General features: G+C 46.1%; 2 protein-coding genes across 12 annotated transcripts in view; one reads left to right on the top strand and one right to left on the bottom strand.

Moving 5' to 3' along the window:
* Window positions 1–17242: 17242 nt before the first annotated feature.
* SLC5A11 (solute carrier family 5 member 11) lies at window positions 17243–63177 on the top strand (the record flags this gene model as incomplete). Of its 6 annotated transcripts, XM_081256039.1 has the most annotated exons (15): window positions 17243–17392; window positions 21390–21461; window positions 26346–26450; window positions 27639–27698; window positions 35981–36085; window positions 37269–37374; window positions 40068–40148; window positions 46060–46265; window positions 50767–50902; window positions 57304–57411; window positions 57750–57900; window positions 60159–60327; window positions 60717–60932; window positions 61614–61782; window positions 62972–63177. In XM_081256039.1, the coding sequence occupies 15 exons, from the start codon at window positions 17258–17260 to the stop codon at window positions 63175–63177; spliced, it is 2025 nt and encodes a 674-aa protein (XP_081112165.1). The 6 variants fall into 6 exon arrangements, with proteins under 6 accessions (XP_081112165.1, XP_081112161.1, XP_081112160.1 ...); XM_081256035.1 differs by lacking the exon at window positions 35981–36085 and having other exon boundaries at window positions 17258–17392; XM_081256034.1 differs by lacking the exon at window positions 40068–40148 and having other exon boundaries at window positions 17258–17392.
* Window positions 63178–69866: 6689 nt separating this feature from the next.
* The window catches only part of ARHGAP17 (Rho GTPase activating protein 17), an 89317-nt gene continuing 87411 nt past the window's right edge, over window positions 69867–71772 (bottom strand). For 2 of the 6 annotated variants that reach the window (XM_081257956.1, XM_081257960.1), the window contains one exon: window positions 69867–70748. In XM_081257956.1, coding sequence (XP_081114082.1) covers window positions 70618–70748 — 131 coding nt within the window. In that variant the 3' untranslated portion in view covers window positions 69867–70617. The remainder of the gene's footprint in view (window positions 70749–71772) is intronic. The other 4 variants (XM_081257957.1, XR_014017705.1, XR_014017706.1 and 1 more) reach the window with 4 other exon arrangements.

Below are 71772 nucleotides of genomic sequence, written 5' to 3'. Positions count from 1 at the left end.
AGTTGGATGCCGACATCTGCTTCTGCCTTCAGTCTGTCGTGACGCCTCAGGTCTTGTAGTTTTCCAGAAACTCAACTGGAATTTCATGAAATAATGAGAGGCAAAAAGAAAAAAATAGCATCTTAGTACTATGGAGAATGTTATATGGATTATCTCATTGAGTCTTCCTGGTAAAATGGCTTGGGACTATTATTATGACATCCCCTTTTTCAGATGAGAAAACCTGGGTTCAGAGCACTTAAGTCATTTACACAAGAACACACAGCTGGCAGCAGAGGAAGCAGAAGGAGGCTGGGGTCTGCCTGCCCTTATCTCTGGGCTCCTAAGCTGCTCACTGTTCTGCAGCCGCTACGGATGAAAGGCCACCCAAGTCACAGATTTGTGGGAAACGTGACTCTGGGAGCAGGGAACAAACATAACCTGAAACAGAGGGAGAATGCTCAGTGTTTCCTGGTTGAAGCCATCATAAAGAGAAAGAATAAGGCTTGAGATTCCCAGTGGCAACTAAAAGTAAGGCAGGCAGGACACAGGTAACTGGGGGTTATGTTCAGGCAGAGGGAAGGAGCCAGCGTTGACCAAGCACCTTCTACTACCCGGTGTTTCTCTGTGGCGCCTCTTTTGTTTCATCCTCATTTCATCTCCTGCCAAGCAGGCGTGTGAACATCAGTTTGCACCCAGGTCTCACAGCTACTAAGTTAAAAAATGTATCCCGGGCTTCCCCGGTGGTGCAGTGGTTGAGAGTCCGCCTGCCGATGCAGCGGACACGGGTTCGTGCCCCTGTCTGGGAAGATCCCACATGCCGCGGAGCGGCTGGGCCCGTGAGCCATGGCCGCTGAGCCTGCGCGTCTGGAGCCTGTGCTCCGCAATGGGAGAGGCCACAGCAGTGAGAGGCCCGCGTACCGCAAAAAAAAAAAAAAAAAAAAAAAAAAGTATCCCGTTTTATCCCCCACCTGGGCTCACTGCACCACCCTTGCCTGCTGGTCAGGAAAACTCACCTATTTCAGGGTTTTTAGGGTTTGCTCTTTTCAGTTTTTACTATAAATAGCAACACTGGACTATAGTGTGTGGGTGGATGAAGGTGTGTTTCTAAAAGGCTGTAGAAAATACAGGAAGGAATCATGACCTCCTGTGGAGCTCAGCCTGGATTCCAGTCTAGCAGAGGGTGTGCCCTGGGGATACTGGGTAAAATTCTGGGACCAATATCAGCGTGTGGGTCCCTCTCCCCAGCCCCCTCCCCTGGCTACCAAGCAATGCTCTGATACCAGCGCGGTGTCCAATTCAACTCAATTCTGACTCTATCTAGCTGGAGGTAGCATCAGATACCAAAGGTTAAGGGCTCAGTCCTACGAGACTGCCCCCCTCCACTTCCTCCCCCATTTCAGACGCCAGTTTCAAATCCAGGTCTTCATGTGCTTCTGATTCACCGGCTCTAGATCAGTGGTTTCAAAGACCCCCTCCTCAGGTTTGATTTTTTTTTTAATAAATTTATTTGTTTTTATTTTTGGCTGTGTTGGGTCTTCGTTACTGTGTGCGGGGCTTTCTCTGGTTGCGGCGAGCGGGGGCTACTCTTTGTTGCGGTGCACAGGCTTCTCATTGCAGTGGCTTCTCTTGCTGTGGAGCACAGGCTCTAGGCACGCAGGCTTCAGTAGTTGCAGCACGCAGGCTCAGTAGTTGTGGCTCATGGAGTCTAGAGTGCAGGCTCAGTAGTTGTGGCTCACGGGCTTTGGAGTGCAGGCTCCGTAGATGTGGTGCACGGGCTTAGTTGCTCCGCAGCATGTGGGATCTTCCTGGGCCAGGGATTGAACCTGTATCTCATGCATTGGCAGGCAGATTCTTAACCACTGCACCACCAGGGAAGCCCCTCTCAGGTTTGATTAATTGGCTAGAGTGGCTCACAGAACTCAGAGGAACATATTATTTATTAGATAACCAGTTTGTTATAAAAAATATAACTCAGGGACAGATGGAAGAGATGCCCAGGGTAAGGCATGGGGAAGGGGCCAGGAGCTTCCATGACCTCTCCAAAAGCACCACTCTCCCCAAATCTCCATGTGTTCATCAACCCAGAAGCTCTCAGAACCCTGTCCTTTGGGATTTTTTCTGGAGGCTTTATTACATAGTCACAATTGATTAAGTCATTGGCCATTGGTGACTGATTCAACCTCCAGCCTCTCTCCCTTCCCCAGTCGTCAGAGGGTGGGACTGAAGGTTCCAACCCTCTAAACACCGGGGTTAGTTGTCCTGGTAACCAGGCCCCAACCATAGGTGAGGTCCCAATGTAGCCTCATTAACAAAACAAAAGACACCTTACTCACTCTGGTCACTTAGAAAATTCCAAAAGTTTTAGGAGCTCTGTGCCAGAAATGGGGTTGAAGACCAAATGTATATTTCTTCCTATAAATCACAACATCACACATGCATCACTTGATACACACAGTGGTCCCTTGGTATACACAGGTGGTTTGTTCCAGGACCCCCATGGATACCCAAATTTGAGAAAGCTCATGTCCCTTATTTAAAATGGTGTAGTATTTGTATAACCTACACGTATCACATCCTCCTGTATACTTTAAATCGTCTTTAAATTATTTATACTGCCTAATACAATGTAAATGCTATATAAATAGTTGCCCGCACATGGCAAATTCAAGTTTTGCTCTTTGGAACTTTCCAGATTTTTTTTCCCTGAATATTTTTGATCTGTGGGTGGTTGAATTCCAGGATGCAGAACTGCAGATACAGAGGGTTGACTGTAAAGCATTTCAACGGTTTTTGTTAATTCCAAATTACTTGCCAAGCCTTATAAACAGGAGCGTTCATATAAAAACTCAGACTCTGGGATTTCTCTTGAAAACTCAGGCACTTTGACCACATGTGACCCACATTCTTACGTGGAGACAATGGGCTGGAAGTAAATCCTGGGAGCTAAGATTTGAGTAAAGACCACTGTTTCTACCATCAGAGAAGCAAGAGCTGCATTTGCCAAACTCATCATTCACACTTTCGGCCCTACTTTGTTTTCCAGGTGTAATTTGCATGTAACCAAGTACACAAATCTTATGCAGTCCAATGGATTTGAACAGTGGTATATACCCATAGAGTTACCACCTAAGTTAAGGTATGGAAATTTCCATCCCTCCAGAAAATGCTTTCAACTCTCTTGACGTCTATCACCATAGATTCATCTTTCCTGTTCTTGAACTTCACATAACTGGATCATAAGGTGTGCACTTCCTTGCATCTGGCATAATTCTGAGATTCATGCATGGCGTTCTGTGTCACTAGTTTGTTCTACTGAAAACGAATGTGGTTTTCCATGGAGTTTTGCTACCGAAAAACTGGGTTTGTTGCAGGAAGGGGGACCCCTTCCAGGGCCCGAGAGTGGGCTCTAGTCTAAAACTCAGAAATGAATTGTCCGAGGAGACACAGGTGCGGACAAAGCAAGAGATTTTTTTCTTTTTTTCTTTTGTTTTTTTTTTTTTTTTGCGGTACGCGGGCCTCTCACCGCTGTGGCCTCTCCCGTTGCGGAGCACAGGCTCCGGACGCGCAGGCCCAGCGGCCATGGCTCACAGGCCCAGCCGTTCCGCGGCATGTGGGATCCTCCCGAACCGGGGCACGAACCCGCGTCCCCTGCATCGGCAGGCGGACCCTCAACCACTGCGCCACTGGGGAAGCCCAGCAAGAGACTTTTGATTGGGAAGGGGTGCCCGGGTGGAGAGCAGGAGGTCAGGGAACCCAGCAGAACTGCTCTGCCACGTGGCTCACAGTTTCGGGTTTTATGGTGATGGGGTTAGTTTCCAGGGGTGTCTCTGGCCAATCATTCTGACTCAGGGTCCTTCCTGGTGACACAAGCATTGCTCAGCCAAGTTGGATTCCAGGGAGAAGGATTCTGGGAGGTTGGTAGGACATATGGACTGGTGTCTCCTCTCTCCTTTTGACCTTTCCCAAATTCTTCCAGTTGGTGGTAGCTTGTTAGTTCTGCGTTCCTTACCAGGACCTCCTGTTGTAAGATAACACATGCAAGTGGCTACTATCAGGCCTGGCCAGGGCGGGCGGTTTCAGTCACTCATTCCCCTAACGGGTTTGCAGCTTAATGGTGTCAGTAGACGCAACCAAGCCTAAGATCGGAAGAAGGAAGGATTTATTATTACTTGAAGCAAGTAGGGAGAACACCGGGGGATCCTTCCCAAAGCAGTGTTTCCCAGAACAGCAAAATTGGGGAAGTTTTAAGGGAAGGGTAGATGCATCTTCATGAGGGGACTTGAACAGAGGAGAATTCAGCATAGAATTGGGGCAAAGGTCAACAGAGTCCAAGCTTTAGTTGATTGAAGTTAAGAGGGTCAGAGCATCATCCTTCCATCCTCCAACTGGCTGGGGGCCTTAGTTCCTGAAGAACTCAAAGGTATATTATTATGTATATTCCTTGAGGAACCAGGACCCTGCCTTATCACAGCACCATTCTTTGGCTGCCTTTTTTCTCTTCCTGCATTCCTTTGTTCCCTTAAGCTCATTAAATACTGTGTTCAAGGGTAAGCATTGTGGCCAGGTGTAGATCACAAAATGTCTTCTGCCAAAATGGGTTCTCTTATGTCTAGAAAGCCATGCCTGGTTCTCTTTCTCCAGGGACCCCCTAACTTATCTGCTTACAGTATGAAGGCATCACAGTTTGTCCATTTATCTGTTGATGGACATTGGGTTGTTTCCCCCTTGGGGCTATTGTGAGCAAAGCTGCTAGGAACATGTGTGTAAAGTCTTTGTGGAACCTGTTTTCATTCCTTTTGATAAATACCTAAGAGTGGGATTGCTGGGCCATAAGGTAGGGGTATGTTAACTTTATAAGAAACTTCCAAAACATTCTCCGAAGTGGTTGCACCATCTTCTCTCCAATTCTTTACAGCACTAGGAGAGGACCAAAACAGTCTGACAATCACAGAAACTGTGGGAGGTGACATGCCAGTGACCAGTGGGCCACAATCAGCCCTCACAGAGGAATAATCATGAGGCTAAAAAATTCTGGACTTCCTGTTTTTCTAGGACAACTGGAAGGTCTGGCCCCACTGGGCCTGTGTTCCACCAGTTGGAGCTGAGTCATGGCTGGGATGTAGCTTTCCTGTCTGCCACAGCCATATCTGGCCCACCTCTCTCATCTGTGTGTGTTGTCTGTAGCACCGTGACCATGGAACGTGCCCGTGGTCCCCCAGACATGCCCCCAAGAAATCAGGACTGGACCCCAGGTTGGTGGAGCAATGCATCTTCTGCCTTCCTGGTGTTGAGTCCTCCACTGCAGATCACAGGCTCAGGCCGTCCATTCCCTGGCTCTCTGTCCGCCCATCCCCTTTCTCCAAATTCTAGCTGTTCCTTCTGTCTATCTGTCCTCCCAGGCCGGCCACCACCTTGCAGGCCCCAGTTCATGCTGACGTCAGTCCAACTGCTGAGTCTCTGTGCATCCAGGGTGCCCTCTGTCCAGTGGGATGCGTCTCTAAGCCGTACCCACTGGCCCTGTAGCGTTCTAGAATGAAACGCCCAGGGTTCAAATCCTGGTTCTGCCACTCACAGCTGGTGACTTGGGCAAGTTACTCATCCTTCTCTACCTCTGTCTTTTCATCAGTAAAGTGGACATAACAATAAGATCTGTCCCGGAGGCTTGTTGGAAAGACCAAGTGAGCAGAGACATGGAAACATTTAGAATAGAACCAGGAGCATATTGATTCTCACCATGCTTTCTGAACTGCTCTGTGCCAGGGGCTGACCCCGCCCAGGGCCCGACCCCGCCCAGGGCCCGGGCAGGTCAAGGGAAGGAGAGAGGTGGGCTGGAGGTGGGGTCTGTGGTGGAGGGGGGAGGGATGGCCACGCCTCTGCTCTAGCCAGTGGCCATCCTGCGTCCATGTGGGCCTGGTCTGGCCAGATCTTCAGATTTTTCTAGTAAAGTGGGAAATCCAGAGTGTTATTCAGTCTCTCGTTTTGCAAAGGCTAGTAGCTATCTTTTTTTTTCTTTTTAATTTTGAATGCTCTGAGCATCCAGTGCAAGCCTTCTGCTGTCCCCCACTGCCTGTCCTGGTGTTGTGGGCTGGACGTGGGCCCCCGGCCACGGCTCGGTCACTCCTGACAACTCATCTGGGCTCCAGGCGCCTGTCTTTGTCCTGCTTTGGTCTGGAGAGCGCACGGAAAAGGAGCCGAACAAAGGTGGTCACTGTTGCTGCTGCAGCAGCGGTAGGGCCACGGCAAGTGCCCTCCTGGGACTTTCCCTCTGTCCCCGTCCTCCCCTGCCAGCGTCTCCCCTCCCCCCCTTCCAGCTCGTCCCAAGCCCGCCCGTCCCCAGCGCGGAGGCGGGCCTGTGGCAGAGTGGGTGAGTGGAGCAGGACGGTGCCCTGGGCTGCAACAGCTCCCCTCCCCTTCCCAGCCATGGGCCCCTCACCAGGTGAGGAGGGAGGCCATGTGGGCGGGGTTCAGGTCAGCCCATCTTCCCCGCAGGGGCCTGCTCAGAGTTCAAGTTCAAGTTCAGGGTTCAGGACTGGCCCGGGACCTCTCCTCTGCCCCGGGGGAGATCATTACGCTTCCTCTAAGCCCTGCTGTATGTAGCCTAGGCTGGAATTTGGATTTTGACCTGCAAGGAGCCTCTCTTAGCAGGCGGTGCGGGAGGGAGGGCCACTGCCGTTCTTCCAAACTCTGGCTGCGAGGGAAAAGGAGCCCAGTGTCTCCCTCCTCACAGCCACCTCTCTCTCCTTCTGCCTCAGACGCCACCGACAGGACCCAGGGCAGGTGGGCCCTGCATCCAGAGGAAGGTAAGACTCCCTACTCCCAGCCCCACAAACTGATACCCATTCTGCAAACTGGGGAAGCTGGTCTGGGGACCGGAGGCAGTGCTGGCAGGAAGGATGGGGTGAGGGGCGCACAGCTCCTCTCTTTGGGAGAGGGCTTGTCGAGGCAAACGGAGTGTGTTTGGGGGGGTGGGTACAGCCAGCGCACCAGGCAGGCGAGGCTCGCAGCGCCTCCACTTAACCGAGTTCACGGATGTGGAGCAATCATTTCACCTCACTTAGCCTCCGGCTCCTTATCTGTCAAATGAGAACGTGAACCTCAGCACAGCCCAGCCCACAGGTGTGGTGGACTCACGAGGACCCAAGAGATAAGCAGGTGTTGTTCTACAAAGAACAACAAAACCCTGGGGGATGTGTAACTGCCATGCAAAGCAAATATGCCAGGCATGTGCTGAGAGCCTCACATCCTGGGCCTGGTCTGGCTGGCCCAGCCACTGTAAGTCACAGACAGAGGCTGAGAGCCATTAAGAAACGTGCCCAAGGTTGCACGGATAGTGGGGAGGCAAAGCTGAGACCCAACTCCCACGGCCAGCCGTGAGCTTAGACACAAGGTCTGCTTTTCAAATGATGTCTCGATGACCGATTCCGGGGAAGCAGCCGAGAGAGATGCCCTCCTCCAAAGGGCATCCTGAGGATATGACTTTGGCAGCGGCGGGGTTTGGGAGTGGGTGTCACAATTGCAGGCTGAGAAAATTCCACATTTGTTTGCTATACAAGGGTTTATTGAGTGCCTGCTTTGAGGACACAACGTGAGCAAGACGGACAGGGTCCCTGCCTTCGCAGAGCTTACAACAGAGTGGGAACGGGAGGTAATGAGAGAATTGTACAAACAAATGTCCTGCTTGATTCAACGGTTATGGGAAGTCATGTTTGCTATCATGGCAAATCATTTAGGGATCCAACTTAGATTGAAGCCAAGAGAAGACTCCTCTGGGGCTGTGACGGTAGGGTGCCATCTGAAGGATGAGTAAGGGTTCGTCAAGCCAAGAGTGCAGGGAAGAGCGCTCCAGGCAAGGGCGGGTGGGATGGGCGGAATGGCAAAGACCCTGAGGCAGAACTAGTGCTCAGGGATAGAAATAAGAGCAGGGTGGGGTGGGGCTGGGGCCACAGCAGAGCACATCACCAGGCCCTGATTCTCTGAGCAGGAAAAGGAACTGATCTGATTTATGTTCAAAGATCTCTCTGACTTCCATGTAAGGGGAGTGGATTCCAAGGAAGCAAGAGTGTCATCGGGAAGGCAAGATGGGAGATTCTTCCAGTGACAGTGGCTTGAATGAAAGCAATAAAAGTAAAGGTGGGGGCTTCCCTGGTGGCACAGTGGTTGAGAGTCCGCCTGCCGATGCAGGGGACACAGGTTCGTGCCCTGGTCCGGGAAGATCCCACATGCCATGGAGCGGCTGGACCCGTGAGCCATGGCCACTGAGCCTGTGTGTCTAGAGCCTGTGCTCCGCAACGGGAGAGGCCACAACAGTGAGAGGCCTGCGTACCGCAAAAAAATAATAAAATAAAATAAAAGTAAAGGTGAGGGGAAATGGATAGATTGCAGCTCTGCTTTAGAAGTAGAACAGAATGGGATTAGAGGTCAATAGATTCCGGGAGTTGAGCAAGAGACACTATAATGTCTTTGGTGGTACGTTTGCGAGCCCCGGCATCCTTGGTGCTTAGACATAGTGGCCAGCACGTAGGAGGTGCTCACAGACCACTGCATGAGTGAATGAATGAATGAATGCAAGACCTAAGGATGACTCTTGGGTTTCTGGCCTGAGCAGCAGGGTAGATGAAGTTGCCATTTAGTGAGAAGGGAAGGACTGGCAGCTCTTGAAGACTGTGGTCTCTGAGTTGGATGTATTACGTTTGAGAGGCCAACTGGGCATCCGTGAGAGATTCCACGCCGGCATTTGGATGGACAGGTCTGGGGCTCAGAAGGTGTTCTTGTGACATCTGTTCTCTCTAGGAATCAAGAGACAAGGTCGTCACTGAAGGGGGGAGGCGGGGGGAGGAGAAACCTCACCTGGCTCCCTGGTACTCACACCTGCTAACCTCCTGAGCCAGACCCTGCCTTGCCCAATTGTTTCCTTCCTAGTGACCGGAGAGGTGGCTCTTTCTAACAGGCTGGGGAGAGTCCCAGCCTCTGCTTCAGCTCAGAGACCGCTGGAATCTGTCCTCTGGCCCTTTTTTCTAGAGACCCGTTCCTAATGAACCACATAGCATCAGCTGGTAGAGCGGGCCAGAGGTGGTCCTCCTTCAGCCCTCGCTTCTGCAGTTTTAGGCTCTGACGGCTCCACTCAGCCTGACAGAACTGACCCCCTCCCTCTGATTGGGCTCCGTCTACCACCAGCCTCTCTGGGCATCTTGGACTTGAGCCAAAGGCCAGGCTTGTGGCTGAGGAAGGAGGCAGCTACCTCCACAAAGGAGTGGAAGGAAAGAGCGTGAGTGTCTGCCGGCCCCGGAGGTGTGGCCTGTGCAGGCCCTTGTTGTCAGCTCTGGAATTTTCCCTGCCAAGGGCGCACGTGCTGAGCAGTGGTTAGGAACTTGCAGGTCAAGCCCCTGTTGGAAGCCCCGGTTCAGTCATTTACCAGTGGCGTGACCTTGGGGCCCCAGCTTGGGCTTTGTTTTCCCCACCTGTTCAGTGGGGTTAACCAGAGACCTGACCTCTTAGGGGTGCAGTGTGCTTAAAGTGAGATCCACACACGTAGGGGCCGGGGTCTGCGTGACCACAAAGTCCGTGCTCTTTTTCTTTTTTCCTTTAATGGTTTTACCAGAAGGATGGAGTCAGACCAAGTATTCTGGACCTGATCACGTTCTATAACGAACTCGATTAATGCTTTTAGCAAAACTGTGACACAGGTCTGATTAATATCCCCATTTTATAGATGGGAAAACTGAGCCTCAGAGAGCTTATTTGCCCAAGATCACGGAGCTAGTAAGTGACAGAGCTGGGATTTGAACCGGGCAATGCAGTTCTAACATCTTTACACTTGATCGCAGTGCATCTATTTCCCAGGGAGTTTTTGCATGTAATTAAACTTTGTAATTAGATGGTCATTGTCATCTTTAGCCAGTGCAGAGTCCTTCCCTGGTTTCTCTCTCTGTCTCTTTCATTTTCTGTCCCTGCTAACGTGTTTGCTGTTCTTCAGCAAATAGGCCTGCATCCTGGCAAAATAGTTGGTACTATCTTCTGTCTCAGAATGTATTTAATATACACATATGGTTTTATGCTGTAAATCTCTTTCTGCTTGTTCCTTTTTCTTCCATCATGAAATGTTTCAGATGCACACATGTTGTAGAGAATACTGTAGCCCCACCAGTGCACACACACGCAGGAGACGGCCTCAGCCACCGAGCGCAGGGAATACGGTCAGAGCCCTCACCTTGCTGTGGATGTGCTTCCCCATCCTTGCCTCGCACTGGGGAAAATTTCCACATCTGCTCTGGCAAATTATGTAAGCGGCTGAAAGGAAAGGGGTGAGCAGCCGTCTCTGCTTGCTGAGTTTCCTGTGTTCTTTGGCCAATTGGCAACTGCAAGGGTAGTGTGTTCTTGCAAACAGGGCCGTTGTTACAACGCCCGCTTTACCTAGACTCCTGTCAACCCTGGCCTCCCACAGGGGAGGGTCCCTCCCAGGAGGTGAAGCCCTCCCGGCTCAGTGCAACTGGTGGCTCTGGGCACACAAGGAGCTGCAAGGGGCTGAGTGAGATCTCTCGAGGATGGGGGGCCACATCCACAGTAATCACCACTTTTTCCTCCGTGCCTAGCACAGAGCCTGGCACACAGCTGGTGCCTAATAAATGTTTGTGGAAAAGAAACAAGTAGAGGGAGGGGAGGACTGAAGGAGGGGAGGAGAGAAAGAAGGAGAGAAGGGCAGGAGGAAGGGAGGAAAAAGAGACACACCAGCTAGTATTGGATAACAATGAGCTTCGGTTCAGGACCGGGGTTCAAATCCCATCTCTGGCACTTAGTGTGACCCAGAGGCCAGTGGCACAGCCAGGACCTGAACCCAGCTCACTGTCACTTCTTGGTGGCTCCATTTCCCACCTGTAAAGTGGAGGTGTAATGTGTTTGTCTCACTGGGCTGACAAGGATGAGATAAGAGGACCAATGTAAAGCGAGCTCCAGGCCTGGCACTTCAATTAATAGCGCTCACTAAGCTTTAGAGATGGTCCCTGTTACGGTGACAGCGTGACTTTACCGAACGAGGGCACGTGGCCGAGGCAGCAGCACTTGGGCTCCACAGCGTCTCCGGTCCGTTGTCCGAGCTCCTGTTCCCGCCCTGAACACACAGCCAGTCCCTCCTGGCCGCCGGCAGGTCCCCCCCCTCCCTGAGACTCAGGAAGAGCCTGGAGTTGGTGCCAGCCTGCCCGGAGTTGGTGATGAATGACTTGTTTATCTGCTCCCGCCCCTCTCGGTGCCTGGCAGGCAGAGGCCTGGAAGGGGCGGCTGGGAGCCGGGCTGGACACGGGGGAGGGAGTGTCACCAGTCTTTCTGCGGCCCTTCCTCCTTCCTTCCTCCTCTTCCTCCCTTTCAGACCCGTGGGGTTCTAGAACAAGCTGCCCCACTCCCCAGTTCAGCATCAATCTCCACCTTAAACTGCTTCCTCCGCTCCTAGCCCTCAACTTCCCCAAGTCCCCTGTTTTGGAAGCAGCAAAGTACTTCAAGATACTTCAAAACAGTTGAACTGTTTGAAAATGCAGGCTCTGAACCCTCCTACACCGTTGGTGGGAATGTAAACTGGTGCAGCCACTATGGAGAACAGTATGCAGCTTCCCCAGAAAAACTAAAAATGGAGTTACCATGTGATCCAGCAATCCCACTCCTGGGCATATATTCAGAGAAAACTCTAATTCGAAAAGATACAGTGCACCTCAGTGTTCATAGCAGCACTATTTACAATAGCCAAGACATGGAAGCAACCTAATTGTCCATCAACAGAGGAATGGATAAGGAAGTGGTATATATATATACAATGGAATACTACTCAGCCATAAAAAAGAATGAAATAATGCCATTTGCAGCAACATGGATGGACCTAGAGATTATCATACTAAGTGAAGTAAGTTGGAGAAAGACAAATATCATATGACATCACTTATATGTGGTGTCTAAAAAAATGATACAAATGAACTTATATACGAAACAAAAATAGACTCACCGACATAGAAAACAAACATATGGTTACCAAAGGGGAAAGAGAAGAGATAAATTAGGAGTTTGGGATTAACAGATACACACTACTATATATAAAATAGGTAAACAACAAGGACCTACTGTATAGCACAGGGAAGTATATTCAATATCTTGTAATGACCTCTAATGGAAAAGAATCTGAAAAAGGATATATATATATATATATATGAATATATATACTCATATGAATCACTTTGCTGTATATCAGAAACTAACACAATATTGTAAATCAACTATACTTTAGTAAATTTTTTTTTTTTGGTGGTACGCGGGCCTCTCACTGTTGTGGCCTCTCCCGTTGCGGGGCACAGGCTCCGGACGCGCAGGCTCAGAGGCCATGGCTCACAGGCCCAGCTGCTCCGCAGCATGTGGGATCTTCCTGGACCGGGGCACGAACCCGTGTCCCCTGCATCGGCAGGCAGACTCTCAACAACTGCGACACCAGGGAAGCCCTTAAATATATTTTTTTAAATCATGGCAAAAAAAGAAAGAAAGAAAGAAAGAAAATGCAGGCTCTGAAATTAGACAGATCTGGATTTGAGTCCTGCCTTGGGCACTCAGTCATGTGACACCACTTCCTTGACTGGGGAGTAGCAATAAGAACACTACCTACCTAACAGGCGCTTCACCCCTGAGTCAGCCTTAAGGACCATCTACTCTGTCCTCCCCAAGCCTCCAGAATCAGCCTCTTGGTTAGACCCTCATTTATGAACCTCTACTTCCACCCTAGGGAGGGTCTTCAGCACCAGTCTTCCCTTTCCACTTTCTCCCTGCAAGTTCTCTGGTTCATTTAGGTTATTACCATCCCATTGGACAGACGACAATGATCATAAAACCTAGGCTTGACTGAGGCAGGGAGGGCTGAGGAGTGATCTGAAGTAGAATTGGGGCTTCCACTACGCACTCCTGCATTCGAGCGGGGTAAGTGAGTTGGGTTTGCCTGATACTGGCAAGTCTATACTCCCTCCTTCCCTCCTTCTCTTGTCCTTTCATCTTTGGATGAGAGCTATGAATCAGTGATTGCTTGAGTCTTCTCACAGGTCTGAGAAGCTGTGAGCATCCTCTCAACAGAAGAGCAAGGCTCGGCCCCAGTATACTGTACTTGGCGTGGGAAGGGACATTAAAAGTTGTTGAGCGCCCCCCTGAGGCACCTTCTCTAAGTGACTGTCCAATCTTCTAGGGCTCAAAGACAGTGGTTCTCAACCCAGGGGACACTTGTGGCTCTTACAACTGTGGGAAGGGTGCTACTGGCATCTAGTGGGTAGCTACCAGGGATGCTGCTAAACGTCCTACAATGCACAAGACAGCTCTCTATAACAAAGAATTATGTGAGCCAAAATGCCAATAGTATTGCAGATGAAAAACTCTGCTTTAAGAACAAGGAACATCCCGCCCAGGTGACCAGGCCATTCTGTCTTTGAGCAGCTCTGATTAGAAGCAGGAAACTATCTCCAGTTCTCCCCCCGCCTCTCGCTTACCCTGTTAATTAATCTCCAGGTCCTACCGATTCTAACCCAAATTATTTCTCTAATGCACTTCATCTCAAGTCTGGGTTATTTCAAAATACCCTTCCCGCCCACCTTTTTTGCTTCCAGTCAAGCCTCTCCTGCCCTGCACCACTTCCACCACCTTGTTCAAAATTCTTCAGTAGCATTTCTTAACCTAGAGCAGAGGGGTGCCACAGAGGCATTGCTGCCTACCGGGAGATGTTTTGAAAATGTATCGGATATTTTTGGTTGTCACAATGACTTGGGGTACCATGGCTGGGTGGAGACCAGATGTGCTAGACACCTTGAAATTCACAGAACTTCCCCAAGCAACCAGGACTTTCAGATGTCCCACCTGACCTTCATGCAGGCGAAAAACATGCTTACAATTATCCGAGAGTGGAACCAGTTTGCACAAAACACAAAGTTTTGACTGTTTTTTTTTTTTTTACATTGAAAAAATAGCACAGGGGACTATGTTCAATATCTTATAATAACCTATAGTGGAAAAGAATCTGAAAAAGAATATTTATCACTTTGCTATACAACTGAAACTAGCACAACGTTGTAAATTAACTTTACTTCATTTAAAAAATGGTTAAAAAATGTACCTGGTCTTTATTTTCACCAAGCTGTCTCTGATATTTCTCAGAGGGCTCTATCTTAAGTTAAAAGCATAGGGCTTCCCTGGTGGCGCAGTGGTTGAGAGTCCGCCTGCCGATGCAGGGGACACGGGTTCGTGCCCCGGTCTGGGAGGATCCCACATGCCGCGGAGCGGCTGGGCCCGTGAGCCATGGCCGCTGAGCCTGCGTGTCCGGAGCCTGCGCTCCGCAATGGGAGAGGCCACAACACTGAGAGGCCCGTGTACCACAAAAAAACAAGAAAAAAAAAAAAGAAAAAAAAAAAGAAAAGCATGGTATATCATGGGGGTTGTTTGGACTTCTTCATAACATTTAAAATCACAAAGTATTTTTCACAAATTTAAACATTCTGGTGTTCCTCTGTAAATTCATGCTTTATTCTGTGCTTCTGGAATAGAATGGATTCCTATTTTCTTATTTCTCTTAAATTAAAAATTTATTCAGTATAATAGGTAAAATGATCTGACTGTCCTTTTGAGTCTTGCAGTGGAGTCAGATGGAGCAGTTACATTTTGGATTATCCATCATTTTAATCATAAATTGCTTCTATTTCTCTTTTATAATAGTTAGAGCACTGTATTGATTTTTTAAAATATTATGTGTGTAGGTAGGTAACACTAACTATGAATTTCATTTCAGTTTTCAGTAAAAGGAATATTACAAAATATTTGTTATAAAAACAGAGGATGGGGCTTCCCTGGTGGCGCAGTGGTTAAGAATCTGCCTGCCAATGCAGGGGAAACGGGTTTGAGCCCTGGTCCGGGAAAATCCCACATGCAACAGAGTAACTAAGCCCGTGAGCCACGATTACTGAGCCTGCGCTCTAGAGCCCGTGAGCCACAACTACTGAGCCTGTCTGCTACAGCTACTGACGACCACTCACCTAGAGCCCGTGATCCGCAACAATAGAAGCCACCGCAATGAGAAGCCGGCGCACTGCAACGAAGAGTAGCCCCCCCTCGCCACAACTAGAGGAAGCCCTCATGCAGCAACGAAGACCCAACGCAGTCAAAAATAAATTAATTAAATAAATTTTAAAATGCTCAATTAAAAATTAAAATTAAAAACATAAAAACAGGGGATGATATCTGAAGATGATGACAACTGATGTTATCTTTGAAAATTACTGACCTTACAGAATCCTTTGAATGACATCAGAGGGCTGGTATAATGTCTTCATAGCCTTATACGAGCCTCACTGCCCATCTCCCTCTTTCCAATCTTACTTAATACTCAAGCAAGAATCTGATGGCTCCTTAAGCATGACATGTTTTTTCACACCTCAATGTCTGTAGATACTGTTATCTTGGCCTGGAATGCTCTCTCATACCCGCTTATGCTGTGTAGGACCACCCACTCATTCTTCAAAACCCAGCTTATATGCTACCATCTGGATTTCTCCATGTAAAATTAGGTGGTCCTTACCTCATTGCACATTGTAGAAAATTAGTAATATTAATAGTAGCAGCTACAATTTACTGAACACAGCTGTGCATGGCACTGTTCTTAACACTTCACAGGTACGAGCTCACAGAAATCTATGAAATGTAAACTCTTATTGCCCCATTTTGCAGATGGGAATGCTAAGGTTTTGAGAAGTTAGGGAATTTGTCCAAGTTCTCAGGATCAGTAAGTGGTGGAGCCAGCTTGATGACTCCTAAGCTTGAATCCTTAATACCTCTACCTCTATGTACCTCCACTGTATGAAACATCATGTTGTGTTATTATCTGAGTGGGTTTACCCCATTATTGGGGTGCACATCATAGAGGGCAGGACTGAGTTTTTCATTCCTGAACCCCTAGAGGCTGACACCTCCAGAGTGGAGCCATCTTAACACAGGAATAAGTCAAAGCCCAAATCGCTTATAGTAAAAAAATTACCCTTGAGAATTGTATTAGTTTCCAATTGCTGCTGTAACAAATTACCACAAACTTAGTGGCTTAAAACAACACAAGTTCATTATCTTACAGTTCTGGAAGTCAGAAGTTCTCAATGGGTCTTACTGCACTAAAGTCAAGGTGAGAGTAGGGCTCACTTCCTTCTGGATGCTCTAGGGGAGAATCCATTAATTGGCTTTTTCTAGCTTCTAGAAGTCACCTGTATTCTTTGGCTCATGGCCCCATCACTCCATTATCAAAGCCAGCAACATTAGGCCAAATCCTTCTCACACTCTCATCTCTCTGGTTCTCTCATCTAATCTTCCCTTCCACTTTTAGGGACCCTAGTGATTGCATTAGTCCTACTCAGATAAACTCCCTATTTAAAGGGAAGCTGACTAGCAACCTTAATTACATCTGCAAATGTAATTGTCCTTTGTCATATAACGTAACACATTCACAGGCTCTGGGGATTAGGATGTAAACATCTTTGAGGGGGACATGATTCTACCCACCACAGGAATCCCTTAAATTGCCCAAGGAAGTGCAATATACTGAGAAATACCTTAAGATACTGGTTCAAAACATGGATTCTGGAGCAAGATTATTAGCCTTCAAATCCCAGCTCTACCACTTGAACTGTGTTACCTTAGGCAAGTTAGTTAACTTCTCTGTGCCTCAATTTTGCCAGCTGTAAGATGGTATGATAACAACAGTGCCCACTTTGCAGGTTTATAAACACTTAGGATGATGCCTGGCATGTAGTAAGTACTATGTAAGTGTTTATTAAATATATGCATTTTTATGGGCATATCCAGCAGTGAAACAAGATTGTATTGACTGGCTGAGCCTCTGACAAAATTGCTGGCCTGACTTTCACCCAGCAGTGAGGTACCTGGGGAACAGAGACTGACCCAAGTGTCTTGTTTTTCTCTCACTCCCGGATATGTGGAAGAGGGTGGTGAAACATCTGTACTACTTAAATTGTGTATTCTTCTTTGTATTTTGCCAAGTGAGTGGTTGGATTGGTAAACATTAACTGTAGATTTGACGTGACTGCCTTGTAAATGTTTGCTGAGTGAGTGAGTGGGTGGATGCATCTGCCTTCCCGAGGTTGTCTCCTCCACGTGTGTCCTCTTGCTCGGATGTCCCAAGGAGGCAGTCACAGAGAGGGTGAGAAGAGTGCCACCGGGTCCTGGCATCTGACACACATTTGCGTTTCCACAGGGGTGAGAGAGTTCATTCAGGACCATGGAGAGCAGCCCCAGCGGCCCTCAGCCCACGCGGTCAGATCTCCTGGAGGCATTTCCCCAGAGGACTCTGGAACCAGGTGACATCGCAGTGCTGGTTCTGTACTTCCTCTTTGTCCTGGCCGTTGGACTATGGGTAAGCCAGGTCAGGGGGAGGGAAAGTGGCTGGGGCAGGGTGAGAGACTAGCTGAAGGTCATACAGTAATCAGAACTTCTATTATTTTTATTTCTGGCCGTGCCACACTGCATGCGGGTTCTTAGTTCCCCGACCAGGGATCGAACCAGTGCCTCCTATAATGGAAGCGCAGAGTCCTAGCCACTGGACCGCCAGGGAATTTCCTAATCAGAACTTTAATATTTAAAGAATGCGTTGAGTATCAACTGTGTGTCAAGTACCTTGTTAGGCACTTTCATTCATGTTACCTCATGTAATTTGCACAGGTCACTATGAAGAAGGTACTATTGCTATACCCCATTTTATAGATAAGAAAACTGAGGCTCAAAGAATTTAAGTTCCTTATTCTGTTAGTAAGTTAGGAGAGCTGGGGTTAGAATCCATATCTCCTTCACTTTGAAGCCCATGCTCTTTAAAAAAAATTATTTAAAAGGTAGATTTGTTTTTTTAAAGGCAATGAAATAAAAACAACTTAAAATGACACACAGTGAAAAGTCTCACTACTACCTTCCCTCCACAGGCAACCCCTGTTATTAACTTTTTAGTACATTAGTGTATTCTTCCAGAGTTTCTTTAGGTAAATCCAAGCAAATATTAATGTGTGTATTTCCCTCATTCTTAAATAGAAGGTAGCTTATTATACTTTTTACTTTGATATGTTTCACTGATCAGTGTCTCCTGGATATCTTTTCATATCAGTATATGGACGCTTCTACATCTTCTTAAAAGTTGACCAATACTAACACATCATTGTAAAGCAATTATACTCCAATAAAGGTGTTAAAAAAAAAGTTGCCCAGTATTCCATAGATGATCATACCGCAATTTATTTAACCTGTTTCTCGCTGAGGGTCATTTGGATTGTTCCCCATCGCTTAACACTAAAATTTATGCTGTAATAAACAAGTCTTGGACACATTATTTTGGATGTATACAACTATAATGTAGGATAAATTCCCTGTAGTGGAATCATCAGGTTAAAGGATATATGTATTTGCAATTATGATAGCTTGTGTCAAATTGCCCTCCTTAGGTTTAGCGCCAATCTGCACAAAATCATTATGTATGAAAGTCACATTATCACATCCACAGCAACACTGCATTGTCAAACTTTTTCATTTTTGCCAAACTGACAGGGAAACACAATATCTCAATGTACTATCTTATAATCAGTGAGGCTAAAATAAACATCCTTACATATGTATAAGAACCACTTGTTTCCTTTATGTGAAGTATGGTTTCATATTTTTTTTCCATTTTCATTAAGTTCTTGCTCTTATTCTTATCAATTTCTAGGAACGCTTTACATATTAAAGAGACAGTAACTTTGGGATAAAGGATAGTGCAGAGGAGGTGCTGCTATCTGATTTTCAGGTCAAATGACTTGAAAACTGTAGCCTACTGAGGTGTCCCCACTTCAGTTTGACTATTTGTAGATCATTTCTCTACTCTTACCCCTTAGCTTTCCCTCCTCCAGATCACTCAGGGGATAAAAGTGCTGGACATCCCAAAGACCATGGATCTGATATTGAGATGGGTGAGATGTTGTTAAGGGTCAGGGCTTTTATCTATCTATCTATCTATCTATTTATTTATTTATTTATTGTCGCGCTGCATGGCTTGCGGGATCTTAGGTCCCTGACCAGGGATCAAACCTGGGGCCCCGGCAGTGAAAGTGCCGAGTCCTAACCACTGGACCGCCAGGGAACTCCCAAGAGTCAGGGCTTTGGAGTCAGACAGGTTTGAGATCAGGATTAGGTGTAGGGGTGGAGTTAGGGTGAGGGTTAGAGTTCCCGGGAATCTATATTTTCACAAGAGGATTGGGAGACTCTGATGTATTACTGGTTTTTGAAGCCATGGATTTAGATGTTCCCTTTTAGCACAAGGAGTTCTTTACTCTTGGAAAATACTTCCTGTGTCAGGGTTCAGCAGGAATGAGCCGTAGTGTCTGTTTTCTATAGTAAGATCATTTGCAGAGATGAAAAGATATCATTTCATGTCATCTCCCATCCAGTAAGACTCCTATTACCAACACCTGCACCCAGAGGCTGGGAGAAGTTAACTTATCCAAGATCACAAATAGCTACTTAGTGGTTAAAATGTCTCTGTTAAAGCACCTTTAATGGTGGGAAGCTCACTCCTAAAGAGCTGTGAAATCAGGCTGACCTGGGTTTGAGTTCCCAGCCTTCTGCTCTGTAGAAATATGGCACGTATGTACGTGACTTTACTTCCAAGCCACAGTTTCTTCATCTGTTAAACTGGCCTGATGACATCAACCTCATAGGAGTTGGTGAGGATTAAAATGAATGATGCTTCAAAATGACTAGTATAGTGTCTGTCACATAGTACTGATACTCAATAAATGATATGCATTGTGAGCAATCTATAGCTCATTGTGGCTTGTCTATACAAGCCATGAGTCTGAAACTCAAATGCCTAGGGGGATCTAGTGGGTTATTATACATCTGTGAGGCAGGGAGTGGTAGGGGCTGTGTTGACCTGAAGAGTTTATGTCTCCTCTAAGGGCATTCAGATGAAAATCTTCTTAAAAACCGTGGTTCAAACAAAATATATTTGATCTAAAAGATAAACAAACTAGTGAATATAACAAAAAAGAAGTAGAATCACAGGTATAGAGAACAAACTAGTGGTTACCAGTGGGGAGAGGGAAGGGAGGGAGGAGCAATACAAGGGTAGGGTATTAAGAGGTACAAACTATTATGCATAAAATAAGCTACAAGAATATATTGTACAGGGCTTCTCTGGTGGCGCAGTGGTTAAGAATCCGCCTGTCAATGCAAGGGACATGGGTTTGATCCCTGGTCCGGGAAGATCCCACATGCCGTGGAGCAACTAAGCCCGTGTGCCACAACTACTGAGCCTGCGTTCTAGAGCTTGTGAGCCACAACTACTGAAGCCCACGTGCCACAACTACTGAAGCCCGTGTGCCTAGAGCCCATGCTCTGCAACAAGATAAGCCATCCAATGAGAAGCCCACACACCGCAATGAAGAATAGTCCCCGCTCGCCACAACTAGAGAAAAGCCCGCACGCAGCAACAAAGACCCAACGCAGCAAAAAAAAAAAATTAATTAATTTTTAAAAAAAGAATATATTGTACAATACAGGGAATATAGCCAATATTTTATAACAACTATAAATGGAGTATAACCTTTAAAAATTTTGAATCACCATATTGTATAGCTGTAAATTATGTAATATCACACATCAACTATACTTTTTTTAAAAAAAATATCTATTTATTTATATTTATTTTGGCTGTGGGGTCTTCATTGCGGCATGTGGAATCTTTTAGTTATGGAATGCATGCGGGATCTATTTCCCCAACAAGGGATTGAACCCTGACCCCCTGCATTGGGAGCACAGCCTTACCCGCTGGACTACCAGGGAAGTCATTTTTTTTTAAAGGACCTCAAAGTCTTGTACTTTTAAAAAAATTTCTAATTTTTATTTTTTGGTGAGCCACGGGGCACGTGAGATCTTAGTTCCCTCACCTGGGATCGAACCTGTGCCCCCGGCAGTGGAATCGTGGAGTCTTAACCTCTGGACTGCCAGGGGAGTCCCTCAATCTTTTTTTTAATTATAGGTGAGGGACTTCCCTGGCGGTCCAGCGATTAGGACTCTGTGCTTTCACTGCCAAGGGCCTGGGTTCAATCCCTGTCTGGGGAACTAAGATCCCACAAACCACGTGGGAAAAAAAAAAAAGTGAGTAAGATATTTCAGGCAAACAATGTCCATGGGAAGTATCGCTCAGGGACCTCTGCATAAAAACCAAAAACAAACAAAAAACCAAAAACAAATAAACAAAAAAACCCAAAATAAATTTGATGTTTGAGTCTGGTCTGCTGGACTCCCAGGTTATAATCTGTGGCCTAGACCATTTTGGGAGGTGTCTGATTGCTAACGTTTCCCTCACCCACCCCTCTTCTTTGTTTCAGTCCACAGTGAAGACCAAAAGAGACACGGTGAAAGGCTATTTTCTAGCTGGAGGGGACATGGTGTGGTGGCCAGTAAGTAGCCTTTGGTTCAATTAAAATTACTTCTCAAAGACTCTTCAAGTGCTGATATTCTGTCTAAACTTTGCTCGCTCAAGACTCTCTGGTTCCATGTTGTCTGGAAGTCACAGTCTAGACTAGAGAAGGCTTAGCTCCAACTCAAATTTGTTTGAATAAAAAGAATTCATCAGCTCACCTAAGGGAAAAACTTAGGGTTGGCCTGGTTTCAGGTATGGCAGAGTATAGGGGCCCAAGTGATAAGTAGGACTGGTTTCTCCCTCTGTTTATCCTATCTATCTATCTATCATCTATCTATCATTTATCTATCCATTATTTATCTGTCATCTATCTATTTCTATCTGCTTCTCTTCTTCTGGATGGGTGCTATTCCCAAACAGGCTCAACTTCATGTCAACAAGATGGCGGCCACTGCTCCAGACCTTTCATCCTCTCAAGTTCCAGCCTAGCAAGGGAAGAGCACCTGCCTCCATGGCAGTATCCCTGGAAAATATCCCATCTTTGATTGTGTCCCTTGCCCATCTCTGTGCCAATCACTGTGACCAAGGTAGTTTGATGTGCTAACTGGCTCATGATGTGCTAACTGGCTCAAGCCTGGGTCACACACTCAGTGCCTAAGCTGTGGGGCATGGAGCCTGCTCTGAGGCATATGTGATGAGAAATGAGAGGGGCTAGACTCTGAAGGAAAACTGGAGAGCATGACTGGGACAAGGTGGAATGGGTGTTGAGAACATAAATAACAAATACAACAGCCCAATTAGTACTTTCTTTTCAAGGGTAGCTAAAGGCATTACTAAATACACACGCACACGTACATGTGCAACATACACATGCACACAGACCTCTGCTTCCTGGGCCCTGAGTAGGGGATCAGGAATAATAATTTTATTCATGATCTCTTAATATAAGTGTTAAATCTTTGAACTAAAAAAAGAGAAGACATCTCCCATTTGTAGGGAGTCCCAAAGATGTAGGATGTAAGATGCAGAGATAACAGGTATGTAAGTTTCTGGTCCATGAGATGTTTAAAGACAATGACCACAGTGTCCTCAAAAGATACCAAAAGTGAGCTCTGGATTATATATTCAACCAATTCATTTAAAAAATTCCCTGAGGGGCTTCCCTGGTGGCGCAGTGGTTGAGAGTCCGCCTGCCGATGCAGGGGACGCGGGTTCGTGCCCTGGTCGGGAAGATCCCACATGCTGCGGAGCAACTAAGCCCATGTGCCACAACTACTGAGCCTGCACTCTAGAGTCCATGAGCCACAACTACTGAGCCCACGTGCTGCAACTACTGAAGCCCACGTGCCACAACTACTGAAGCCCATGCTCCACAATGAGAGAAGCCACCTCAATGAGAAGCTCGCTCACTGCAATGAAGAGTAGCCCCAGTTCGCCGCAAATAGAGAAAGCCTGCATGCAGCAACAAAGACCCAACACAGCCAAAAATAAATAAATAAAATAAAATAAAAATAAAAGAGAATGCAAGCCTCAGGCTAAGTGAATTTGGTTGTCCAGAGAACCTAGCTAGAATTTAATAATTTTTTTTTCATTTTCATTTTATTTGTATGGTTCTCTTCTATGTAGAGCAAGTGATACTGATTTTCTACTTAAGGCTGTGGATACATACATGTATATATATATATATATATATATATATATATACATGCATGTACTATTATATTACTAATATATTGTATTAATATATAATACATTGATTAAATAATATGTGATTCATATATATGAGTTAAAGAAGAAGTCAATATAAGGTAAAATATTAAGTAAATAGCAGTGCAGGTGCAGTGAACTTAGAGAAGGCTACAAAGGAAATATTCAGTGACAGTTTTAAGAAATCCTGGTCTAGGGGTCTCTATGATGAGTGATGCTGAGTTCCTAAAATTCAGTAGGAATACAGCAGCCCACCTAAATATGCCTGCTTTTGCATGTCACTTCTGGGACCATTTCTCTGCTCATACTCCTTGGATGACCCTTTCCCAGGTCAAGAAGCAAAGGGAAATTTTGGAGCTTTTTTTTTGCTTTCTTCACCTAAGGAGAATGATGTCAATGTGAAGGAGATGTGGTTGAGAGTATGGGCTTTGGCTTGATACAATGTTAACATCTATAGAAAATCAATACTAGTTCTGATAGGAATTGGTTATAGAGGTTTATGTGGTCTCTCACAGCCTTGGCCCACCTAAACACTGTCCAGGGGCAGGTGCCTTTGTGCATATCCCATCATTTCATTTCAAGTAGCAGATGTCTGTCGCTGGTAAACAGAGTCTGGTAGCACTAAACATTTGAATCACATTATGAACTGCTCTAGTCCACAAAGCAACCTTCTGATTATAGTTTGGCTTCTCATGTAGCTTATCTACATGGAGAGGCTGTAGAGGCTAGACAATTTGAATATCTGGTTGCATACCCAGTTGTAAGTCTCACTGGAAATCAATTAGCTTTCTGCTTTTATGTGTAAATCTTAGGAGTTTTGTTAATCCAGGTCTGCCCCTGATTAATAAATCCATTTTCTCTGTAATTACTAAATAAAAAAATAAAAAAGAGAGAGAGAGAATAGACTTTGGAAAATGTACGTTAGTTAGCTGTTGTTGCCTAACAAACCACCTACAAATTTAGTGGCTCAAAACAGCTACAGTGTATTATTTCTAATAATTGCATGTTTTGAGTGGGTGGTTCCTCCCCTGCTCTTTAGAGTGGCTCATGGAGCTGCGTTTAGCTGGTGGCTGGGAAGGGCTGGAAGTCCAAGATGGCCTCATCACAGATCTGGAGCTCTGGCAGGAGCTAGACTGGCTAGGAGACAAGGACTTCACTCTATATGCCTCTCATCATTTAATGGCCTGGCCCAAGGTTTTTTACAAGGCATCTGATTCCAAGGGCAAAAATGAAAGCTGCCGGGCTGTTGTGTGTTGGCCTGGAAGTCACACAGTGTCACTTTCACCACATTATATTGATCAAAATAAGCCACAGGCCAGCGCAGATTCTTTATGGGAAGAGTGGAAAATCAGAGGAGCATGCAGAGTGGTGTCATTGGGAATGGCAGAATAAAGATCTTTGAAATCTCCTCCTGCATAAAAACAATGAGAACAGTGGCAAAATTGTCAAAATCAACATTTTCAGAACTCTGGAAATTGACCTAATGCTAGTAACCATCCAGGGAGATTTAATTCAAGAAAAATAGCTGAATCTCAATAAGAACAGGAAGTTTTGTAGTGTTTTACCTGGCTCTATTCTCATTCCCTTCTCTTCAGCTCTGCAGTAGTCTTGAAGGCCACTGGTTAGAACAGGATTGGATCTCTTTCAAAGTCCCATTCTCATATTATTGTCAGTATTTAATCCATCTTGCAGTTCCCTGGAAAGCTTCCCTTGCACAACTTGTCTTTATTTGATCTGACTCAGTGATCATCTAGTGTGAGCAGCCCTTTACCCAGAGGCATTCGTTTAAAAAAAATCAGTGGCAATTGTTTGACATTGTAGCTGCCTGAGCTAGCAATAAGGGAATTAAATGGCACACTAGATAGTATCTATTTAACATAAATAGTAATACTCCCTAAACTGAACTACAGACTCAACACCATTCCTATCAAAATTCCAGCTGCATCCCCCGCTCTTTTTTTGCAGAAATTGACAAGCCAATCCTAAAATTCAGATGGAAATGCAAGGAACCCAGAATAGCCAAAACAATTTTGAAAAGGAAGAAAAAAGCTGGAGGACTTATACTTTCCGATTTCAAAACTTACTACAAAGCTACAGTAATCAGGAGAGTGTGATACTGGTATAAGGACAGATCAATGGAATAGAATCAGATGAAAACCAGAGACCAGAAAGTCAATGGGAGGCACAACAGTCCTCTCACAGATAGCTCCCTCTCTGTCTCTTTCTCCCTCCTTCCCTCACCTATCTCTATCTCTGTCTCCATCTCGCTCTGTACTCTTTTTTTTTTTTTTTGCGGTACGCGGGCCTCTCACTGTTATGGCCTCTCCCGTTGCGGAGCACAAGCTCCTGACGCGCAGGCCCAGCGGCCATGGCTCACGGGCCCAGCCACTCCGCGGCATGTGGGATCTTCCCGGACCGGGGCACGAACCCGTGTCCCCTGCATCGGCAGGCGGACTCTCAACCACTGCGCCACCAGGGAAGCCCTCGCTCTGTCCTCTCTTGATCTGCCTTTCTCTGCAAGTCTACCTCATTCTCCTCTCTCTCAGCAGAATGGCAGTGATTAGTGCATAGCTGAGCATGCTACTCACCTCCCCCATCCCCTTGCTACACACACACCTCCCTGGGTTACACACCCCCAGTCTAAGGGACCAGCAAATATGGTTTTCCAGTTCCAGATTCCCAGGAGAGAGAATGTAATTGGCCCAGCTTGGGCCAGGTGCCCAGGCCTGTCTCATGCAATCAACTGAGACCAGGGATTGGGGTCATCAAGTACCGTCTTGGCCACTTAGATTTCTACTAGAAGGAGGGCTCTCTTTTTTGCTAAGTTAGAAGCAGAGCTGGGGAATAACACAGGCTTTGTGATTCTCATCCTGAAGCACTTTCTACAACACCTGTCATCCTCCCTCTCCCACAGGGATGCTGCATACAGTTGTTCAAGTTGTGCACTGCACAACCCTAGAGGGGACACAGTTCACATCTTAGGCATCATAGATATGTGTATTTGTTATGCCAGTTTTCTAAAGGTGGAAGTAAAATAGTCTTAGGGAAGAAGAGGCTTCTAATTTTTAAAAAGTTGCTTAGATGGTCTAGGGATGGCCCTGCTTTCTCCACTTCTCCTTTTGTCTTGGTCTCTTTGGTGAATGGGAAGAACTGGTGTTGGGAAGAAGCTACACCAGACCTTGGCTCCAAGATCTGATCTATCATCTCCCCACAGGTGGGTGCATCCTTGTTTGCCAGCAATGTTGGAAGTGGACATTTCATTGGCCTGGCAGGGTCAGGTGCTGCTGCGGGCCTTTCTGTAACTGCTTATGAATTTAATGTACGTATGTTACCAGGGCATGGGCAGCCCACCCTCTACCCAGTAGGTAGATCCCGGGGGGCAGTTGTATGCATGCTCTGCTCGTTTAAAAATAGAGTGGTGCTTTAGGAAAAAACAAACAGGAATCATCAAGGCACCCCTAGTTAACAAAAATCAGTTTGATCTGCAAGTCCCAGGCCTCCCTGTGATTGCTTGCTGGGAGCCCATAAGGCAAATACATGTGTGAAGAAGGCTCAGAATCTCTCCCATGTGGATGCAGAAGATAGAAGGTTTTGTGGGACTGGAGGGTGTTTCTGTGTATTAGATATCAATTGCCCATCACAAAACTTTGTGGTTCAGTGGTTCTTGATCTTTTTGCCACCTCACAGATACCCAAGAGATAAGACACACTCTTCTATGTAGCAGGATGATTTTCACTTAGTGGGAAGGGATGCACTTATTAATAGTGATCTTCATCTTCATAATGACTCACATTTTTTAAGCACTTACTCCGTGCCACAGACTTAAGTACACCACATACCTCATCATATTACAGGATTCAATTACAGACTAGAACCAGACTGCCTGGGTTCACATCTGGGCTCTAAAACTTATAAGCTGTGTGACCTTGGGCAAGTTACTAGATGTCTCTGAGCCTCATGTATAAAACAGGGATAATGATGGTACCTGTCATTGAGAGGATTAAATGAATTCATGCTTATAAAGTGTGCACAGGAATGCCTGGTGTATCGTAAGTGCTCAGTAAGCATCATCTCACTGATTTCCTTCCAACAACCCAGTGGGGGCAGTTACTCCCATTTCACAGGTGAGAAAAGTGAGTCTCAGAGACCTGTGTAAACTCTTCCAGCATCACCAGCTACTCATCAGCGTGGCCTGCCTGAACTCACAGGCTTGATTTAACCCCAGCCCAAGGAGGGGATGGAACACAAGGGGACGAAGGGGGACACTCAAGGTTTAGGACACACAGCCCTGGGGGCCACAAAGAGCTTCTCGTTCCATTTTGCCCTACTTCATCCCTGTGTCCTATTTAAACATGAAAATGTGACAGCCCAGGGAGGGTGAACTACTCAGTAAGTAAGAGATGGAACCAGAGGCAGATGAGGCCAGCTTCCATCTGGACACAGGGAAATCCCTACTGGCACCACAGTGTGGGCGGGAGCTGAATCCTGATTCTGCTTTCCCCGGCAGGGCTTATTTTCCGTGCTGATGTTGGCCTGGATCTTCCTCCCTATCTACATCGCTGGTCAGGTGAGTCTGAGGGGGTTGGGGTGCTATGGAATAGGAAGACCCTTTGGGAGGGTCAGCTTTGCATTCCCTCCCTCCCACCAGCATCCTTCCCTCCCTCCTGCCTGCGGACATCCATTATACCAGCGGTCCCCAAACTTTTTTTTTTTAATTAATTTATTTATTTATTTTGGCTGCATTGGGTCTTCAATGCTGCACACAGGCTTTTCTCCAGCTGCGGCGAGCGGGGGCCACTCTCCGTTGCAGTGTGTTTGGCACCAGGCACTGATTTCGCGGAAGGCAATTTTTCCACGGGAAGGGGGCCATGGTGGGGATGGTGCAGGTCGTAACGTGAGCGATGGTTCAGGAGGTAATGCGAGCAATGGGGAGCCATGGGGAGCCGCAGATGAAACCACGCTGGCCCGCCTGCTGCTCACCTCCTGCTGTGCGGCCCGGTTCCTAATGGGCCTCGGACCGGCACTGGTCTGCAGCCCGGGGGTTAGGGGCCGCTGCGTTAGTCCCTCAGAGGTCCCAGCATTAGCGTGGGATGATGCACTGCTGAGACAGTTAGGAACCCTGTCCTTAGCATTGCCCCCCTAGTAATGGACATCAAAGATACATGGGGGGCAGGGGCTTTCAGAAGCTGGAAGAAACGTAGGCTCAAAAAATTTTTTTAAATGCCAAAACACAAATGTAAAAATCACAGTCTTTTCTAAATGTTTAAGCCACAACATATTACTGCTTTTAACACACACACACACACACACACACACGCGCGCGCGCGCGATTCAATGATTTTTTTTCTTCCTTTGTACCCAAAACCATAATAATTGAGTTATTTCTGGCAGATGTGATATGTCAAAATTTTTGTTACAAAATAATGCTGCTTTAGACTTTTTGAAAAATAAAGTAGTTAAAAAAATCATTTCTAGGGACTTCCCTGGCAGTCCAGTGGTTAAGACTCCATGCTTCCAATACAGGGGGCGCAGGTTCGATCCCTGGTGGGGGAACTAGGATCCCACATGCTGTGTGGTGCAGCCAAAACATAAAATAAAAAAAATAAACTTAAAAATCACCTGTGATCTTACTGACAGCTTTCTGTCATTCATACCATCTAGACTTAATTCTGTTTTAGACATTCTACTACACAGGGCAAGATCATACAATATCATAGTGTTATTCGTCAAGCAATAACTGATTTTAACTTTTTATTACAGAAATAAAAAAATACACAAAGTAGAAAGAACTACTTCATGATCAGAGAAATCATCGGAAAAAAAATCACTCTGTACCAGAAGTAGTGCAATCTTATGCAAAGGGCAGTGATGTAGGGATAAATAACCTCACTTGGAGATAATACTGAGTCTAAAAGCATGGTTTTTGGTGACTGGGGGCATGGGTCTGCCCATACTCACCTGTGATTAGCTCCCACACAGACAAAATCTCTGGGATAGAACAACACTGACTGGGACTGAGGATCTCTGGGCCAAAGCAGCAGCAGATATTTCTTGAGCACCTAGTATAGGAAAGAGTAAAGGATGGTGGAGACGTAGGTTAATTCATAGGTAGGGTGGCCAGATGTTCTCGGCTGATGGTTTCCGTTTTCTCTGGGAAGTAGAAGACAGTGTCATTTGCTGAATGAGGAAGGAATTTGTGTGGTCGAAGGTTAATAAGAGGCGTGAGAGTTGAAATGACTTATATAGTTTGTAATAGAAAAACCTGTGGACAACCACAGTATCGCTCATTAGGGGACTGAGCATCTGTACTGTGGATATCATGCTGTGAAAAGGGCTGAAATTGACAGAGTTGTGCTGCTGTGAAAGGATCTGCAAGCTCTGTTGTTCAATAAAAAAGTCCTGTGACTCTAGACATTCTTTGGGCAGCATCTTATTCAGAGAGAAGATTAAGCCCATATTAGATAATAAATGCCAGAGTGCTGAAAAAAGATACAAAGCTACCCAATCTATTTTTATTGGGCAATAAAATAAACACAGAGAAAAGTGGTAAAACACAAATGTGCAGCTTAACAAACTACTGTAAAATGAACACCCAGATCAAGACACAAAACAGGGACTTCTCTGGTGGTCCAGTGGTTAAGACTCTGTGCTTCCACTGCAGGGGGCATGGGTTCAATCCCAGGTCGGGGAAGTTCCACATGCTGCATGGGGCGCCCCCCCCCACAAAAAAAAACGACACAAAATATAACACTCCCCCACGTGGTTTAGCAATTCACGATGACTTCCTTTCACAGTGACTTTCATTGGACTCACTTCTTTACTTTTCTTCACAGTTTTAATTGGGCATGCCTATACAAGATGGTTTAATTGTACTTTTCTGGAATGAAATATACATGGAATTGGGGGGGTTACATTCTTTCCTTGCATGTAGCTGGTGTGTTAATTCCCACTGCTATGTAGTATTCTGTAGTATGACTATACCCCAATATATTTGTCTATTCTTTTGTTCGTGGGCATTTAGGTTGTTCCTAATGTTGGCCTATGATAGAGAACGCTGCTGTGAACATTTTTATACGTGTCCTGATGCACATAAACAAGGTTGCTCCTAATGTTAGCCTATGATGGACAATGCTGCTGTGAACTTTTTTTTTTTTTTTTTTTTTTTTGTGGTACGCGGGCCTCTCACTGTTGTGGCCTCTCCCGTTGCGGACCACAGGCTCCGGATGCGCAGGCTCAGCGGCCATGGCTCACAGGCCCAGCCGCTCCACGGCATGTGGGATCTTCCCGGACCGGGGCACGAACCCGTGTCCCCTGCATCGGCAGGCGGACTCTCAACCACTGCGCCACCAGGGAAGCCCTGCTGTGAACATTTTTATACAAGTGTCCTGATGCATATAGACATGAATTTCTGGAGAAAATCTACCTATAAGTGGAATTTCTGGGTCATTGGATGTGTTTATCTGGCTTTACTAGATATTGCCAAAATTTTCCCAAAGTAGCTCTGTCAGTTTATACTCTCACCAGCAGTGCATGCAAATTCCCTTTGCTCCATTGCTCCACATCCTTGCCAACACTTGGTATTTTCCAACTTTAAAATTCTTGCCAGTTTGGTGGGAGTGTTGTAATGTCTCACTGTGCTTTCTTTTTTTTTTAATATTTATTTATTTTATTTTTGGCTGCATCAGGTCTTAGTTGCGGCACATGGGATCTTCATTGCAGCATGTGGAATCCTCTGCTGTGCTGCACAGGCTCCTCGCTGCGGCACGTGGGCTTCTCTCTAGTTGTGGTGCACGGGCTCAGTAGTTGCAGCGCGGGGGCTTGGTTGCCCCGCGCGGGTTTGGTTGCCCCACGACATGTGGGATTTATTTCCCCGACCAGGGGTCCCCTGCATTGGAAGGTGGATTCTTAACCACTGGATCACCAGGGAAGTCCCCCTCACTGTTCTTTCCATTGGCAATTCTGTTTATATATTTTCTGGCCATTTGGATTTTCTCTTTAGGGAAGTAACTTGTCTAAGACTTTTGCCAACTTTTCTATTATGTTATATAGCTTCTTCTTATTGATAGAAGCTCTTTATACATTCTGGAAAAAAGCCCTTAGGGTGATTATATGTGTTGCAAATATCTTTTCCCCCCCTACTCTGTGGTTTGCCATTTAACTCTCTTAATGGTGTTTTTTGATGAACAGATCTTAGATGTTTTGAAAAGTTATTTTATTCAAGTATAGTTGATTTACAATGTTGTGTTAATTTCTGCTGTACAGTAAAGTGATTCAGTTATACATATATATATACTTTCTTTTTCATATTCTTTTCCATTATGGTGTATCACAGGATATTGAATAGAGTTCCCTGTGCTATACAGTAGGACCATGTTGTTTATCCATTCTATATATATAATAGTTTGCATCTGCTAATCCCAAATTCCCGATTCATCCCTCCTCCACCCCCACCCCCAACCCCCTTTGCAACCACAAGTCTGTTCTCTACGTGAGTCTATTTCTGTTTTGTAGATGAGTTCATTTGTGTCATATTTTAGATTGCACATATAAGTGATATTGTATAGTATTTGTCTTTCTCTTTCTCCATTCATCTGTACATTTAGGTTGTTTCCATGTTTTGGCTATTGTGAATAGTGCTGCTGTGAACTTGGGGTGCATGTATCTTTTGGGTTTTTTTTGTTTTAATATTTATTTATTTACTTGGCTGTGTCAGGTCTTCGTCGCAGCATGTAGGATCTTTCATTGTGGTGCGCGAGTTTCTCTCTAGTTGTGGTGCCTGGACTCTAGAGCACGCGGGCTCAGTACTTGCGGTGCACGGGCTTAGCTGCCCCATGGCATGGGGGATCTTAGTTCCCTGGCCAGGGATCGAACCTGCGTCCCCTGCATTGGAAGGCAGATTCTTAACCACTGGACCACCAGGGAAGTCCCCATGTATCTTTTTGAATTAGAGTTTTGTCCGGATATACACCCAGGAGTGGGATCCCTGGATCATATGGCAACTCCATTTTTAGTTTTTTAAGGAACCTCCATACTGTTTTCCATAGTGGCTGCACCAACTTACGTTCCAACCAACAGTGTAGGAGGGTTCCCTTTAACGGATCTTAGTTTTAATGTAGTTCCATTTATCATTTTTCCTTAATTACTATCTTTTATGTCTTATTAAAACATATTTCCTACTCTAAAGTCATAAAGATATTCTCCTATATAACCTTCTAGAACTTTTCACATTTAAGTCAATTATCCACCTAGAAGTAATTTTTGTCTACCATATTTTGAGAATAGGATAACGCTAATATGACCCATCAAGAAAATTATAGACCAGTTTTACTTATGAATATGGAAAATGACCTCTACTCTTTAGGGACCCACCCTACTCTCTAACCACCAGTTTACTCCTGTCAGTTCATTCATTTATTTGTTCATTGAAGAAGCATTTATTGAGCTGAATGCCAACTGCATTCCAGGCACTGGTCTAACAGTTCCTCATCCTCACCAGGCTCTCTACTTCCCCAGCCCATTACAGTGCTTTCCCCTCTTGCTGGAAAGTTTTCCTTTTCCTTTTGTGGTTCGGTTAACTCCTATCATCTATCCAAATCCTACTTCAAGCAACTATTCCTCCAGGAAGCCCTTTCTGACCTCTCTGATTAGGTGAAGTCTCCTCCTTCATTGTGTTTGCCATAGTTGCCATTTTGCATTTGCTTGTGTGATTATTAAATTAACACGCCTCTCCCATTAGACTGTGTGTTTTTCCCATTATACTTTATCAACATCAGCAGTAGTAACAGTTGGGGCAGGATAATTCTTTGTTGTGTGCTTTTATGCGTGTGTGAGGGGTAGTCTGTTCATTGTAGGATGTTTGCAACATCCCCGATCTCTATCCACTAGATGCTAATAGCACCCCCCAAACTGTGGCAGCTGCAGTGTCTCCCGACATCACCAAATGTTCCCTGGGAAGGTATGAAATCTCTTCCTTCCATTAAGAGCCACTGCACTAGACTGTGTGTCTCTCTCATTAGATGGTAAGCTCCAGGAGGGCAAGAACTATCTCTGTTTTCTCCCAGTGTCTAGAACAGTGCCTGATACATAGTAGGTATTTGAAAAATATTTGTTGAAATTACTCAGTAGCAGGGTCCATGATTTCAGAAGGAAGTGAAATGAAGGATGAGCTGACACCCAAAAGAAGAGGCACCAATTAGGGACTGAAAGTCTTGGTCAGGTCCCAAAGCCAGGGTCATCAGAGTCAGCAAACGAAAGGGTTGCACTGATGAAAATTTGGGGTATCGGAGGTGAATGGGGTCCTGGAGATGACGAAGTTTGGATGTTGGCCAGAGAAATGAGTTGCTGGAGTGGAAATGCCCATCTGTTGGGGTTAAACAAACTAAGACACTGTACAAGATGTCCCAGTGGGTGCTCGTCACGGTCCTTGAAGCTGCTTCCAGACTTGGGGAAAGTCTAGAAAGAGGGGAAGACAGTGAAGGAGCTGAATTCTCATTGGCTGCTGGACAGTGTTCCCGGGAGGCTTGGGGTGGGCGAAAGTTGTTATGGCCGGATGGCATGGGTTTCCGAGGAAGAGGGAGGGGTTTTACATGAGGACTGAGCGTGGCTGTCTGGACGTGATTCAAGGGAGAGTAAGAGAGATGCTGAAGTTCCCTCACTGCCCTCCACCCCCAGGAGATGAGGAACCACCAAACCAAGGCACTTGGGCGGTCCTCTCTCAGGGCAGTCGTCATTGGCTGCATTTATTTCCTGTTAACATTCACCCAGCAACACTCAGAGGGTGGTTCCTGTGTTAATAGTCATTCACCTCTCTGTCTCTGTCTCTCTCAACCTTGCTTGCTGGCAAATTGCCTTCTTAGCTACTTTACGACAAACAGCCTAGATTCTGCCTCCCATCTGTCAGCTAGCTTCACATTTCTCCCCAGAGTCTGATTTCTAGATACCAGTGCTGCTAGCCTTCTGATGACTTTCATGCCTCCTTCCTTTCTTAGCTCATTAGAAACTTCCTGCATGTAGCAGGCTGTGCGGCTCTCTGTAGATCGTAATGGAGGTCAACTGATGATAAAAGCTGTCAGCCAATGAGAGGAGTCTTGCTCCCCGGCAAGACCAGCTGGTGGTTGTCATTCACAGGCGAGATAGAGAATCCTCTTGAGGAGCATCTTCCTTGGTCCACTTATCTGAATGGGCTGAAGTTCTCATGCACTCTCTCTAATTAGCTGTCATACCATCACCAAGAGTGTGTCCATTCAATATGGTTTGATTGAATCTCTCCGTGTGTTATTCCCTGATAGAGTGTCAGAGCTCAGTGCAATGTGCTTCTGGAAAATCCCTGCTCTGTTTGCTTTGCAGCAAATCAGAGGGTTGAGGCAAGCCACTCATGAGGGTCAGAATCCCGAATTGCCCTTTGGGGGAGAGGGGGAGGAAAGAGACGCTTATTTTCTTTTTTTAAATTTTAAGGTGTCTATTTATTCCTAGAGTTCAATTTTTTTGGCCAGTACTTTATTATGAAAAAAATTTCAAACCTACATCAGTGTTGAAATAATTTTACACTGGACACCCTTATAGTCTTGAATACTATACCCAGATTCTACTATTAACAACTTACCTTTCTTGAATCAAGTCTGGCCATCCAGTCTCTCCCAGTCTCCACTCCCAGCTTCTTCTGCCTTCACAATCTGACCTTGGGATGGATGGTTTGCCATTTATCAGCTCATGATTGGGTACCCATTAGTCTACTCCCTGGGTTAGACTAAGGAACACCCAAGCAGCAACAGCCTGGATGAGGGGCTGCAAACATAATCATTGCTGTCTTTTCCCATCCAACATCCGGGACCTCATGGAAGAACAGTTGTGCATTTGAGGTTCCATTGTCTAGACATGTCGTTGTCTCAACCCCCAAGTCTGCGGGTACAGTGAGGAGACTGGGCAAGGACATGCTATCCCCAAAGAAAAGTGCCACCCAAATAATGGCTCTCCTCAGTATGGCTCAGCCCCTGGGGTGCCCTATATGGTAATGGCACCTAGCTTTGGCCCACCCATCTGGACCTAATTCAGTGCTTCCCTGGTTTCTCTGCTGTCTCTGGATTCTCTGCTCCTGGTAACGTGGCTGAAGGGTTACATGAGAGCAACTTCCCCAAAGGTTAGAACATGGACAAATGGAGATGCTTGAGATGAGTTTAGGTGTTAGACATGGAGCCAACTACACTGAATCACCTGGCGAAATTATTTCCTCTTCCATCCTCTTTCAATGAGCTCAAGGGTAAAGTCTCATGTTGGTGTTAGTGAGCATTTAATACCTGTTCAACACTTTTCCTGACTTCTTTTTTTTTTTTTTTTTAAAGAAAGAATGAGTAGGCTCTGGGCCCAGGGTTTTTGGTGTGCAAGAGGAAGTTGCCAGGAAAGAATAGAACATGAATGAGTGATTTTATTATCCATGTGAATATTTTTGCTGATTCCCTTAAGTTTAGGATTGATTTTTCATTTACAGTGGTGATTTGAAGTTTTCTTTTTAGATAAGTTTACTTCAATATAAACATGAGTTGGTTTAAAGAAAAACATTAAGTTTTATAATAGTAACATCTATATTAATAAGTTTTAGGTAATAACATTAATAACACAGGAGAGGGCAAAAATTGGGGTGGCGTATACATTTGGGATATATGATAGTTGGGTACCTAACTCTGCACAGAACCCCAGTCCATCCTCACCCCACCCCTTTGTTCCCATTTTCTCCTCTCTTTTAAGTCTCCCACTGAGAATCCCAAGAAGACCATCTGTGTTTCTGAGTTTGGGGAGAAGCGGGGAGGGGGAAGAAGGGCTGTTGGGTGGCAAAATCTCAACTCTGGTCCCCAGGTCACCACGATGCCAGAATACCTAAGGAAGCGCTTTGGCGGCAACAGGATCCCCATCATCCTGGCTGTGCTCTACCTGTTTATCTACATCTTCACCAAGATCTCGGTAAGGTGGGGACACAGCCTGGTGAGAAGCTTAGCTGGTGGTGTCCCTCCCCATCCACTTTCTCCTCCTATTGAGGAAGCTTCTGGGAGGTTCAAGGAAGTTGGGAGGGGTGGGGGCAAAGGCTAAGCAGAGGCAGAGGAAGTACGGGAAAAAGGGAGCGGAAAGGACTCCTCCCCCTTCTCCTGCCAAAGCTTCTTCAGCAACATCTTGGGATGGTGCCCATCACTGAATGGGACTCGGAGAGCCCTCAGGTGGGTGTGTCATCTTCCTCCTGGGATCAGGCAGTTATCAACTATTAATCATATGTGCTGATGGCCCACTGAGCCTGCCCCACCCTGACGTTTGGATGGGCAGATCTTCTGGAAAGCGGCCAAGAGCAGATGCTTTGCAACCTCCAGTACGTGCTGCTCAGCCTGACTCACACTGATGCCCTCTTCTCTTCCATCTGGTGCTGGGGGAAACCTTGTCCTATGTGGGGGAGGGGGGTGGGCAGAGGAATTCCATTCAATTCAAACAACAATAACTGCCTCTGTGCCAGCTCCAGATGTGAAAGGCAGAAGGACGATGCTCGCTCTCATTCTGGTGGGAAGCTACAGATGTGGGGAAACCTTCCCAAGGAAAGTTACATCTGAGGAGGATGTAGAGGGGATGTGGAGAAAGGGGGATTGGCATTCCAGAGGGCTGGACAGAAGAAGCAAACGCTTGGGGGCATGAACAAACATGACTTGTTAGGGAGACAGGGTGTATTGCAGTGTGTCTGGGAGCATGACGTGAGTAAAGGAAATGAGGTCAAGTGGCAGGCAAACCATGAAGGGCCTGGTATACAGTTCTAACTTATTTGGACATTATCTTGGGGGCAGTAGGGAGCTACTGAAGAGTTTTGATGAGGATGAGATGATCATGATGGTATTTGATAAAGGCTGCAGTGTGGAGGATGGAGAGTAGGCAGATCAGGAATAGAAGCAGGAAGACGACTGAGGCGCTTGTATTAGCCCAGTGAAGGGGTCTCAAACATAATCACCCGTAGGCCTCCCGTTTGAGACCCCTGATCTAGGAAGAGATGAAGAAAGGACATCATATGATGTTTCTGTGTTTGCCAGAATCAAGGCTATGGCCTGAGCCTGGGGAAACTGTGCTAAAACGTCCATTCATCCATTCACCCGTCAACTTCATGTCTCTCCAGGTAGACATGTATGCAGGTGCCATCTTCATTCAGCAGTCTTTGAACCTAAATCTGTACCTGGCCATAGTCGGGCTGCTGGCCATCACAGCTCTATACACTGTTGCAGGTACGACGGAACAAGGGGTGATTCTGGGAGAGGTGGTGGGCAGGGGCTGTGGGCCACCCTGTCTTTTCCTGGCTCATCTTCTGATGTTCCAGTGTGCTAAGACCATGTCTTCATGAACCCTCAGTCCATCATCCCATATAATATGATTTCTCTTGGTCATTGTCCAAAGGAAGAGGGATGCCTGATAGAAGGGAGGATTTTAAAAGGTACCACAACTGCATAAAGCTATTTTCCATTTATTTATTCAAGAACTATTCATTAGAACCTACTAACTGCTGAGCATGTGTATTCACACACACTATACAAAGCTAGACCATAAACCACTGCAATTCTGGAGCCTGAGGCCGGGGAGCCTCAATTTTCCCCCTCAGACTTGCATCCAGAAGAGTGGCTGGTGGAGTGCAGCACCTGGACATGTATCTGCTTTTGAATATTCACCTTCTCATCTTCTGTTCCAGTTTCATCCTTCTCTGCCTCCTCTTGGTGTAATTCATTCCACAAATTATCTATATCTATCTATGTATCACCTACTATATGCCAGGCATCGTGCTAGGAAATGGGGCGATGCAGTGAACAAGATAGACTAAATCTTTTTTTTCTTTTTTTTTGGCCGCGCAGCTTGTGGGATCTTAGTTCCCCCACCAGGGATTGAACCCGGGCCCACGGCACTGAAAGTGCCCAGTCCTAATCACTGGACCACCAGGGAATTCCCATGACAGAAAAAATCTTTACTCCAAAGGAACTTACATTCTAGTGGGGGTGAGGAGACAGACAATGAACAAGGACGCCAATAAGTGATGTCAGAGTATACTGTTATAACAAGATGGGGAATAATGGTGGGAGGATTCTTTTCCCTCCAACGTTCAGGCAAGGCCTCTCTAAGGTGATATGTGGACCCGATTTAAATGAGATAAAGGGAAGACTCTGACATGAGAACCCATGTTGTTTGTTTGAGGAACAGCAAGGGGGTCAGGGTGGCTGAAGCCGAGCGAGCACATGTGTTGAGGCTGAGTCCTGTCTAGCTGTGGAGGAGGCCACTCATACAAGCTGGAGTGACAGTGGTGATGCCGGCATCAGCTGTGCTGCAGCCCTGATGGAAGGAGAAAGGAGTGGAGGAAAGGGCAGGCACTGGAGCCTCGAAGAAATCAGATGAGCCTGGATTTAGTCCCAAATGCCGTGGAACACCACTGGAGGCTCTAGACAGAAGAGTGACCAGTTCTCAGAAATACAAAAGCCCACTGATGCAGAAAGATCTGGGCTGAGTTTTCAGTGCTAACAGAAGCCACGTGTCTGGGGCACAGGGAAAGGAAAGGTTTAGTCGCAATTGCCAATCTATCTCTCTGTTTCCTTGTTTGGGGGTGTCTCCCCCATTAGACTAGAAGCTCTGAGGAGACAGGCAACATGCTGTTTTGTTTGCCTCTGTATCCCTACCACGTAGAACTAGGTTGGGCGCTCACCAGATGTTTGGTGAGTGATTGAATAAAACACTAGATGCAGTGCCTGGTAAGTGATAAATGCCCAATAAACATTAGTATAGAAACGTGGGTGGGTTTCAGTGGTACCAGTCTTCAGGATCTCATCACATTCAGGCTGACTAATTGCCTGAGTGGGGCCAGCAGAGAATTGGGGCCAGATGCTAAGCCAGTTCTCTCACCATTTGTGAGATGACCCTGTTCCTGGGGCAAAGAAGGAGGAATCACAGAACAACACACCCACATGAATGTTTGTTTGGTTTTTTTAGTGTACTGTGACTTTACCCATGAGTAAATATGTTCATGTCAGATAAGTGTCCCTTCTCTGTAGGGAAAGAGGAAGGAGAAAAGGACAGGGAAGAGACTGGAAAGATTGTTTTGTCCAGATGCTGACGGATTTGCTACCATGATTGTCATTACAAAGATTTTTCTAGGTGGTGAGACCAATAAGAATCCACTTAGGCCAACCACTGTGACCCTCTTTGGGAAGCCTGTTAGACTCTGAATACCTAGTACTCACATCCTCTTTCCAATGTTAAAATAAAGGTCTTCAGAGCTTGGGGACCATGGCCCAAGCATCACTTCCCATGTCAGTTAGAAGTTACTGTGTAACTAACCACCTACCCCCCAATAGGGAGTTAATGGTTTATTTCTGCCCACAATTCATTCTGTGTGTTGCCTGGGTGGTTTTTCTGCTGGTCTCACCTGGCTCGGTTGAATTATACTAGTTAGATGGTACCTGGAACAGCTGGGTGGAACAACATGGTCTCACTCAGGTGGCTGGTGTTTAACTTGGCTGTCAGCTGGGCTTTCCTTCCAGGTGGCCCATCATGCTCCATGAGGCTAGACTGGGCTTCTTAAAGAAGCATAGTGTTCTCGGGGCAACACAAGAACAAGAGCAGGAACTGCAGGCCTCTTGAGGACCAGACTTGGAGCTGCACAACATCACTTCTACCGTATCTATTGGTTAAAGCAAGTCATTCAGCCAAACCATATTTAAGAAGAAGAGAAGTCTTCACCTCAACATGAAAGGAGCAGCAAAGCCACATTACAAAATGGGCAGGCACCTGGGAAGGAGATATTGTGGCCATTTTTGCAAACAATCAACACTAGGAACTGTCCCCCATCAGGTCTTGAAATTCCAAGTTCCCTCTGCCACCCCGAGTAACTCCTCTCCACCAGAGTACCTGACCCTCACCTCAGTGCTCATTTTCCCACTAGGTGGCCTGGCTGCTGTGATCTACACGGATGCTCTACAGACTCTGATCATGCTTATAGGAGCGCTCACCCTGATGGGCTACAGTAAGTGGGGTCCCAGGGTCATTTGGGTGGATGACAGCACCTCTCTCAAGCATGGACATCTGCTTTCATCACTGTTTCAAACCCAGCTGGGGATTCCTGCTTGAGGCATGGTAATTTTAGCTGGAAGAGAACTGTGCATATCATGGAAACTTACTGTTTTTTAAGGAAAAGTTAATAGATCCTCCTATGTTGACATGGATAAATAATTAAATAAACAAATAAAAGGGGGCAAAAGGAAAACTCTTCCGTACAGGAAAATTCCAATTAATAAATGAAGACAGACTGAGGGAAATAGAATATCACTATTAGAACACCACAGTCATAATTGCTACAGACAAGATCCAATGATAAATGCTGAAGTCAGCGCATGAAAGTTTATGAAGAAATAAGATATTTGCTTGGTCTCAAAGTATCACGTCCAAAATATTTATTAATTACAAAGGGCAATATAGCCACTTTACATTGGAGAAACATGGCACGTGCCACTGTAACTAAGCGATCAAGGCATATTAACTGATATTACAGAAATCAGACGTACCAGTATGTAGCTCCTGATATGGTACACTGAGAAGGACAAGCGTCACCTCTGTGCCATTCTTGCCAAAATATATAACCTCAACTTCATCGTAAATAAACATCAGGCAAACCCAAATTGACAGACATTTTACACACTACAATGACCAGTATTCTTCAAAAGTATCAAAGACATGAAAAATAAGGAAAGACTGAGGAACTACAGAGAAAGGAGGAAACATAAATAAACACAATGTGGGATCCTGGATTGGATCCCAGAAGAGAAAAAGAACATTAGTGGTGCAAATTGAACAGCCCGTACTGTAGTTAATAGTAAGGCACCAATGTTGATTTCTTAGTTTCTGTAACTGTACTTTGCTTATGTAAGACAGTAACGCTAGGAGAAGGTGTATGGGAACTCTCTGTACTACTTACACAACTCTTCTGTATGTCTATAATTATCTCAAAATTAAAAGTTCATAAATGAATACCTATTAAAACACTTGTGATCCAGATGTCTTATCATTTAATGCTCATAACAACCCAATGATATCAGTATTAGTTTTACCCCTTTTGTTGGATGAGAAAATTAAGGCACCAACTGTTAGCTTAAGGTCACAAAGCTAGAATTCAAAGCTAGGATTCAAACCCAGTCAGACTGACTTCAGATCTCATACCCTTCCTTCCCCATCATACTCCCTGGTGATAATAGTGGGGAGATAATGTGGTAGTAACTTTTGTGGGAAGAGTCTAAGAGCAGGAGTCAAAGACTATAGGCAGGAATTTTTACCTTAACATTGTGCCTTTCTGCACAGTTTGAATGTTTGCATGTGTCACTTTTACCTTTCAAACAAAAATTCATGGAATAGGGCCTCCCTGGTGGCGCAGTGGTTGAGAGTCCGCCTGCCGATGCAGGGGATACGGGTTCGTGCCCCGGTCTGGGAGGATCCCATATGCCGCGGAGCGGCTGGGCCCGTGAGCCATGGCCGCTGGGCCTGCGCATCCGGAGCCTGTGCTCCGCAACGGGAGAGGCCACAACAGTGAGAGGCCCGCATACCACACACCAAAAATAAAAATTAAAAAAAAAAAAAAAAAAAAAAAAAAAAATTCATGGAATAATAAATTAGTTTCACAACAAGAACAGCAACAAGACTTGCTTATTATTAACTTTAACAGGAAATGTTTTGGACCGTCTGTAGAAGAAAAACGTCACTGGTATATATAAAGAGGAAATACAAATGAGTAATAACTATATAAAGGGCACATGTCCAGCCTCACTAGATAAATGTTTGGTGTAGTTGCTATCATAAATAGCAAAACTTTGAACCTCCCAGTGCCACACAAATGACTCACAACACTTTCAGGTTTTAGAGGCAAGAGAGCCAAAAGATAGATCTTGACATTGTCTGTTATTGTTAGCCAAACTTCCTGATATTTCTCCCTAAAAGTATGGGGTCTCAATGAGGAAGTTCTATTACTTGATTCATTACAATCAGTCAGGAGAGAGATTACAGATCAACCTTCAACAACCTTCATCATTCTGCTATATGTAGTAGACTTTCTCCCAAGGTATCTGCAGGTTTTTAAGTGTGGAAAATTGATTGACCATATATGCATGGTCTTCTTTATTCCTTTCTTCCTTCCTTTCTTTCTTTCTTCCTTCCTTCCTTCTCTTCTTTCTTTCTTTCATTTTTTTTTCATCATGAAGCTTATTTAAAAAATTTTTTAAATTTTTATTGGAGTATAGTTGATTTACAATGTTATGTTAGTTTCTGCTGTACAGCAAAGTCAATCAGTTATACATATACATATATCCACTCTTTTTTAGGTTCTTTTCCCATGTAGGTCATTATAGAGTATTGAGTAGAGTTCCCAGTACGGTCTTATTAGTTATCTATTTTATATATAGTAGTGTGTATATGTCAATCCCAATCTGCCGGTTTATCATGGTTTTATTTCTGCACTCTTAATTCTGTTCCATTGATCTATATGACTGTTTTTGTCCTAATATCATATTATTTTGAATACTATAGCTTCATAATATAGCTCAAAATCAGGAAATGTGATGCCTCCAACTTTGTTCTTCTTTCTCAAGATTGCTTTGGATACTCAGGGTCTTTCGTGGTTCCATGTGAATGTTAGGATTCTTTTTTTCTATTTCTGTGAAAAATGCCATTGGAATTTTGATAGGGATCGCATTGCATCTGTAGATCACATTGAGTAGTATGGACATTTTAACAATATTAATCTTTCAGTCCATTAACACAGAATATCTGTCCATTTATTTGTGTCTTCTTCAATTTCTTTCATCACTTTATTTATATCAATAGTTTTCAATGTACAGATCTTTCACCTTCACAAATATAACTGTGCTATTATGCTTTTATTTAGTTATATATTGTTTATTTTCTCAACAAAACTCAAGGATTATAGTTAAGAAAATTAAACTTTATACAATTTTTCAGGTGGCACACATAAAACAACATAAGGTGAAAAGCATTAAACAGAGGGAAAAGTAATTTTATATTGAAAAAAAGCAAACTTACAATGAAGATATAACTTTTATGCATTAAATAACTTTGCAGCAAGATTCACAAAGCAAAAGTTGTTATAAATAAAATAAATTGATAGAAACCAAAATAGTACCAAAAATTTTAACACATGACAGAACAAGAAGCTAAAACATAAATAAGCTTTTGGAAGTTATAATTATATAAATGAATAAACATTCTCATAATAGTGAGTATACCTTTTCCCCAGCATCATAGAACCATCTACAAAAACGAATCATTGAAAAACTAACTAAATTTTGCAAAAATATTCATGTAAATATTGTTCAGATTATATTATTTTACCTATACAAAGCAAAAAAATTTCAATTCTCTAGGGAAAAGTATAAATTAAAAAAATCTAGGGCCTCCCTGGTGGCGCAGTGGTTGAGAGTCCTCCTGCCGGTGCAGGGGATACGGGTTCGTGCCCCGGTCCGGGAGGATCCCATATGCCGCGGAGCGGCTGGGCCCGTGAGCCATGGCCGCTGGGCCTGCGCATCCGGAGCCTGTGCTCCGCAACGGGAGAGGCCACAGCAGTGAGAGGCCCGCATACCGCAAAAAAAAAAAAAAAAAAAAAAAAAAAATCTAATTACTTAGAAAAGCAGTCTCCTTAATGGTGCTTGGTCAAAGAGGAAATAAAAACTGCAATTACAGACTTTAGAAAAGATGATGAGCACATTATATTTCACACCTAATGGTGAAATCAAAGCTGTACTCCTAGAAAAACATTTACATTCATGAATATGAAAGTCCAATCCAGTGAATTAGAAAAAACTACAGAATGAATTACTCCCATATCTATTTATTTGAAAAGAACCAGAAAATACAGTGGGAAATCAAATAAAGGAAAATGGAGAAAAACAAGGCAGTATAATCAGGAATGAGAAAAGGAACTAAAAACACAGAGAGAAAAATTTAGATTATAAGAATATAATTTACAAAGCTACATGAAAACTCGCTTAAAATTCATGTTTTTCTAGGAAAATTTTAGTTACTAAATTTGACTCAAGAGGTAGGAAACTGTAATGGAAATTAATAGAGATTAGCATATTTGTTTTAAAAACACATTCAAAAAGAGGCACCAAGAAAACTAGAAGCCATACCATTAGAATGAAAAAAAAGAGTGCTATCTCATTATTTATGCAATAAAAAATAAAACTCATAAAATATACACACAGGAAAAAAAGACAAAATTCTTATTATCTGTAGATGACTGATTATCTAGGGAAAACACCACAAAAAAACAAGAGAAACTGAAAAACTAACCTAAAATGGAGCTTATTAAAGTGACTGAAATCAAGATCCCCCACTCTCCTTTATACCAAGAGAATTCCAAATTTCATTTGGTACCCTGATGTCTCCTACATGGGTGCTACTCAGACTGTGGTCCATGGACCAGCAGCATCAGTGTCAACTGGGAGCCCATTAGAAGGGCAGAATCTCAGGCACCACTGCAGACTTGCTGAATCAGGATACGCTTTTTAATGGTTCCCAGGTGATTTGTGTGTACATTAAAGTTTACGATGCTCTGCCTACTTTATTTTCACCCATCCTGGGGTGATTCTTTTCTCAGCCTTTCTACCTGCTATTATCTTTATGTATGTGCTTTACACACTCAAATGGGCAGGTCCAATTATTAATAAAACCTCCCTCCCTCCCACTACCACAAAATAATTTTTCAGGGAAAAAAAAGCATGACAAAAATTTATCATCACAATATTTTTCCCCCAGTAGCCACTGTTCACCACAACCTTCAGCAAAGATAAGCCAGGCTGCAGGTTACATATCATTCCTACTCAAGTGGTAACACCAACCCCTTCTCTTCCATACCAAAAAACAAAGAAACAAACAAAAAATGAAACAAAAAACCAAAAATAAAACACAAGAAGAAAACAAAACAACAACAACAAAACGACAAACACAACCTTCCAGAACATAATCCAGTGAGAGCAATGTTATTTTGGGGATAACCTTGAATCTGTTCAATTAATGAAAAGAAGCAAATTATCTGCAAATTGCAGTGCTTTATTATTTTTTAAGGACAACACACATTTGTGCCAGATGCTGTGCATTTTATGTGCGTTATCTCACTTAGTCTTTCTCCAGCCCTATGAGGTTGGTGCTACATTATCCCCACCTGCAGATGAGGAAACCGAATCTCAGACAGGGAAGTGACTTGCTCAAGGCCATAAGTTACTTGGATCACTCTTGTGATACCATGAATTGAGAGTAGCTGAGAAGTTCAGAGGTGAAAGAATGTTTCCTTAAGGCAGGCTTTCTTAACCTGGACAGAAGTCACAGGTTTTGTGAATCTTGGATGGGAAAGAAATTCATCTCTATTTTCATATTAGCATCTTTCAATTATTAGTGTAGGCAACAAACCACAGGAATATTTGCAATATCTGTGACTTTGATACCAAAACATACCCGCCAAGGTTTTTATCCAAATGTTTTTACAGTTGCTTCTGATGTATTGAAACACTGTGTCCATGGTTATTTTAAAACTAAATTGTTATTTGACCCACTGTGGGGTCTTTCTACTTAATGGAGCAAATAAATAAATTACTACATCAGAGTTTTTGTGGTTTGATGGGTGCCTTCAACATATTTGGTTTCTTTTACAATCTATGTATTTTGTATTGTATATTTAGAAATATTATTCTGAGAAGCAATCCATGGTCACTACCAAAGGCCTGAAAGAAAAAAAGAAGGCGAAGAATCTTTAAGTCAACTAACTTTCCTTGGTATCTCTGTTCTAAGTAGGATTTCACCAATCTCCAACCATCCCCTCATGAGTTGCTGTGGTCAGTCTGAGTTCCTGGCAAATTTGGGTTTCCTCTGAATACTAGGTTTTGCTGCAGTCGGCGGGTTGGAAGGCCTGGAAGAGAAATACTTCTTGGCTGTGGCCAGCAACCGGAGTGAGAACAGCAGCTGCGGGCTGCCCCGGGAAGATGCCTTCCATATTTTCCGAGACCCACTGACATCTGATCTCCCGTGGCCTGGGATCCTATTTGGAATGTCCATCCCATCCCTCTGGTACTGGTGCACCGATCAGGTACAGGGCAGCAGGCTGAGCAAGCTGCTCTCTGGGACGCTTCCTTCCTTGGAGTACCTGGAGGCTGGGTTTTTTTCTCCCGCTATCTGTTCTCTTATTTGCGTTTCTCCCCAAACATCCTTGAGAACTTCTTTTTCCCTACTGCTCTACATGTTATCTTCTTAGTCTTGCTCATGTCGCAGCAAATCCAAAGCTGCTGATATTTGCAAAGGGGAAAGCTTGATACATCCTGCTGGATGTCTGGAAAGATCCAGTAAGCAAAAGAGATGAAACATTTTAAAGAGAGGTTAAAACTGGAATTGGTATTATTTGCTCCACAAATACTCACTAGGTGTCCTCTATGTGCCAGCCACTTGGAGATCACAAGTAAACAAATCAAACAGGCTCTCGGAGCTCACCTTCTTCTGGTGGAGGTAGACAGGCAATAGATAAATTATGGGGAATGTTAAAAGGTGATAACTGTCATTAAAACAAACAAACAAGCAGAGGGGGGGTGGGGGGGAAATGGAGGGTGTGGGAGTGTCATCTAAAATAGAGTGATTAGGGGAGTCATGGTTGAGAAGTGACCTCTGAGCTAAGGAGAGTGAGTGGGCTTTGGTGATTGTTGGGGAAGAGAGTTTTAGGCAGAGGGACCCACCAAAGCAAAGCCCTTAAAGCAAATATATAACTGGTGTGAAAAAAGAAATTAGAAAAGCAAAAGGCACTGTGGTGTGTATAATAAGCCCTTTTGTGTTAAAAGGTGGGTGGGGGGGGGATAGAATCCATATTTGCATTTGCTTGTATGTGCTGAAGGAAACTCCGGATGGATGTATATAAAACTAAGAGCAGTTACCTGTGGGCAGGGAGGTGGGCAGATGTGCCAGGATGGATGGGAGCCATTTCACTGCACACCTGTTTATACTTTCTCAGGTTTCAAACCCTGTGAATATATCATCTGTTGAAATGGTTTTTTCCATTACATTAATGATCAGAGATCTGTGTGCCATTTTGGAAGCCCTATTTCATATTCAGGGCTGATGAGACTTTAAATAAAATAATGATCATGGAGTCGGACCACTGAATTGATGGAGGGGACACTGCAGAGAGTGAATCCAGGTCACCCCAAGGGTCAGAACTCCTGAGTGAAGAGCTAGAAACCAAGAGCTAGAGATGGGTGTAATACTTCCCCTTTAAGAGAGAGCACCCCTCCTCTTCGTTAGCAAATCTCAGGCTGGAGAGACCCTGGGAGACAGCTCAGACGGAGGCTAACAGCCTGAGCTTTAACCTTAACAGACCTGGAATCAAGTTCAGGTGGCATAACTTTGGGACACCGTCTAAGATCTCTGAGCCTCTGTTTCCTCATTAGTGGGGTTACTAATAATTGTGAAAAAGGGGAGCATTAGGAATTTGCTCATAGTCCTTTTTGTTCCAGGGGCATTTAATAAACTGTTTAAAACATTTACAGGGGCTTCCCTGGTGGTGCAGTGGTTGAGAGTCCGCTTGCCAAGGCAGGGGACACGGGTTCGTGCCCTGGTCTGGGAAGATCCCTCATGCCGCGGAGCGGCTGGGCCCGTGAGCCATGGCCGCTGAGCCTGCACGTCCGGAGCCTGTGCTCCACAACGGGAGAGGCCACAGCAGTGAGAGGCCCGCGTACCGCAAAAAAAAAAAAAAAAATTTACATTTTTGCTATGGTTTTATGCTACTGCTCTTGACATGGCTCAACAGCTTATATTTTTTAATCCATACAAATATTTCCTTGAGATGCCTCACACCCTTACTAGCTGGGATTCCAGTGTGCAACCCCTGAAGCCCACCTCCAACCCACCTCGCATTGTTCAAGAGCCTGGGACTTAATTAATCCGGGATGACTTGATCTTCTTCCAAATGGCAGGCAGGGCCAGAGGGCCCAGAAACCCAAGCCCTCCTTGGACCCCATGACTTCTGGTTTTGTGGCTGCTGAGCTGAATTCTGTTGAGTCCAAAGACTGTGTTAGTCCATTGTGCTGGTGCTGCCCTATGTAGCTCATTTCAGAGCAGGAGAAAGACAAAGCAGCATTCACTGTTCACTGATTGGGGGTGTGTTCCTAATCTTCCTGGGCAGAGACGGAAGAGGTAAATCACAATCGATAATCGTAATGACACAAACATTGATTGATGCTGGACCATTTACCAGTAACTGACCTAAGCATTTCCTATATGTTAACTCATTGATTTTCATAACATTCCTATGAGTCATGCTCCATTACTTGGGTCCGGGGGTTGTCATACGGGGCGACACCCTCTTCCCAGGGCTTGTGGGGTTTTGAGCAGCGCAACTCTCTTAAAACTTACTCAGCTGTCTCAAATTCACATCTGGCGGTTCCGCTTCATGGGAATAAAAGCCAGCATTCTTTTCAGTCACAGCTTTGGATCTCCTGTCGAAAGGGCGTGGTTTTCCAAAGCTCTAAATTCTTTCCTCTCTGCTTCCAGATAGACCGACAAGGGCTGAAGCTTGCATGCCTCTTTTTGGCACCTTAATGAAGCAGTAAAAAGTATTCTATAGTTGCTGTATTGTTCCATGTAACTATCACATTCTTAAGTGTTCTAGAAAGCCCAATAGGTGTATGTTTGGAGTCCTGAGAAATGACAGGTAACAGTTAAACAGCTGACTTCCCAGCTCTGGATAGAGGGATCCTCACTGCTCCTTCACCTTTCCTCACATAAGCTGATGCCACGTTTTAGAGTCTTTCACTGACAGCATCCAAACAAATAATAATAATCTTTGCAGGTGAGGGTACACTTGGTTGCAAGTCACAGAAAAAAAAAATCAAATTTAAACCAGCTTAGGAAAAGGGTAGGGGATTTATTAGCTCATGGAATACAAACGGCAGGAAGCTGAACTAGTCTTCAGAAACTGCTGGAACTTATTCTGGTTTCTTTCTCCATTGTCTTTCTCTCTTACCTGCTGACTTCATGGTCTCTCACTGCAGACCAACTGCAAAGAGACTGACAACTCTCCAAGTCCCATATCCAAATACCCCGTGTGAGGGCTCTGATTGGCCAGGGGTGGGTCAGATGCCTACCCCTGGATCAGGCAGATTCCGTACCCAAGATGACAGGGTAGCCTTGTGGAGAGGGAATGGGTTTCAAAAGAAGAAGCAGGATGCTCTAGGAAGCCTATGCCATTGATGAACATTATTTTAAAAAATGGGAAGAATTCTCACTTTGTCCTGCTCACCATAGCACCATAATGGTAATGATGTTTCACTCCTCTTGTCCACAGTTCACTGAACCAACTCATAAAACTCTAGTAACTCACCAAGGCCTCTGCAACTTCTCCAGATGCTTCAAGATCCAAAGCCTAAGGAAATAGTAGAGAAAGTGCTGAGTTCATGTGGATTCCATCTGAAGCCTGGAGCAGGATTTTTGGGGACCAGTCTTCTACTCAGAAAACACTCTAGAACATGTCATTCCCTTTGAGTGGATAAATCGTTTTAGTTACTCGATATTGGTATATATTGCAAAATCATCACCAAAATAAATCTAGTTAATATTCATCACCATACAGTTATTGATACAATTTTTTTTCTTGTGATGACAACTTCTTTGTGTGTGATGAGAACTTTTAAGATCTATTCTCTTAGCAACTTAAAAATATGCAATCCAGTATTATTAACTATAGTCACCATGCTGTACACTACATCCCTGGGACTTATTTAAGTTATAACTGAAATTTATACTTTTTGATCCCCTTCATCCATTTTGCCCACCTGCCACCCTTTGTCTCTGGCAACCACCAATCTGTTCTAAGTGGATAATTATTTATTTATTTTTTTAAAAAGATGTTGGGGATAGGAGTTTATTAATTAATTAATTTATTTTTGCTGTGTTGGGTCTTCGTTTCTGTGCGAGGGCTTTCTCTAGTTGTGGCAAGCGGGGGCCACTCTTCATCATGGTTTGTGGGCCTCTCACTATCGCGGCCTCTCTTGTTGCGGAGCACAGGCTCCAGATGCGCAGACTTAGTAGTTGTGGCTCACGGGCCTAGTTGCTCCGTGGCATGTGGGATCCTCCCAGACCAGGGCTCGAACCCGTGTCCCCTGAATTAACAGGCAGATTCTCAACCACTGCGCCACCAGGGAAGCCCTAAGTGGATAAATCTTAACAAGGCCTACCTTATGCCACCTAACAGAGAGACGGGGGTCAGGATAAGACCTAGGCACACCGTATGCAGTAACTACAAGTCCAGACATGCCGATCCTGTTGGTAGCAATATCTCAGATCCTCTCTTTCTCTTAACTCATCACTCCTAGCAAAGTATTTGCATTCCTCTTCTATCCTCCTTCCCGTTCTTGATTTCTCTGCCTTGGTATAGCTACCCCACCTGGACCACTGGATCACAGGGACTGAGAATAGGAGAGATGTTTCCTTAGAGAAGGCAGGCAAACCAAGCTCCTGGGTCTACTATGCCTACAAAGAAGCCATGCACACCTAGTTGGCCTTAAGAGAAAGCTATCTCAACTTCCACCCACACCACTGTTTTCCAGGTGATTGTTCAGCGGACTCTGGCTGCCAAGAACCTGTCCCATGCCAAAGGAGGCTCTCTGATGGCCGCATACCTGAAGGTCCTGCCCCTTTTCATCATGGTGTTCCCTGGTATGGTCAGCCGTGTCCTCTTTCCAGGTAAGAAGACAGTTGGGAGGAGAAGTTGTCTGTGAGTCTCAGACCCTGTGAAGTGTTCTGAACATATTACTGACTGCCCCTCAAGAATGCAGCTGGAGACCCTTCCTGGTGATTCAGCTGAGGTGTCTCCATCCCGGCAACTACTGACTCAGTGCTCTTTCCCAACATTGGTTCAATGGGAACGTCCTATTAATGTCCAAGGCCAAATCAAATGGAGACCTACCTGGGGCCTCGCCTCAACTATATATTTTTTGAAACAACAAATTAGCCTAAAATCTCATTGCTCCAGATGTCAGCTCCCTGGCTCCCCTCACACTTCAGTGTTTGAACCCAGTGGTTTGGCAACTTCGGCCCAATAGAACCCTTTGGGGGTTCCTTTTCTTAACAAAATCAGGGATATCAAAACCTCTAGAGTATTTGTCTTAGCTTTTTTTTTTTTTAACTTGGTAGAGGGATGAGGTTTGCAGCATGGGGATTAAACAGGACTAGGGGTGGGGGATGTTATTGGGAGTCGCTGTGATGTCAGGAACTGGTGATCTGTGTGGAAGAAAGCTCCTTTCTGCCTCATTAAGCTTAACCCTGTATTGACCAAAGCTGTTATTAACTCAAACGGGCAGAAATCTCCCTCCCCTATGCCTTATCTTACATGATGTTGCAGAGGTAAAGAAAGGGTAGGATGAAATGGTTAGTCCAGAAGTTTTGTCAAAATAGTTTAGAACTATGAATTAGGTGGAAGGACTTAGGGAAGAGGAAGGATGGGGAGCCGTCCGTGGCGCCAGATGCTGGGATTGTGCTTCTCCAGCCCTGATGGATGACGAACCCAGAGCCATTGGTCCTCTTTCCGGGGAAGCGGCACAAGGCTTGAAAGATCCCAGATGAGGATAAGAACTGGGATCTTGGTTTTATGGTGACTTGATGGAAAACATACAGCTAAGGGGCAAGGCGACATATGAACAAAGAAAGTGGCTTAAAGCAACCAACATTCATTGTGCTACGGGCCAGTCCCTGTGTGAGGACCCCTGCAGCAGAGTGTGGCGGTTGTGAATCTGAACAGGATCCGAAGTGCCGTGCCTGAATCGTGGCTCTGCCACTTCCTGGCTCCTGTGACCTTGAATAAATCGCTTAATTTCTGTTAAGTGCTTCTGTTTCCTCACTTGTAAAATGGGGATAATATTTCCTAAGGCTTAAAACAGTTCCTGGCACGTGGTAAACACTATAGAAGTGTTCACTTTTATTATTCTATACATTTTTTGTGTGTGTGTGTGGTACGCGGCCTTCTCACTGTTGTGGCCTCTCCCGTTGCGGAGCACAGGCTCCGGACGCACAGGCTCAGCGGCCATGGGTCACGGGCCCAGCCGCTCCGCGGCATGTGGGATCCTCCCGGACCGGGGCACGAACCCATGTCCCCTGTATCGGCAGGCTGACTCTCAACCACTGCGCCACCAGGGAAGCCCTCTATACATGTTTTATCTCATTGATTCCTCAAAAGGACCTTATGAGATAGGTACTATTGTTATTTTCATTTATAGATAAAGAAATCAGGGAATTCCCTGGCAGTGCAGTGGTTAAGACTCCACACTTCCACTGCCGAGGGTGTGGGTTCAGTCTCTGGTCGGGGAACTAAGATCCAGCAATCCGCATGGCCAAAAGAAAGGAAGAAATTAAAGCTCAGAGAAATTAATTGATTCACTCATTTATTATTCTTCCATGGATTCAACAAATATTTTGAAAGCCAATTATCTGCCAGGACTTTTTCTAGAAGAGCCTGGGGATCCATAAGGGAACAAGACATACAGTATCCCTGCTGTTGCGGAGGGATTACGCTTTAGTGGTGAAGGAGGCAAAAAATACGTAAGTGAGCTATTCATTGATTGTGCTAAGTGCTGTGAGGAAAATGCATAGGGAAACATCACAGGGAACGCTGGGCAGGGGCTCCTATGACAGGGTTTCCAGGGAAGGCCTCTGTGAAGAGGCAACAGTTTATTCATGTGGATGGTTTGAAAATATAATTTAGAGCGGAGCCAACCAGATGAATGATGGATTGGATGAAGCTGTTAAGGAAAAAAGAGGACTCTAGATCACTCCTAGGTTAGGGGACTTGCTGGAAGTTACTTGGCTAGTGCTGGGTAAGCCAAGATTTAAATCCAGGGGCATCTGCCTCCAAAACCTGACTCTTTTTTATTATTATTATTTTTTTGTGGTACGCGGGCCTCTCACCGTTGTGGCCTCTCCCGCTGTGGAGCACAGGCTCCGGACGTGCAGGCTCAGTGGCCATGGCTCACGGGCCCAGCCGCTCCGCGGCATGTGGGATCTTCCCGGACCGGGGCACGAACCCGTGTCCCCAGCATCGGCAGGCGGACTCTCAACCACTGCACCACCAGGGAGGCCCAAAACCTGACTCTTAATCATGCTACTGTCTCTCTCAGGAAATCACATCAAGCTTTGGATCAGTATCAGGATGATCAATAACAAGACCCTGACCCTCACTCTTAGCAGTCAGCCAATCAATAATGGTTGTCAAGCGAAACATAATGCCACATTCCATGCCCCTAGGGAGTTTATAATGTAACAGATGAATCTGGTACTCGTGAAAAAGTAAGAGAAAATTGATATCAAAACACTCTAGCATTTGGTACTAGCAATAGTGCGAAAGGAATTTAAGAGAGTGAGGTAGGGTGGAGATGGTGAGGGGGGTGTGGTGTATTTGAAGGTCTTGACTAAAGCTTCTCAAAGTGTGGTTCCTAGTCTAGCAGCATCAGGGTTGTCTTGGAACTTGTTAAAAATGCAAACTTTCAGGTCCCATCCAAGACCTTTTGAATCCAAATCTTTGGGGGTGGTGCCCGGCAGAAGATTGAGAAGCCCTGGTCTAAAGGGCCAGGTGCCAGGTCAAGCCACTGTTCCTACCCATTTCCACTCTTCTCTCCATCTCAGCTCCATCAGCAACCTGCTGAATCTTCAAATGGGTCCAGCACTGCCTAAAAGGATGCTCTGATCCTGAGCTCTCTTGAACCTGGACAACAGCCTCTTCCACTTAGTCCATCCAAGAAATAGTGTCCACCTATAAAGGAACTCTAGTGGAAGCCAAGAAAGAAACAAAACAACCCTCAAAACCATGAAACACAAGAGTCTAGAAATGTTCCTGTTTACAAAGCCAATCATCTCCACCTGAGCTTCGGAATAAGCTAAGGTTTTGAATCCTATCCACGATACTAGCTTTATGATTTGGGGATGTTATTAGTCTCTATGGGCCTCAGTTTACTTGTCTCTGAAATGGGTATAATAGCAATATCTTCCCCATGGAGTTGTGAAGATTACATGAGAAGGTGTATGTACAGTGTTTATTTGCGGCATCCGAGTCATAGTGAACTTCCATGAATGTTGGCATTTGGAAGAAGGAGGTTTGGTGCTGTGTTTGGATTGGACTCTGCTAGAGCCATCCTTTATTTCAAGCATCATAGGATCTGACAAGGGAATCCACTCCATATATGAAATGGTTGATTAATTCACCCAAGACAGGTGAGCTGATATTAGTGAATGGTGGGTTAACAATCACAAGGCTGTTGGTTTCATTTATAACTTAGCTGAGCCAACTAGTTTCCCTGTGATGAACATATTCTTTAGCCTGAACGAACAAACACAATTTTCTGCCCTAAACATGCTTTATAAACTTTGTGTCTGTCATGTGTTTCGTGGTTGAAGGTTGCATTCCTAGAAGGTTAAACGAAAACTAGGTCATTAAATGAATTATTTCAGGGGGAGTCTTGGTGTCCCTTGAAGAGAGGAACTTTTGGACAACAGGAGTCCAAACCCACAAGATTTGAACATAAACAAGATCTTTGCCCCGCTTGGGAGGCTCCATACCATGTTCTGGCCACAGGAATATAACTATTTTCTAATCTTCTCCTAAACTTCCGCAGACAAGTCATAAACAAGCCAAGAACTTTGACCTCTCAAAAGCATTTTTCTCAGCGAGGTTGTTTCTTCTCAATACTTCCTGTCAAATATCATTTTTCGTCTGCGGTCTTAATTTTGTCTAAGACTGAATCAGAGTTTTGGAGGCATCTACTTTTATTCCATAGCAATTGTTACTTGTAGTATGAATTGTGGCCACAGCACCCATTTCCTCTCCCATTGGTGGATATAAGTGGAGGGAAGGGTCCCAGCTTTGACAAGACATAACAGTGAGTGGAGAAGCTTTACAAAGACCAGATAGTCCTTGGGCTTCCTAATGGATGAAGGGGCCTGGGGTGATTTCCATTTCTTAGGTATTATGCTATCTTAAAAAAGCAAATGAGGGCTTCCTTGGTGGCACAGTGGTTGAGAGTCCGCCTGCCGATGCAGGGGACGCGGGTTTGTGCCCCGGTCCGGGAGGATCCCACATGTCGCGGAGCGGCTGGGCCCGTGAGCCATGGCCGCTGAGCCTGCGCGTCCGGAGCCTGTGCTCCGCAACGGGAGAGGCCACAACAGTGAGACGCCCGCGTATCGCCAAAAAAAAAAAAAAGAAAGAAAAACAAGCAAATGAAGGATCGGGAATTCCCTGGTGGTCCAGTGGTTAAGACTCCACGCTTCCATTGCAGGGATCCCAGGCTCGATCCCTGCTTGGGGAACTAAGATCCCACAAGCCACATGGCATGACAAAACAAAAAACAAAAAAACAGAATCAATAATATTAGGGGAGGGATAAATTAGGGATTTGAGGTTAACACACGCTACTATATATAAAATAAACAAGGACCTACTATATAGCACAGGGAACTATATTCTTTTTATATATTCTTTTAATATATGAATCACTTTGCTGTACACCTGAAACATTGTAAACTTCTATACTATACAACTATACATCAATAAAAAATTTTTTTAATTAAGAAACCCCCAAAATATTAGATTTTAAAGTTATGATGCACTTTAAATATTTACATTTATTAAATTAACAGTTTTAACACACATAAAAATATCAAGACTAGACATACCACCTCATCTGGAGATACTGTCAAACATCTCTATTTGAGGCCACTTGTGAATTTGAGGCCTCAGCTACATGATCATCATGATGTTGATACTGCATCAGAACCGGGGAGGAGATGGGTGTGGGCAGTGAGGGGCTCCAAGCCCACCCCTAAACTGAAGCTCGAGGTCGTTCCCACTTGCCATAGAAGGTGGGACGGAAGGCAGTGTTACTCATCAGAATGAGGAAGGACAGAAGCCTTTGGATTGAGCAGAGGGAGGGTCTAGGAGTTATTTATGGGACTTATTCCTAGGTGCAGCTGGCCAAAGAGACTCGAGGATTTATAAGTGGTCCAGCGGGGGTAAGTGGTGTTGTGTTGGCATTGAGCTGGTGGTGAGGAGTGTGGCTCAGCTCAGATATGAGGAAGACAGAAAGTAACAAGAAAGCTATCATTCAAACACACGTGCCAGACCACTGAAACAACCTACGTTCTCTTGGCCTTCCTCCTCTGAAAGATTTGGATTGAGAGACCTGTTCTGTCTCCGACATGACCTTGCTGGGTGATTATAACCAGGTCCCTTCCCCTCTGTAAAGATTACACTAATAATGAGATAGCTAGTCTCTCCCCAAGAAAAACGTATCGAGTCTCTACTCTGCGCCACACACTCGTATAATTTTTAAATCTCTTCTTCTGTCTTCCAAGCAGGAGGTCTATGCTTCTAAGCTTGGCATGTGTTCATCACGATAGAGATGAAGAAGTAGAGGTGCCAGGAAGTCTGGATGGATTTACACTAGAAAATCAAAACGCTGTTCAGGAGAGAAAAGGATTGATACAGAAATGGAGAGAGAGGAGGAGAGAGAAATTCAGAGCCTGGTTGGGTTCTTATGAGTCTAAAATGAGGAACAGCTGTTGAACTAAGTATACTGTTGAGAAGGAGATGGGGAAAAGAGGAACTTTTAAAATATTTGCCATGTGTCAAGGGATGGCATTCTCCTTTGCACTTCCGATGAACTTAGGTAAAGATGTAAATTGCTCGTGTCCTTTTGGGGGGCTTAGGGAGCCTGGTGTAGGGCACCGTGCTGAGACTGGCCGTGAGGTGTCTCAGCTTTTTTTTGGGTTCCAATAGTACAGCTGAAATGTATTCAGCACTTCCTGTGTCCCAGACTCTGTGATGAGTGCGTAATGTATATCATTTCATTTAATCCTCACTATAGTCTTAGGAAGTAGAGTTGTGTTACTGTCCCAGTTTTGCAGATACGGCAACTGAGGTCCAGAACGGTTAAGTAACAAGGCCATGGATTATCAAGTCTAGGCTCCTTTTTATTTCATTGGACTGTACAGTTATATACAGTAGCCCTGTCTCCTGGTGCTGGCCTGTGCCAGGCCGTGTTTGGGCCGGGCCTGGGCCTCTGAGGGTCCGTCTGCTTAGCTCTGGGCCTGTTTCCTCCATAGACCAAGTGGCTTGTGCAGACCCAGAAATCTGCCAGAAGGTCTGTAGCAACCCCGCCGGCTGCTCTGACATCGCATATCCCAAACTTGTGCTGGAACTCTTGCCTACAGGTAATGGTCCCTTCACCCCTCAGTTGAGTCCCCCGGGGCACCCAGAAAGGAGGACATTGGCTGGGCTCTAATCTGAGGAGGGGGACAAGATGGGAGGGCTGTGAGAAAGAATGGGCTCTGGGCTGAGGAACTAAGCCCCCAAATAAAGCTCCAGCCCTGGCTACGCAGGGGGCTCTGACCCACCCACCCCTCCGAGTCCCTCCTGTTGGCTCCCACCCCTGAGTTCCGCCTCCTCCGAGTTGAACCTCTCGGGACCAGCTGGCTCTGGGCCTGGGAAATGGGGTCAGCGGTGAAGGCAGAAAAAGCCTGAGGCCCAAAGACCTCCCTTCTGCCCCCAGGGCTCCGCGGGCTCATGATGGCTGTGATGGTGGCGGCGCTCATGTCCTCCCTCACCTCCATCTTTAACAGTGCCAGCACCATCTTCACCATGGACCTCTGGAATCATCTCCGGCCTCGGGCATCTGAGAAGGAGCTCATGATTGTGGGCAGGTAAAGTCTTACTGGGTTGGTGCCAGGCAGGGGTGTGAAAAGTCCAGATAACCCAGGGAGGAGAAAGCTGAGCCACCCAGAGGGAAAGTCCAGCCTTCGACTTCTCCAGGCTGTCTCAGCCTCCTCTGATGGCAAAAGTGAAGTACATCAGGGCTCTGTGGATGAGTAAGGCGTTCATTCATTCAAGAGCTATTCAGTCTGCACCTACTACGTGCCAGGTGCCGGGCATGTAGCAGTGAAAAGAAAAGACTCAGTTTTGCCTTTGTGGAGCTAGAAGAGGAAAAGGATAAGTAAACAGGTAGTTATAACCACAGTGGATGTTATGATGGAGGAGCCAGGAGACCTAGGGAGTCAGAGGAAAAGTCTCCAACTTGGACTGGGACCTGAGGGGTGAATAGGAGTTAGCCAGGTAAAAGGGAGAAGGGTGTTCCGGGGGTTGGGGGCAAGGTTTCTCTAACAAGTCTTGTGCAAAGTCCTGATATCTAATGGGGGGAATGAAAATGACCGAAGTGAGTGGCATGTACATTTTATGTAAAATATATGCTAATAAGCATCTTGGAACTCTGCCCCTCAAGAAGGTGTACCTAAGGGCTGTCTCAGCCTTGGGTTAGGGAGAGGTATGACATCAAAAGCATAATCCATTAAAAAAAAAAAAAAGAAAGAAAAAGAGGGCTTCCCTGGTGGTGCAGTGGTTGAGAGTCCGCCTGCCGATGCAGGGGACACGGGTTCGTACCCTGGTCCGGGAAGATCCCACATGCCGTGGAGCGGCTGGGCCCGTGAACCATGGCCACTGAGCCTGCGCGTCCAGAGCCTGTGCTCCTCAACGGGAGAGGCCCCAACAGTGAGAGGCCCGCGTACCTCAAAAAAAAAAAAAAAGAAAGAAAAAGAAATTAGACTTCATCAAAACCCAAAACTTTTTTGCTTCAAAAGACACCATTAAGGGCTTCCCTGGTGGCGCAGTGGTTGAGAGTCCGCCTGCCGATGCAGGGGACACGGGTTTGTGCCCCAGTCCGGGAAGATCCCACATGCCGTGGAGTGGCTGGGCCCGTGAGCCATGGCCGCTGAGGCTGCGCGTCCGGAGCCTGTGCTCCGCAACGGGAGAGGCCACAACAGTGAGAGGCCCGCATACCGCAAAAAAAAAAAAAAAAAAAAGACACCATTAAGAAGATGAGACGACAAGCCACAGATTGGGAGAAAATATTTGCAAGCCATATATCTGACAAGAAACTTGACATCTAGAATAATCTAAAAAGCGAGACTGTAGTCTAGAAAGTTCCTGCAGGATACCACTACACACCCACTAGAGTGGCTATAATCAAAAAGGCACACAGGAAGGCAGAGAAGTTGGAACACTTATGCATTGCATGTGGGGATGTAAAATGGTTCAACTGTTCAAAAGCAGTTTGGTATTTTCTTAAAAAGCTAAGTATAAACTTACCATGTGACCCAGCAATTGCATCCCTAGAAATAAAACCATCTGGCTGTACAAAGACTTGTATACAAATGTTCATAGCAGCATTTTTTACAATAGCCAAAAAGTAGAAACAATCCAAATGTCCACTGGTGGGTGAAGGATAAACAATAGTACACAATGGCGTATCCACTCAATGGAATATTTTTCAACAATTAAAAGGAATGAAATACTGATACATGATATGTGATGAACCTCATGCTAAGACATGCTAAGTGAAAGAAACCAACTGCAAAAGACCACATATTGTATGATACCATTTACTTGAAACATCCAGAAAAGGCAAACCTATAGAGACAGAAGTAGATAAGTGCTTATTTAGGGTGGGGACAAGAATAAGTTGTAAATGGGCATGGGGGGACTTTTCGGAGTGATGGAAGTTCTAAAACTTGATTGTGGTGTTGGTTGCACCACTCTATAAATTTACTAAAAGTTACTGGATCGCACACTTATAATGGGTGAATCTTATGGCATATAAATTCTACCTCTGAAAAGCTATACAAAAGAGAGAGGGCTTCCCTGGTGGCACAGTGGTTGAGAGTTCGCCTGCCGATGCAGGGGACGCGGGTTCGTGCCCCGGTCTGGGAAGATCCCACATGCCGCGGAGCGGCTGGGCCCATGAGCCATGGCCGCTGAGCCTGCGCGTCCGGAGCCTGTGCTCCGCAATGGGAGAGGCCACAGCAGTGAGAGGCCTGCGTACCGCAAAAAAAAAAAAAAAAAGAGAGAGAGAAGTGTTCAGGGGAGATAAAACACTAATGGCGGGGGGTCTCTCTCCATCTGGCACCAGGGTGTTTGTGTTGCTGCTGGTATTGGTCTCCATCCTCTGGATCCCTGTGGTCCAGGCCAGCCAGGGCGGCCAACTCTTCATCTACATCCAGTCCATCAGCTCCTACCTGCAGCCTCCCGTGGCTGTGGTCTTCATCATGGGATGTTTCTGGAAGCGGACCAACGAAAAGGTAGCTCTGGATCAGCCCTTCGGATGGGAGAGAAGGGGACTGGAGAGGGACATGAGGATGTCAGGTGTCATTAGGGAGGATGAGTTCTGTGCAGGAAGATACAGGGCAGGTGTTAGCTGGCTTTTGAAAAAAAGCAATGAGGGTTCTATTTTGATGCATCTTGTCCTTAAACAGGGAAGCTGAATTAACAGGGAATTATATGTAATTGGTTAATTCTATGTAAAAGATAAACAGATAAGTGTCTCCAGCCCTTTTCGAATCACTGACCCCTGCTGTGACCGTCACTAGAAAGCCACGCTCTTGAGGGGGCTTGCTGAGGTTTCCGGAGGCCTGTGCTGGCCGCCCCACAGCCCTGCCCGTGTCTAAGACGGCCTTGCTCCGATTCACAGGGTGCCTTCTTCGGTCTCATCTTGGGCCTTCTCCTAGGCTTGGTTCGGCTGGTCCTGGACTTCATTTACGTGCAGCCTCGGTGTGACCAGCCAGATAAGCGGCCAGCTGTGGTAAAGGATGTCCACTACCTCTACTTCTCCATGATTCTGTCTTCCGTCACCCTGATCACTGTGTCCGTCGTAAGCTGGTTCACAGAGCCGCCCTCCAAGGAGATGGTACTTTTGGGTTTGACACTGTATCCATTGAGACCCTTCACCGCTAGTGACAGAAAACCCAATTGACTTCAGTGAAGAGGACTGATTGTTCAAAAAGCTGAAAAGTCCAGGGCTGGGTCTTGGGAAGAACTTGATTTCAGGACACTGAAAAGACCATCAGAATTCATCTCTCACCTCTCCTTCTGTTCTCAGGCCCCTTGTGGGCCCAGCAGCTTTTAGGGATACATCCTCTCTTATTCTCATTAAGCAAAAGCATAAGCATTTTTGTCCCAGCATTTCCAGTGAAGTTCCTGATGCCCGTTGATGGAGTCAGCTCAAGACCCATGATCACCCATGAACCAACTTAGTCCCTGTGGCCAGAGAAATGGATGAGCTGCATGCTGATCACTGGGTTCCCCCCACACCCACGGGCTAGGGTTAAGCTCTGGGGACTAGAATGAAGAAGGGTGAGATCCCCCCTGGAGAATTAGGGCCGTCAAAGAAAGATGGGGGACTGAGTGGGGGAAATGTCCACTGATTCTGAAGAGTGCTGGGAGCTGAAGCTTGTTGGAGGGTGGAGTGAGAGGGCAAGACTGGGAGAGACTCAGGTGTGAAGGCTGAGCTTGGGGTTGGAAGGCGGTGGGAGAAAGGGATGAAAGTCACCGCTCCACCCCCATCTCACAGTTCATCTCTGCTCCGTAGGTCAGTCGCTTGACCTGGTTTACTCGCCATGACCCCATGGTCCAGAAGGAACAGGTGCCACCAGCAACTCCCCCGCCTCTTGCCCTCTCTCAGAACAGGACACCAGAGGCCAGCAGAACCAACGTCCAGTTCGAGATTGTTCAAGAAAACATGCCCAAAAACCACAGCTGTGAGTTGCCTTCCTCTTCAGTTACAGTAGGAACCTCAAGAAGCATCATACAATTAAGGGGAAATTTTTCTACCAAATCACAAGCCAGAAAATGGGCACACTTAGAATTTTAGCATCGCCTGACTCCCAGGGTCTGGTCCTCCCTCAGTCTCTGGCCACTGGAAGGGTTAGTAACTTTCAACAGATGCCTCAGGTGGAAAATTAGAGCCAGTGTTTGTTGAGTGCCTACTAAAACACGGTTCATTTGATCCTCACAAAACCCCATGTGGTAGGCTGGGGTACTGCTGGCATTCTCTAAATTACTGGTTTTAGACTGGCAGCTTGCAGGCATATTTTGCTTTAGCTCACCTACTCTTTTAATAAAATGTGAGTTAACATTTAAACATTGTGAGCTTTCACATAAAATTCCAGATTTCCATCTTCTCTTGAAAAACTGGAATATCTGGCAACATGGAGCCCATATGTCTGCATGGCAAAAGTTGTCTGGAGCTGCAAAGCAGCTGCTCCTTAGACCTGGAATATACAGTTAGCCAGGGTCCCCACCAGTCCCTACTGTCTGCATGACCCAAGGCTGTGGTTGTCATTAATCATCATACATGGCTTTAAAAAAATAATTGTGGATATGAACCCATGTCATCCTACCATGGGAAACTCAAGGATAGATCCAGAAGGCTGTGTGTTTCAAGAAAGATGAGAGAGAGAATCTTTTTCTTGGTAGAGGTGACATGTTTAATAAGAAAATCAGCTCCCCTGACTCGCATACGTCACCCGCCTGGCTCCACCCGCAGCTGATTTTGCAGACCCAGCTATGAATGGGGAAAGAGAGTTCCCTGCAAGAGTGCACATCTCTCTTCAGCCTCCTGGCAGGCGATGCAATACAGGGAGGAAGTCAGATGGAACAGGTCCTAAACCCACCTTTGCCTCTGCTAACCAGCTGCGTGCTTTGCTCAAGTTAGGCTGAGTCTCTATCTTTTCATCTGAAATTCTGCACCTGAAGATGGTGAAAAGTCTCAAAATACCAATCTTCTAGAACTAAAGAGTCTTCCAGAATCAAAGTCTTAATGAATACCTTCCAGAAAAGGAACGTAAAGTATTTATCACAGTGCATGGGGCACACCCGGTCTCTCTTCTCTCTTGCCTGGGAGACACAGCCCATCCTTATGACCCTTATTTGCTGGGTTCTTTTTAGGTGACATGACCAAAAAGCAGTCCAAAGTGGTGAAAGCCATCTTGTGGCTCTGTGGGGTGGAGAACAAGGGCAAGGAGGAGATGCCGAGCAGAACAGACCCTGTCATAGTTTCCCTGGATGAAAACCCCTTGGTGAAAACCCTTCTGGACGTCAACCTCATCATCTGCGTCAGCTGTGCCATCTTTCTCTGGGGCTACTTTGCTTAACATGGGGGTGAACCCAGGGGTCCAAGCTCTCAGTCTGCTATCAATGCCCCAATTTTTTAATGAAGGAAAAAAATAATAAAGCTTTGTTTATTTACCACCAAGCTTCAAAGGTGTTTATGGGCCCCTTTAACATGACATTTAGTTAGCCCTGTTCTTCTTAAAAGGGAATGCAGGCTAGAAGCTGGAAAAAGAGAGGCATAAAGGCTTGTTTGTCTCAAAAGGCCAGTTATTCACTCTTCCTGTCCATCATGTAACATCAATAGCCAAATTCGAAGGGTTGGACAAGCGAAGAGATGCCGAGCCCCCCGGTAGCCACATCCCCTGGGCTGACTGTTAGCACTTGAACTCTCTCCAGCTCACCTTCCAAGCACAGAGAATGGGACCTGCATTCTATCTCCTGCCTTTCACTGTTGTTGGCTTTGGGTGAAGGAATAGTTGGTGCCCAAAGGCTTTCTCATTGTGAAACTTGCCCCTCACTGTGATGTCTGGGAAATAGACCTGAGTTGGTGCCCTGGAATCTTGTGCCATAAAAAAATCAGGGAATTGTGTGCACGTCCCAAGTTCTGCCTTAGCCTGGGTTTCTTTGCTTGATTCTCCACAATGATGCTTCCCCAAAACAAGTAGCCGGGATGGGCAACTGCACAATAAATCGTTACTGGACGAGGGCTTTTGACCTGAAGAACAGCCACCCCTGTTCTGTGGAGAGTCAGGCATCCTAATTACTCTATTCTGGGCCCCAGTGGGGTCTGATGGGATGACCTGTAGGGGCTGTGTGTGCCACATGCACAGCTAAGAGCAGGGGCAGCCAACAGAGTTAGCCCTGAGACCAACTCTGGGGCGGCCCAGGGCCATGAGATAGTACCCTAGTCCTGGGGTTAAGGGGGCTGGGGGGTGGGATGGGTTAGAACCACTCACTGGCTTAGCAACTGGAGAATGAGTAGTTTCTCAAGGAAGCCCAGTTTCCAAGGAGCATGGACAGGAAGCCCCGGGTCTGAGGAGTCATTGGCTCATCCAGTCACTCATGACATCTTCTGAGTTCCTACTTGATGCCCTCAACACCTGGACCAGGGCTTCCCTGGTGGCGCAGTGGTTGAGAGTCCGCCTGCCGATGCAGGGGACGCGGGTTCGTGCCCCGGTCCGGGAGGATCCCACATGCCGCGGAGCAGCTGGGCCCGTGAGCCATGGCCACTGAGCCTGCGCGTCCGGAACCTGTGCTCCGCAACGGGGGAGGCCACAACAGTGAGAGGCCCGCGTACTGCAAAAAAACAAAGACAAACAAACACCTGGACCAGCCTTGTCCAAAGGTAAAGGCATTAGCTCGACACCTATCCTAGTCAGAGGCCTGGCTTTTCCACACGGATCCAGATGACAGCTGTGGGTTGGACAAAGGCCCCTTGGCCCTCCCAGGAAAGGGCCTCTATGGAGAGCTGTTTGCTAATGTGGCTGCTATCCAGACCCTGTAACTGGCTCCACAAGAGGCTGAACTTCTGTCTGGGGCAAGTGGGCTCAAGGGGAGGCTGAGTGACCCTCTCAAGGGCCAAAGGAGGGGAGTGGGAGGCCCAGAAGGCTTCCCCAAATTGCCCCTCAGCCAAACCTCCCCCCCAGCCCCCTGCCATGCCGAGACCTCTGCTGCCGCAGGTTGGGGTCAGAAGTGCGTTTTGGTGGGAGTTGTCACTGTGGTAGCTTAGGCCACTGCCATCTCTCCCCTGGATCGCTGCCACCAGTGTCCTGACTGGCCTTCCTGCCTCTAATCTTGCACATTCTCCAGCTCCAGGCAGAGAGCAAATCTGATCAAGCCACTCCTCTGCTTGCTCCCAGGATCAAGTCCACACACCTGGATGGGAATTTCCAGACCCCTGACAGCCAGGCCTCTTTTCAGCTTCAACTCTGATTGCTCTCCCTTCACAGTCTAGGGTCAGACCACACTCATGCTGTCCCACCTGTGGGCCTAACACAGTGGCTGACACCCAGTGGGCCCCATAAATATCCAGTAAGTAGGTCTTTGCTGCTGCTCTTCCCTCTGCCTAAACGATCCCCCCTTCCTCTCCTGGCTACCTCTTATTCTAGTCACTGCTTAAACATCACTTCTTCCAGGAAGACTTCCTCAGTCATCCCACACCCACTGTGACATGCATCTTCAAAGCAGGTATCACACTTTATTATTGATTGCTTAAGCATCTTCCCAACTAGAGAGAAAGTTCCACGAGGACAGAAGGCATGGCTTACACTGATGCCTAGCACAGCCTGGTGAATGGATGAAGGGATGACCTTCAGAACACAGATGTCTGGCTCCTTGTCTCATATCCTTCAGCCACACCCCCTCCCTGGCCTGGCTGCCCAGCCCTGCCCAGGAACACCCACTAGTCCTGCATCAAGTCAGTCCTTGAGGTCTGAGCTTGTGGAGGTGACTGGATGGCTGATCCATCACCCATCCTCTGCCCTTTGGAAACTGTGCAACTTCCAAACCCTCCTTGACCACAGACGATGGTCTCCAGGGCTGCCCATAGGACCCACTCTCACCTCTGGGAAAGGCCCACATCAGTCACCATGTCACGCTGGCTCTGTCTCTGTAACCTTGTGTTCGTCGGCCCACTGCCTCTACCTTATCGGGGCCCCACTGGCTCCTCTCTCGGGGGTGTCCTGCTGCTAGTCTTGCCCCCGCTTCAGTCCATTTTCTGCATCGCAGCCACGAGGACCTAAAGTACAAATCCGACAGTCACTCCCCTCCTGTGTCTACAGCTCCCCTTGATGACTCCAAACATGAGTTATAAGGATCTTCACACTCCAGCTCCTGCTTCCCTCACCAGCCTCACTCCCTGCCCGTTGCCTGCTTCCCCCTCTAATTCCATGCTGTCGCTCACCTCACAAGCCACTCCTAGCACCTGGAGGGCCCCCCTCCCCCCTCCTTTCTCCACCAAGATGGGCCTTCCTCCCACATACTTCCACGGCTCCCCCACTCCACAGTCTCTGTTTCCTGGGTATTTGTTTGCAAGCTTCCTGGGGGCCGAGGCCACATCTGTATGGTTCAGGTTGGTTTCCCAGGGTCTAGGCCAGTATCCCCCTGCAGGAGACACACAGAATTATTTAGAAGCCATGGCTTCAATTCTAAGCATCCTTGTATCAAAGCAAGAATACTGTTTCTACCATGAAATGATGTGAAAAAAAATTTGGTCATCAAATATAATTTATCGATGTGTATGAAAACTGAATTCAATACAAATATAGAGGGTAAAAACAGAACCCTGATGAACTGTTTTGGTTCTTCCAAAAATATATTTGGCTCAAGTATACCCTGACGTGTCATTTGTAATGACATTTTGATGTGTGTGGCAGACAGACCCCAAGGTGACCCTCAGTGACCCCCACCTCCTGGTGTTCATGCCCTTGTATAATCCCCTCCCCTTGAGCGTGGACAGAACCTGCAACTGACTTCTAACCAATACAATACGGCAGAGGTGATGAGATGTCATCTGTAATTGTATCACAGCATGTAGACTCTGTCTTGCTAGCAAACTCACTCTAGGGGCTGTCCTTGCTGGCTTGCTGAAGTAGCAGCCTCCCCAGGGAAGCCCATGTGACCAGGAACTGCAGGCAGCCTCTAGGAGCTGAGGGCAACCCCTCGATGATGGTAAGAAGCCCTGGGCCTCAGACCTTGTGGCCCTACAAGCATAAGCACGTGACTTCTGACAACATCCTGAGGGATCTTAGGAGTGGGTCCTTCCCCAGTTGGACCTGCAGTTGAGACCCCAGCCCTGGCTGACCCTTGACTGCAGCCTTGTGAGACCCAGGGAGAGGACCCAGCTAAGCTGTGCCTGGACTCCTGACTCACAGAAACTATGAGATAATAAACGTGTTTGTGTGTGTGTGTGTTTTTTTTTTGGCTGCAACACATGGCTTGTGGGATCTTAGTTCCCTGACCAGGGGTTGAACCCGGGTCCTGGCAGCAAGAGCGCCGCGTCCTAACCACTGGGCCACCAGGGAATTTCCATGACCACTTTTTGCCTTTTGGTTGCACTGGAGCCAGTGGCTTCACTATGCCAGCAGATCTTTCTTTATCCTCAGCTCCATCACTACGATATTAGAAAAGTGGAAGCCATTGGTCTAGAAATATCTGTCAGTGGGGTGCTGCCCAGTCTGGCGCAAGACCTCCAGACTATGAGGCACAGAGCCCACTTGAGACCCTGGAGTAAAGAGATGGTAGAGTGGCATCTGTGAGAAGAGGGTGAAGGCTCCGGAATATGGTTACACACCACCAGGCTCACGGTGCAGGTGGCAGAATGGTGGGAACAGACCACAGGTAGAGAACCTAGAAAAGAGGGTTTGTCTTAAGACTTTCAAGTAAGAGGACTTACGGGACTCACTGGGCTCAGGACAGCACTGGGAGCTGGAGCCCCAAGAGTGGGACAAGGGTCCCCAAGGGAACCAAGGCCATCAAGGAGGTCCAGGGATTCAGTTATTCCAATTGCATCTGAACACTTGGGAATCCACAGGGTATGGCCCAGTACAATCACGGCAGCCAGGGGGATGCCCCGACCCCCTGTAGTCTCCAAAGTGCTGGATCAAGATCAGGCTAGATGGGTATTGCTTGCAAGGGGTGTGTGGTGAGAGGCACATGTCCCCGACCCTGGTGTAGCTGTAGGTTGGAGAGCAGGAACAGAAGGCCTGAGTACACAGGACTGAAGTTTCCAGGAGAAACTGTTCTCTGGAGAAGAGAAGGAAGCAATCTAAAGGGGCAGATACCAGCAGCATCTTCCTAGAGGCTAGCACCTTCCTGGATGGTCAGGGATGGCCACATGAGTTTGGATTACAGACTTCTCGGGAAATCCCTGGCGGTCCAGTGGTTAGGACTCCACTTTCACTGAGGGGGGGCCCGGGTTCTAACCCTGGTCGGGGAACTAAGATCCCGCAAGCTGCGAGGCAAAAATAAATACATAAGTAAATTTAAAGAATTAGATTACAGAGCTGTCTACCTCTTTCCCGTGTGTAGTGCCAGGGCGAGGTGAGAGTGATGTGGCGCCTCCCCCGGCAGGGGTGATCACATCTCTGCAGCACCTTGGAGGTGCTTCCGCCATGGTGCAATTACAGCTGAGCCGCCACATCCTGACACAGGTACAGGGGCAAGGAGGTTTCCTTTTTCTTTAGATCGGAACTGTTGAGGCAGGGAGATTGCTACAAACAATAGGAGAGTGAAAATGGAACACTGTTCTTAAAATAATGAGGGTAGGGTTTGCTGTATTTCAGAATCATTTTGTTCATCACGGCCCTTCCGTGTCCCCAGGCACTAATGCCGTCTCCTCGGCAAGCACTGCGTCCCAGCTCCCTCCTGAGTATGAGCTCAGGCATCCTGGAGGAAGCATCACCAAGGTCTGCAGAGATGCCTGACTGTGGACGGCTGAGCTCCTTGAAGAAGGGGTCAACGCTTATGAGCAACATACATCGAGACCTTTGCTTTCTCTATACGGTTTGTTCTAGAGCTAAGGGCAGTGGGGAGGGGGAGCAGAGAAAAAGAACAGGGATGGGGACTTCCCTGGTGGCGCAGTGGTTAAGAATCCACCTGCCAATGCAGGGGACACGGGTTCGAGCCCTGGCCTGGGAAGATCCCACATGCTGTGGAGCAACTAAGCCCATGCGCCACAACTACTGAGCCTGCGCTCTAGAGCCCGCGAGCCACAACTACTGAGCCTGCGTGCCACAACTACTGAAGCTCGCTCATCTAGAGCCCGTGCTCCGCAACAAGAGAAACCACCGCAATGAGAAGCCCGTGCACCGCAACGAAGAGTAGCCCCCGCTCGCCGCAACTAGAGGAAGACTGAGCAGAGCAACGAAGACCCAACACAGCCAAAAATAAATAAATAAATAAATTTATATATATATATAAAAAAAAGAACAGGGATGGTGTATGAGGAAGGAAAGAGTGAGCCTTCAGCAAACACAAATTTAAGATACCGGGGAATATGGGTACATATTTTCAATGTAATTAATAAGTGCAGGGAGTACTTTGGGGCACAGGAAACTTTAAGAGGAAAAAGCGATTGTCCCTTTCAAGTTAAACTTAAGTCAGTTCATAGGGGAAGGAGTTCCAGGGGCTTCTGAGCAAGGGCTGGGTCACGGATGCACCTGGTGAGCAGTTCTATCAGTGGAGCCGCTCAGGGCAGCCAACATGGCAGCATGTGTTCCAAAAGAGGAGGCCAAATCTGGGCCACGGGGAGGGGCTATCGTCACAACAGCCATCCAGCCCATCGGCCTCACTTTGCTCCAATTCCCCACCCACTCTTCCCAAGTATTTCAGTCCTAGGAAGGAAGTGCCTTCCAGTCATTGGAAAAGGATATTCCCCTGGAACGTAATGGCTCTGACTCCTGCCCTAGGCCTGTGGGGCTGAGTACTGGGAGTTGGCCTCCAAGGGTCTAAGTGTCTCTAGACAAGACGAGTGTCTCCGGACAAGAAAGGGTGTCAGGACTGGTGAGAGCAAAGGAAGAGCCCAGCCCATGGAACATTCGCTAAGAGACAGCCAGTCTGGGCAGTCTCTGGGTCACCTGGTGGCTGGTCTCACTGTTGTGACCTTGCTCGCCACTCTTTCAAACTTCTACATTCACAAGTGGACCCCCAGATGTCCCACCCACAATTCTATGTAGTTAAGTGACAACATGCACACACACAATCCACAGCTTTGCCTCTAAGAATGATGAAGTTTTCATATAAACCACAGAATATATTTAATTCAAATTAAACATGAAACTAGAATAATGTTCGCTCCTTATCAAGTAGCAATTACATTGTTTAAAAAAAAAAAGAACAGTACATTTCCGTCTACATTCTGGCAATCCAACAAGGCCAAGGCAATCCAGTTTGCTGAGGTGACGGATCCAGCAGTCACCACCAATGCTTGTGATTCTGAGGCAGTCGGGGAGACACAGACCATACTTCATACAAAATGATTCTGCAGCACGTCCGAAGGAGAGGAACCTCCCTTGTGATATATAAGAACGAAAGCCCAAGTAGCAGGAAGCAGGTGACTTGCACAATGGATGTACTTTATTAAATAGATAGTTAACGCATTGCTTTTTATTCATTCCAAATTGCTGATGGCGCTGCCTGCATTAATAGCAGTGACAAATGCTTCCTACACATGCCTCGGCAATGATACTCTTTCCACTGTAGGTATTTCTTTTTTCTTTCTTTAAAAAAAAAAATTTTTTTTTTTTTGGCATGATTCTTTCCCATGTAAAGAAAGCCAACTTCTTCAAGACACAGGTCATTCAGCTTTAAGTGTCAGCCTCGGCTCTCTCCTCAGGCTGTGAGAAGGCCATGTCCTGCATGGTGAGGCCTTCTTTCTCCCTCCACTGAAAGCTTCTCGCTGTTTGGTCTGCGAAGATTAACGTCTGCCTGCCCCTGCTCCACTCGCCAGGGTGGAAGGGGTCAAGGGCAAGGGGTGGCTTTCTTCACAGGGCGGTACTTTCTGTATCATTGTCCATATCCAACAGAATGCGGCCGGGCAGGTCTTTGCTGGCTGAGTCTGAATGCGTTTCAGGAAAGATGCTGCGAAGCGGTTCTGAAACCCTAGAATTGGCGTCTGGACAAAAACACGAGGAGACATGGTATCAATGCGTGGTAACACCCAAGAGGCCACCCGAGGAGAGGAAAAGCTGGAAAGTTTGAGAGTCAGCTCATGCACGCACACTCCCTTACTAGAGGCACCATCAGCCCTGAGAAGTTGAGTCAAGCCTTTGATACCCCAGGGGCAGCCAGCCACGTGGCACAGCCCCACCTCCTGGCTCTGGTGGTCCTTTCTGTGAGTGCACGGCAGTCTTCTGAGATGCGACCCTGGAAGGGTTTGCTTGCTGTGATGGAGGAGAGGAAACCTTATTCCTACCAATGTCTCTAACACATTAATTGAAATCTCCTGACAACATCTGGGCTGCAGGAATAGCTGAGCTTCACTGGGAAAAGTTCCCTCCTCCAAGGTTGTCGAGTGTCCTCCTGTTATTAATGCTATGCCCTCAACCTCGGCACTAGTGACACTTGGGGCCGGATCACTCTGGACTGTGGGGCTGTCTTGTGCACTGTAGGATATTTAGCAGCATCCCTGCCCTCAACCCACTAGATGCCGATGGCACACAGCTCTCTTTCCCACAGTGTGACAACAAAAGATGTCTCCAGACACTGCCAAATGTCCCTGGGGTGGGAGGGGGGAACAATCACCCCTGACTGCAATCACTGAAGTGGAGCACCAAATCTCCTACACATACTAGCTTTCTCATCTATTTCTAATATTGGGCTGGCCAAAAAGTTCGTTCGGGCTCTTCTGTACCATGGAAAAACCCAAACGAACTTTTTGGCCAACCCAATACTTACATAACTTCAATTCCTTTTTCATGTCTTATTATGCTGGCTGGAACTCCTTCAGCAAGACAGTAAATACACGGGTCCTCGAGCCATCATCCCTCGCTCCCATGCTCACAAGACACCTTAACCAATCACAGTCCTCTTCCTAGTGCGACAGTGAGCCTCAGATTCCTTCATTCATAAACAAATACTTACTGAGCACCTCCCACATTCTACCGGTGAGGACACAACAGTGAACAAGCCAGACACAG

The sequence above is a fragment of the Mesoplodon bidens genome (genome assembly GCF_964165515.1).
Source record: "Mesoplodon bidens genome assembly, chromosome: 15".
Taxonomy (NCBI): Eukaryota; Metazoa; Chordata; class Mammalia; order Artiodactyla; family Ziphiidae; genus Mesoplodon; species Mesoplodon bidens.
This window is presented reverse-complemented; position numbering and strand designations above follow the sequence as displayed.